We start from the raw sequence: 71,691 nt of genomic DNA, 5'->3' as shown, positions 1-71,691 counted from the left end.
TGTTAAAATGTTTGTTCTTCTGTGAAAACGAAGACAAACAGCAAGTTTCCAACTCATCTTTCTTTATGTCTCAGACTCCAACAAAGAAGGAGAATTTAGGTTTTTTTTGCTTTGTTTTTTAATCAGCATAGTTTAAAAAAAAATTATTATTCTTTACTATTTTAAGTCTATATGTCTACCATTTTAACTTATGTGTAGCCTTTAAACACATGAATTGAACATGAAAGAAGAGTTGTTTTTATTTGTATAGCAAATATTTGTTATATTCTGATCCACCAGAAAACCCCTTTAGCATCATTTTCTTACCTGAAAAGCCAACAAAGGAGACATGTTGGCCCATTGCGTGACCCCAAAGCCAAAGACAGTTCACATCCTGGAATCAGTTTTTCTTTTACACTTTTTAGAATTTTATTTCATTTTTTTGTGGTTGGGTTTAAGGATGGATGCGTCCTTCTAGATTTGGAAGACAAATTAGGCTTCTGTTATGTACATAAGAAAAACAAATCATAAGCCATTATAAAATTTGATTTGTTCAGCTCAACCAAAGGTGCTTTTTTTGTTGGATGTTTTAGCTATCATGCTATGCTTGGCACCACCTGGTTGCTGATACTCTGGAACCTGAAAAAGCAGATTATACAGAAGGAATATTGTTTAATAAAGTCTTAAATATTTTGTTAAAGATGATCATACTGTCATTATTGGAATATTTACTGAATTTCAGATAAGAGATAAATGAATCTAAACAACTTCCAAAATCTGGCTTGCATTCTTTTCAATAGTCCTAAAGTATAATAATTAGTATAAAGTATAATAATTAGTATAAAGTATAATAATTTAATCAATTTCAATATACTTCTCCCCTTGATGTTAGAAAAACCCCCAAAACAAAACAAATGGATTCCACCATCGACAATATGGTACACAGCTTTACTTAGTTTCAGTATATTTTGTTTGAGTATATTAACTGGATTTAGTCTGTTTTTGAGCATTTGCTTGTGAATTTGCATGTATGTCAGAGACAGTTTGGCTATAAATATATGTAGTTATAAATATAAGCGTAATGTTGAGGTTTTGGCACCAACAGCTGGAACAATTGTTCTCAATTTGTTTATTTATTGGCTACAAGGACAAAACAGAGGACGTGGACACCGTTACCATGCTGTGTGTGTGTGTGTGTGTATATTTGTGTGTTTGTGGATGGTGTGTCTTCATCGAAGAATGTTGTCTTGGGTAAATAAATGGCACATAGAAAGTACGATAGAGTTTTTATCTGGGAACGCTGTGTTACCGGATGTTAAATCTGTTTGTTTCCCACTAATCTCTGCAAAATGTTCCAAATGGAAATAAATTTTACACATTCTGCCAAGTCCTTCTTGGTCTTGTTAAACAGAGAGTTATTAATATAAGTACAATTTTGAGTTTTTGACAAAATCACCTGTTGTTCTAAGTTTATTTGTTTATTTGCCACAAGATCAAAAAGAGGGGTTGCAAAAATTCTTAGATGTCAACAGTGTTAGAGTTAATATTAAAAAATACTGTCTTGGGTTAATGTATAACTCACAGGCAAGAAATAAAGCTCTTGGATAATGTAATGTGTAACAGTTTATGGCCACTAGATAGCCCCAAAAAATGCTGCTGAGACCAACAAATGGAAAAAAAAAATGAGACAAACATATATATGTTCACTATTTATTGATTAGTCAGTCTCTCTGTTCAGGTAACATATATGTTTATGTATTTAAAGCTGTTATATTGAAACTTTCCTTTAGAAAAAAAACAAAATAAAAACAATGTGATATTTAGGGAGGTATGTAAACTAATGTCGTCTTTGCAAGTAATGTACTCTCAAAATTCATACTCACATTTACTTATGCTTACTACTTACAGTTTCATTTTTAGCTGACAGTGCATTAATACACGTTAAGCTTTAGCCTCACTAATTACTCTAACATGCATGTCTTTGGACTATGGGAGGAAACCCTAGTACCCAGAGAGTATGCAGGCCTCCAGTCGTGGTTCTAACCAATAACCTACTAGCTATAAGGCAACAGTGCTAATCACATCATTACTCCTCATGATCTTTGTGTGACCACTTAGATGTGTGGTTATTTTGGATTTTGCCTTCATAGCGCTTTGGGCCTGAACTAATAAATTGTTAGCAGCACCATGAATTAAAGCAAGACTTTTGTCAGTTTTATAAATTTTGCTAGTAATCAAGCAAAAAAAAAAAAGACTCAAATAAATATGATGCCAACAAGATCTGTGTGTGTGTGACCACCGTCGTTAAACGCCCTCGTTATGAGCGCACTCTGTTCTAATGAGCCATAATAACACCTCCTGATAATCAACCTGATAGGTGTCCCCTTTGGGCTCTCCAACCTTTGACTGGCTGGCTGGACGTTGGTGTGGAGACACTGATAGGCTATCAAAGGGAAAGAAGGAGAGGCAGGCTGGCAGTTGGCCAGTGGAAGTGATAGGACCCAAAGGAACAAGACTTGACTAACATCACATAGATGAAACACAGTGGCATAAACTGTATGCGTGCATGTGTGTACACTTTTACACGTTTAAGTTCATAACACTGATCATCATTATGATCTTTATGGTTATGATCAAAAGGGATGTAAAGTGTTCCCTATTCGTAGTTACTGTGTTTGATTTTGTCATAGTGGATTCCACGACACTCGGTGGACAAAAGTATTGGACGACACGATCTCTCAGTTTTTGAATCCAAGTATTTTCAGTCGCATTTCCACAGGTGTATGAAATCAAGCACCTAGTCGTGCAGTGGACCTGAACAAACATTTGTGAAATAGTGGATCGTTCTAAAGAGCTCACTGTAGTTCAGCACAGTACTGCAATAGGATCCACCACTGCAATAATCTCAGGCACAAAGTGGCAGATAATGTGAAGTTACAGAGTGAGTCTCTGAGCACTGAGATACATAGCGCATAAAAGTCAGCAGCGCTCCACTGCCTCAATAACTGCAGAGCTCCAAGCTCCTCTGACATGAACATCAGCGCAAACACTGTACACCAAGAGTTTCAAGGCATGGGTTTCCCTGACTGAGCAGCTCAAACAAACAGTGTGGCCCAAACAGTCTTTGCTATTTTGTCCCATATACATGGCAACCATGTAGTATATGGGATTATGTGGCAGACCAACACTTGAATTTAGCACATTTATGGTGATGTAAACAATCGTGTTGTTTTTTTGAAACCAAGAGTGACCAATTTGGACTAAGTTATGAACTAATGTTGTACCGACTTTGGTTAGCAATAGATAGTTAAATCCACCCACTATAGATGCTGGATCCCAAAGATCATATCTAATTCTTGCTGACATCAAAATAAATTAACACATTAAAAATGGGCACAGGCACAAAGATGGTTAGAACACTTAAAGCAAGCCTTATTGAAACGTAACTGCATTAAAAAATGGTCTAAAAATGCTTCAGTGGGGAGCCAGGACTCTTTGCACACCTTTAACAATGCACAATTTTAAACCCTGATAAGATTTAAAGATAATCCTCAACAACATTAATCAGTTCTCATGAAAGGCACTGCATTTATATTTTGATATATCAGAAGTTGTTAAGAACAGAATCACTGATTCAGCAGTAACTTAACAGACCATGATAGATTCACAGAGCACGTAGTACAAAAAAAGCACCTACATCATTTTGCTTTTCATTGATTACTGCTGATTGTTTATTCTTGCTTTAATCTGATGTGAGTAGCACACGCTTGCTCAGTGGCATGTCTCATTTTGAGAGTGACAAGAGAAAAAAACCATTCTCCCGTGAAAACACAACATTTATGTCACCTCGTCACTGTATACACTTCGCTCCTTTGATTTGACGTCGCTTTCACATCTCAAACAAAAGCCTTTTTTTTCAAGGTCTGTGATCAAATGTAGCCAACAATTAACACTACCAAAGGCGATCCCAGAATACGAGCTGTTTTGCAAAGTTAAGAAATTGTTTTCTTTGCAGCAGAATGGGCATCACTGTGGTTTGTTGATCTCAGCTTCCTGCAGGATGTAAAATGTCTGTGAATGCGAGCGTTGCCATGCTGTATGTGCAGTCTGGTGCGCTTTCTTGAGAAGAATGTGACCCTCTTTAAATGAGAGGAACAAACGATGGAATGATAAAAATATCTTTCTCCATCTCTTCTTTCCCTTGAGGGCTGCCTCCCCTCACTTTCATCCGGCAGCCTGAAGGGACAAGGAGGGAACAGGGTGGAGAAGGTGAGAGAGAGGGAGCGAGAGAGGGGGAACGTGAACTTTAGCAAATGTAACTTTTTAACTGCAGATTTTAAAGAACCTAATGCCTCCTTGGTAATGAGAATAATACAAATATTCCCATAAAATGAGATAACGATTGTGTCCTTACACAATGCAAACTGAAGGACAGAGCATGCACATACACACACTGATGTGATGTAGAGGTATATTTAGTGATATATGCAATGTAAATACCGTACCTAATTTGTGCACATTGTTTATTCTGAAGAAAAATGTTGTTGTTTTGCAGTGTTAAAAAAAAAGTGCAAATGAAAAGATAGAAAAGAAGATAAATATGAATTAAAACAGGCCAACCCAACAATACTGGCAAACATACACTGTTAAAAAGAAATCCTAGAAAAACAGTAATATTCTGGCAGCTGGGGCGCCAAAATAATACCATGAAATAACAGAAAATAACTTTCCCATAAAAATAAGGTTTTTTTCAGTAATGACAATACAGTTGGTTGCCCTAATTTTACATGGGATTTTGCCTTTTTCAAGTGCTTTTAAACATTAAATTAGGAACATTTTAATGTGATCAAGCAATGAAATTACCTATAAACAAAGTCAATGAATGTGGCAATATGAATAATAATACTTAAATGTACAGAAATATACAGTTAACTTAAATAATAGTTGATTGCATGCCTGGGGACAGACTGACAGCTTGAACCAGCAACCTTCCGATTACAAGGCGAACTGCCAACTCTTGAGCCACGATCGCCCTATATAGCAATAACAATTATTATTTGATGTAAACAAAGTTTATAGGAATCATGTTATATATTTTTCCATAGCATTACATTTGAATTTAACAGTTCAATCCTTCACATAACGGACAAATATTTGTGCAATCATGATACATCTGTGAATGTATTTTAACAATCTAAATATGCATATGTACAGACAAATACATTTAAAAAACAAGGACATTATGTTTTATTACATTACAGTGATTTTACATTAATTTACATTTGAAATGTGAAATCACAGACTATTGATGTAAATTTAATGATATTCTAGAAGAACAGAACAAAACTGCAAAATACACAGTAAAATACTTTTATATTAGGACTTGTTCTTACAGTGTAGGCAGTCACATGAAATGAACTTACAAACATATAAACAAGCAAATCTACTATAATTGCAATTTTTCCCATTCTTGATGCACATTCATGGATTACCTATTAGATTGAGCTTTTCTGTGTCACACATTTTCAACTGCTCACGTGACCTATGCGCTGATAGAGCGTGCCGAATTGAATTGAACTGGCCGAGAAACTGGAGGGGAGCAAAGCAGAATGCGGTGAAAAAAATGAACAAAAGAGATAAAGATAATAGAACGTGGGGGACCATTTTGAGCAAAACAAAAAGAGAGAGATTAAGGAAAAGATGAGAGGAGCAATGACGTCATTCACTCACCACATCCCAGTTTTCTTCCTGAATGACCCAAAGTGACTCTGCTGGAGTTTTAGGAGGGATGAGAGACCAGAAGTCTGTTCCCCGCCTCCTCCTCCTCATTTCCTCTCATCTCTTTTGCCCTTGTGCCCCTATATAACCACTGACATAGACCCTGTTTCTCTCAGAGTGGTGCTCGGTGGATAGGATACAGGTGTTTGCCTGTCAGTTTCATACTCAGACAGATTTATTTTTTGACTAGCTGATTTTTCTGAATTTGATTTGCTGACAGCACAGTTGTCGTTTGAAAGATCGGTAATCTGCAGACAGGTGAGCAAGATGAACCAACCAACTCGCATCCTGACATTGGCCTTGCTGCTCCTGCAGCTGATGGACAGCATAGGTAAGATCTGCTGATGTTTTTAATGATTTTGAAGTGGAAATGCAGAGTTGTCAGAGTGGGAAAACTGAGACTGTGGTCTATGAAAACTGTGAAGTGTAAGGATGAAATTATTCAAGAAAACTATGCTTTATTGAGAGACACATCCACAGAGCGTTGGAGTGTTTGAACTGGATTTACTGGGGAGAGATGTGTTGTGCATGTCATTCAACTGCTGTCTGTTAAATGTTTAACAATGAACTAAAAAGTCCTGATAGGTGATTTAGGAACAACAGTGTTACTGTGTTTGCTTTGGATGAGATGTTGCTCTGTGTTTTTCTTCTTCCAAAGAGAGGAAAAACATCCCAGACTAAAACCAATCTCCTCTCCTGTCTTCTCCTCCAGATGCTAAAATGAGCATCATTTCCACTAAACTAGATATTAAAGTTGGAGATGAGATCTTGCTGTTGTGTAAAGGTGAGTCGTTTATATTTCTTATCTAATTGAAACGATTCAGCATGAACATATTTTGCAATCCAGCTTTATACTCTTGTGAAGGTATTAAAATAAGGCTACAAATTATATTTTTTTCCCCTCTCTTTTTCTTTTTGACCTTCTTGTCTCTCCTCTCAGCTGGAGCAGAGGGAGACATAACCTGGCAAAAGGATGGGGAGGACATAGATGATGAAGAGATTGTGAATAAGTTGGACGAGGCCTCCTCCAAATTGGTAATTAAGAAGGCTACAATGCAGGATGCTGGCAGGTACACCTGCCACTGCGATTTTGACAGCGGACATAAAGATGATGCTCAGATACAGCTGTTTGTTTATGGTACGTAACAGCTGGCGGCACTTTTTCCATTTAAACTTTAAACTCAGTAAAATGTATGCTAGGACTTGTTGCTTTATCCTTAATCTTTTCCTCTTCTGTCAGATGGGCCATCCTTTGGAAGCACTAAGACCTACCATGAGTTTCTGGAGGGTACAGATGGGCTGGTACCCTGCCTGGTGACTGGACAGCCACAGGTGGATGTTCAGTGGTTTAAGAACCAGCAAGAAATCTCTAATGGTAAGAGCAAAAAATGGGAACATGGGACCTGATGCTACCCTGCAATATGAAGGCTTGCTTTGTGATTTAAAAAGAGCGTTTTGTGAACCTTTTGTGAACATTCAGTTTCCCAAGCAAACTCTCCTGTAAACTTTAGAGTCGTAATAAGCAAAAGTTAGTGTATGACTATCATAGCCAAAGCTGCTCTAATCAATATTTCTGCATCAAAATAGTTTTTAGTTAATTTTTTCTGCCTTTCTTCTCTTGCTTCAGTGGGAGGGCATATGCGTAAGCAGTCTGATAACACGCTCCGTATTGAAAAGGTGAAGAGAGAGGATGCTGGGACATACGTGTGCAGAGCTCAGATCAGAGGGAGGCCGTCAATCTTTATGGAACTCTCTGTTTCTGTTGTTGTCAATGGTAAGTGACTGTTTTGCACCAACACATTAATGAGGCTGAATTATTATCATCACTTCCTCATTGAGTTTTAGAATGAGATTAACAAACAAAAAAAAACCACCTGAAAATGTACTGAAACTCAACCCTCTCCTGCAGCTCCCCCGACTGTGAGACTGAGAGAAGAGGTGAAGAAAGTGTTGGCTGGACCTGAAACTAACGTCTCTTTGTTGTGTTTGGTGGACGGTCTGCCACAACCCAACATCACCTGGACCATGTAAGACCACATTTTATGATTTAATAATAAAAATCAAATGTATGGGCGGAACACGATCTGAGCACGTTACATCCCTCTCTCTAACGGCATCACAAAACCTCTAAGGTTAAACTTGTCTGATTTTTCACACAGTTCATCCTTTCCTTTTTATTTAATTCACATATATGCATGCTTGTCACAAAATGTAAATAATGTTGTTGTTGTTGTTGTTTTTATTGGTTTTAATTACCACCATAGCTGAGGGAAAATGTACAATCAGCAAAGAAACTGGGTCACGTTGTGTTGATGTTTGGACTAGTCCCCCTGACGCTCTCCGTCACTAATGTAGCGTGACATCTACACTGTGCATCAGCGGGTGGAGCAAAGTGCACGTGTCTAAGGGGGCTGTGTGTGTGTGTTCCTTGATTTCCAGCTTTATCTCTGCCTCCCTCTCCTGGCCTCGTTTTCTCCATTCCTGATATCTAAACAGTCTCACTATCTCATATTGCATAGCATATTAACATGAAAAAAATAAGCAATTTTCTATTTATTTCATTTTTTCCAGGCCTGTTCAGTTTAACCCCTCCCGTCATCACTTCAACTCAGACAGCAGCCAGCTGACTATACAGTCTGTTGTGAGGGAGGACTTTGGGGAGTACGTCTGCACGGCCACCAACAAGATTGCTGAGAGCAGCGCTACCATCATGCTTCATGTCTTTGGTTGGTTTGATTGTGTTTCACTTTAAAAACAGCTGTGCTAGAAAAACTCTTTTTAAATCTTGTTTCAGCAGTTTGTGTCACGATCATTGATGTGTTTCATTTCAGAGGCCCCCGAGGTGTTTGTCTCAGCAGAGCAGCAGCGTGTGTTGGTGGGTGAGGCTGTATCTGTGTCCTGTAATGTGACTGGCCATCCCCACCCTGAATTACACTGGCTCAACAAGCAAAATGGACAAACACTGGTAAGACTGTATAAACATAAATACTTAGATTCAAACAGCAAATTGTGTAGCTGAATTCAAGGACCTATATGTAAGCACTAATCCTGAATTGAAAAATTTGATAGAGCCCATAATGTTATATGGTTAAATATATGTAATGTTTTTTAAAATGTTTTTACCTTCTGTCTTTTTCTCTCTGTCAGAGTTCAACTTCAGGCCGCGTGCGAGTGGTGGATAATGTGTTGATGATTGATGAGGTGGTGCCCTCTGATGGCGGATTGTATTCCTGCATGGCCATCAGTTCTTCTGGAAATGCATCAAGAGATGTCGCCGTATACAGTAAGACGTTGTCTCTGTCATATATGGTTAAATGGAGAAAGTGCCTTTATACTTTATTTATAACACCAGTGCATGTTCTGTTTCTTTTATATTAATTTGTGTTTTGCTGTTCCCTTTTTCATTTTTTTCATTTTACACCCTAACTTCAGCTCAGCCCGGTCCACCTCTCTACCTGTCAGTCTCTGCGGGTCCAGCTTCAGTCCACTTCTCACTGAAAACCACACCTGTGAGTGGAGGAACACCCATCACAAGTTTTGTCCTGCAGTGGAAAGAAAAACCCACAGAGCAGTGGAAGGAGAACACCGTCCCGGCTACAGGTGAAACACCTCCTCTTTCCAGCCGTGTATATGCATCAGTCATCATTTACACTTTCACCTGCTCACAAGTAAAAGTTTTATGAATGTGTGAATGAGTAGTAGGACTTGAATATGTGCAGTATCTGATGCTGTTTGTGTGTTTTTTGTAGATCCTCTTGTTATCAACCTCAAGCCGTACACTTCGTACACAGTACGTCTCTCTGCACTGAATGCAGTGGGACGTGGAAAGTTCTCTGAGACACACAATGTCCACACACAGGGAAGACGTAAGTTCTTCACACATTACCAACATATTATATAAAGCATACATTATATCTCTAATTCATTCCATAAATTTAAATAGGAGTGAATGAATTACTGGTTCACACTGTGCAGGATGCTTGCTGATGTTTTTGTGGTACTACATCCTTATCTGCCATCATTACTTTTTCTTTTCCATGTCATCTTCTTCCGTCTCCTGATATTCACTCGCGCTGTTCATCACATGATGTAATCCACCGTCATCCATCCTCAGAAGGTAAAGTTCTCACAGTTTTTTGCTAAACTAACCTGACATGCTAGTTTAAGTAAATCAGTCAAATGCAGTGATCAGGTTTTAAATATTGTTATGAATTCTTCGTGTTTTTCTTGCGTCGTTCCCACAGGTGAACCTGACAGTCCAGTTCTATCCTCTGATGAGATGAAAATAGAGAGCAACACCTTCTCTGTCCCTCTTAAACACACGGTAGATGGTGGCAGCCCTGTGTTGCAGTTTAATGTTCGATACAGACAGGTAAGAGACAGCATGAGCCTGTCTTTGTGTTTGTCTCCATCAACCCATTTCCCTTGATTAAGTCCTTTGGTTGCTCTGCTGTCTTTAACCAGGATAAAGAAGAGGCTGAGTGGAAGGAACTGCAGATGCCACCTGATGCTGACTCTGTTTCCCTCAAAGACTTGGCTTTTGGCTCAAACTATCAGCTGGAAGTCTCAGCAGTCAATGCCAACGGTTCCTCCATACCTGCCACATTCAACTTCACCATCGCAGAACAGTCTGGTATGTGGCCTCTTGAGATCTGCAGCATATACGGAGCTAGAAGTTATTCTTAGAGTGTAATTTATACATTGAAAAACTGACACTCATACAAAATCACAGCAGATCTACCTGAATAATAGAATTTTCTTGTCAGAATAAAGATGTTTAATGTTTTCTGTTTGCGCATTGAGACTTTTTCCTCTCTCCCACCAGCCAAGAGCGGCATGACCAAAGGCGCTGTGGTTGGCATCGTCATGATCATCTTTCTGGTGGTATTCATTGCTGTCGATGCCACCTGCTGCTACAGAAACCACTGCGGCCTGCTCATGTGCATTGCCGTGAAGCTCTTTGGGCAGAAAGTTCCAGGAATCAAAAAGCTGGAAGAAGGAGGTGAAAAGGGGTAAGTGTTTGGAATAACCTGGAGGAGATGAAGCTTATATCATATATTTCCATGATCATAACTCATATATTTATGTGTTTTGTCTGCAGAGAAGTAAAGCTGAAGGGCATGTCCACTCTGAAAAGCAGTATGCAACAGGTGGGGGTCCCACTCAAGGAAGGGAAATGTGACAAGGCCCCACTCACCAAGAATGAGTACGTTCATTTTCTCCCACACACTGTAAATCTACACAGATATGTCATAAACATGCGTTGAGAATCTCACCGACTACTTCTTTTCGTCTCGCAGGAAAACCCAACCTGATAGAGACCTGCCCAGCATTAATGCATGAGACAAGAAAACAAAGACGGGAAGATTTCATGTACTTTACAAAGAACAGAAGAAGAAGTGAAGTAATGATAGGTGCCATGGGAAAGGGCAAACACTTTAACACTCCGTAGGGGACTGGCTGACTTTGGCCTGACCCAAACCTCTGAACGGTTTCAGTCAGTGGACAGCGATTCTTTGTGCAGCCTCTCGTGACAGCACCGTCCTCTCCTCAAGCTTCTAGCTGACCTGGTTGATACGTGACTGCAGACAGGAGATTAGCAGAAGTTATTTTGTTACTTTGTCTGCTTTTACAGGGTAATCCTCATGTCTGTGGTTTACAGGCTAAAGCCATTGTTGTTACTTTCTAACTTTACACTTGATTTATGAAAAAAAATCATAAAGACACAACAAAGGTTTGCCTTTCACATTTGAATGTTACACAGGCGTGAGGACCTAGTTCATTTTGGTTTTTGTTACTAACTTTTTATTATTACTGCACTGTGGCAGCTCTACTAACTTATGTCTATGACAAAATATCCTATTAATGTAACACCAAATATGACAACTTTACCATGTGGACTATTTAAAGGGCAATATATACTAAACCTACACATAACCAACCTTAATTTAAAGTATGCTAATTTGTGTTGGTATTTATTGGGTTTAAAAGCCGTACCGTGACTAAATGAGAAATGTTGTAAAAATGAAAAACATAATTGGACTTTTTAGCCAGTTTTGTTCTCAAGCACTTTTTTAGGAAAAGTTTTGAAGCTCTGCTAGTGTCACTGAACACTTAAAATGAGATCCCTCTTTAAAGTACCTGTAATAATAGCCGACATGTATGATATGGTTGCTAGACACAAAACTGATTGATGTAACTCATTTTTGTATTTATGACCAAATTAATGATTACAGGACGCAAGCTGTTCAAACGACAATTTATTTGAAGTATCTTCGAATTTTTGAAGGCGATGCATGTTTGTTTTTATATTATGTTTTTCACTGTACATTCTTGTAAATACATGTTACTTCTTTCTCTTTGTGTTTTATAAAAAACTTTGACTTGGAAAGCAGCTGTATGTCTCTTTTACTCACCAAATGAATGTTTTTCCCTTTTTCCTGGTGTAATTATCTCATACAGTAAAACTATGAACACTGAGAAAACCTGTTTTTTCTTTATTGACTAAGCCTATCACAGTTACATATAACACCTGGCTACTATATTTAGAGAGTTTAAGAATATAATATGTTCCATTAAAAAAAAGCCCTGCATGGAAATGACTGTGCTTCCACAGCTCACTGAGCGCCATGTTCAAATTTAATGTAAATGTATAAAAAGAATGATGACATGTCTCTGCTTCCTCCCACTTTACAAAAGTGAAGCCAAAAGCTTCTACAGTCACTGAACACAACATTTATTTAGCAGTTTTTAATTCCAGATCAACCAAGTATTGACTCCAGTTGTGCTGAATGGATTTCTGACTTAAATCCTTCAAGTAAGCAAGATGTACTATGTACTATAACTCACATGACTACAGCATTAAAAACCTTATTGTTCAGTCGTGGTATGCTGAGCTAATGTTGGTATTTTGATATCCAAGCAACTTTTTTGATACCAACTTTTTATCTTTCTCGAAATCCAGCTGTGTATAAACAGAGTTAAACTGTAGTCTCAGTTGCTTTCTTCATGTTTGGATGTTTAGGATGTGATAAACTCCAGTCACGTAAACATCTGTTGACTTCTGAAGAAAACATCAGGACTAGAAAACAAAGAAAAAAGTCTGTCTGCAGATGCAGTGCTGTGTAATAGTGAGTGTGATCAGCATGAGTATGATGTGGCTGCTAATCTGAATTTCTTCTTTCATGTAATATAAAATGAGATTGACCACAGTTATGACTGATGGCAGTTTTTTCTGTACAATGTGAGAATGGCCCATCATGTCTAAGATTACACACCACCTGACAGGCAGGCCACAGTGCTTTGTTTTATATAGTGGTGAGCGGCTATGCTGTCTCTATTCCTGTTCACCTCATACACCTCAAACTGTCAGTACAGCTCTGCACTAACTCAGTGAAAGCTTCTGCTTCTGAAAGTGAAAAAGCACTGAAAACTCCTACTTTTACAGAGGGACTATTGAGAGCGTCCTGAGCAGCTGCATCACTGTCTGGTCTGATGATAACTGCACTGTATCGGATCGCAACACCCTACAACAGATAGTGAGAACAGATGAGAACATCACTGGAGCCTCTCTTTCCTCCATCACAGACACTTATCGCACCAGCTACATCCGCAAAGCCACAGGCATTTTGGAGAAACCCTCACGGACACTATTCGCCCGGCTGCCTTCTGACAAGAGGTACCGGAGCATTCGGGCCCTCACTGTCAGACTGACAAACAGTTTCTTCCCCCAGGCTGTTAGACTCCTGAACACTCAGTGACTGGACTGACACACACACACACACCCTCATACACGTCACTACCAAGCACTTATCTGCACAATTTCATACACACACAGACAGCACACCTTCATACACCAAGTTACTTTTTGCACAATGCTCAGTCATTTCTATTGCAGTTGTGTCTGCACTGTCTTGTGTCTGTAACGTTCTGTTCTGTCTTGGTTTTGTTTTTGCATTTTTTGCACATTGCACTTTATGTAGTCCTGCGTTGATTGTGTGTTATATGTCATATGTAGCACCAGGGTGTTGGAGGAAGGTTGTCTCATTTCACTGTGTACTGTACCACTGCACATGGTTGGAATGACAATAAAGCCACTTGACCTTGACCTGTCTATCTCGGGCCAGGATGTTGATATGGAGCAGTATAGATGCCTGAGCATCCACATTAACAACAGGCTGAAATGGAAGACTGTATACATTGACTTTATTCTTCAGCAATTTACACTGAACATTGAAGTTACCATTTTAATGTCTTATGATTCGATTTCTGTGGGCGGGGGGGGGGGGGGGTTTGGTTTTTTTAGCTCCTTTGTTTTACTTTATTTCATTTATATCTAAATAATTTAACTATTTTCTTTTGAGCATTTTTTTAAAGCTATCTTATTTATGTAACTTTTTTATAGATTGTGTTTTGGCTGATTGAGCACAATAATTTCTTACTTTCAGGAACAATTAACATATATTTTATCCTTTATATAGTAGAACTGTCCATTCATCCATCCATTTTCTTCCACTTATCCAGGGCCGGGTCGCGCGCGGGGGCAGCAGCCCAAGCAGAGAAGCCCAGACCTCCCTCTCCCCAGCCACCTCCTCCAGCTTGTCCGGGGGAACACCAAGACGTTTCCAGGCCAGCCGAGAGATATAATCTCTCCAGCATGTCCTGGGTCTGCCCCAGGGCCTCCTCCCGGTGGGACATGCCCGGAAAACCTCACCCAGGAGGTGCCCAGGAGGCATCCTTGTCAGATGCCCGAACCACCTCAACTGGCTCCTTTCGATGTGGAGGAGCAGCGGCTCTACTCCCAGCCCCTTCCAAATGGCCGAACTTCTCACCCTATCTCTAAGGGAGAGGCCAGCCACCCTTCGGAGGAAGCTCATTTCTGCCGCTTGTATTCGCGATCTCGTTCTTTCGGTCACTACCCACAGCTCGTGGCCATAGGTGAGGGTAGGGACGTAGATTCACCAGTAAATTGAGAGCTTCACTTTTACACTCAGCTCTCTCCTCACCACAACAGACCAGTACAGCGTCCGCATCGCTGCGTCCGCTGCACCAATCCATCTGTCAATCTCCGGCTCCTTTCTCCCGTCACTCGGGAACAAGACCCTGAGATACTTAAACTCCTCCACTTTGGGGCAGGAACTCATCCCCGACCCGCAGTGGGTACTCCCCCCTTTTCCAGCTGAGGACCATAGCCTCAGATTTGGAGGTGCTGATTCTCATTCCCACCACTTCAGGGGTACTGCCCCTGATCTCCACGCAACATTGTAGAGGTGTGTCAACCAAGACAGCCCTACAACATCCAGAGCCTTCAGGAACTCGGGGTGGACCCCGTCCACCCCAGGGGCTCTGCCACCAAGGAGTTGTTTAACTGCCTCAGTGACCTCGCCCCCAGAGATTGGCGGGTTATCCCCTTCGTCCCCAGATTCTGCTTCCACCACGGAAGACGTGCCAGTGGGATTGAGGAGGTCCTCGAAGTATTCCTTCCACTGCCTGGCAATTTTCTCAGTCGAAGTCAGCAGCACTCCACCTGCACTGTACACAGTGCAGGTAGAGCACCGCTTTCCCCTCCTGAGTCGCCTGACGGTTTGCCAGAATCTCTTTGGGGAAGTCCGAAAGTCTGCACTGTTAATAAGAAGTTTATCAGTCCCATAGATGCTGGCCTGTTGTTGTGTGTGTGTGTGTGCAGCGGACGTTGTTATCTATCTGGGTAGATCTGATATGTTTACAACGTGTGAGAGTGTGGTGAAGAAAATTGGTTTACCAAATGTGTTTATTTGTTAAGTCCCCTGTTTTCCTTTCATCATCTCCCCAAGGCGGCTGCCAAACAAAAGAAAGAACTTCTGTCAATAGTAGAGGCCGAGATAAGACCCAAAAATACTCCAACAAACAACTTACGGTAATGCTACATGATGTTACGTGCCAGTTTGCAAACTCTGCATTTCTTTGACTAATTTCCTCCATTTAAATTTAACTAATGAGATTGTTACAATCAAAATGGGTTGACTTTTGACTAAAACCTCCCGAGTCGCCATCAGTAAACTCCACTGTATAAAAATACATTCTTTAAAACAGACACTTTTTTCCCTTCTCTGAGATGTTTTTTTGACAAACAACCACTGATATCTGCTGCTGGCAAAACAGTGTTATATAATGACAACCAAAATAAAAATTAAGTCAAAATAAACAGGACTCAATTCTGGTAAATTTCATAATTGTTAGGTTAGGATGGAATAAAAAATGTCTGCAGATGTTTATGTTATTTCTCTATCTACAGGTAAACTTTTTGTTTTTCATAAAATGGAAAACAAGTATAACCATGTCAGAACAATTATGTGGTTCAATATCATTTACACCACATGTAATGGAAAAAGAAAAGCACCATCCATTCGCTTCCGGTCATCCTTTTCGGGGTCGCGGGGGGTGCTGGAGCCTATCCCAGCTGTCATAGGGCGAGAGGCAGGGTACACCCTGGACAGGTCGCCAGTCTGTCGCAGGGCCAACACACAGGGACAGACAACCATTCGCACTCACATTTACTCACACATTCACACCTAGAGGCAATTTGGATTATCCAATTAACCTATCCCCACAAGCTGCATGTCTTTGGGAGGAAGCCGGAGTACCCGGAGGGAACCCACGCAAACATGGGGAGAACATGCAAACTCCACACAGAAAGATCCCGGCCTGATGTTGGAATTGAACTCAGGACCTTCTTGCTGTGCGGCAACAGTGCTAACCACCGTGCAGATAAACTTATCTAATTAATCACACAGTTCATTCTTTTCTTTTTAGTTAGTTAACATATATGCATGCTTGCCATGAAAGTAAATTTACCTTCATTTTTTCCAGGCCTGTGGAGTTTAACCCCTCCCGTCATCACTTCAACTCAGACAGCAGCCAGATGACTATACAGTCTGTTGTCAGGAAGAACTTTGAGGAGTACGTCTGCACGGCTACCAACAAGATTGCTGAGAGCAGTGCTGCCATCATGCTTCAAGTCTTTGGTTGGTTTGATTGTGTTTCATTTCGAAAGCAGCTGTGCTTTAGTCAGATTTCAGACCAGAAAAACACCTTCTGTCTTTTTCTCTCTGTCAGAGTTCAACTTCAGGCCGCGTGCGAGTGGTGGATAATGTGTTGATGATTGATGAGGTGGTGCCCTCTGATGGTGGATTGTATTCCTGCATGGCCATCAGTTCTTCTGGAAATGCATCAAGAGATGTCGCCGTATACAGTAAGAGTTTTTCTCTGTCATATATGGTTAAATGGAGAAAGTGCCTTTATACTTTATTTATAACACCAGTGCATGTTACTGTTCCTTTTAAATTAATTTGTGTTTTGCTGTTGCTTCTCACTGAAAACCACACCTGTGAGTGGAGGAACAACCATAACAAGTTTTGTCCAGCATTGGAAACAAAAACCAATCACTGACAAAAAGTCATCATTTACACTTTCAACTGCTCACAGGGGCGTAATTTCCAGGGGGGTTAGGGGGGTTACAGTGTCACGCCAAATTGTCATACATCCAACTGCTCTAAGTAAAAAATTCAATCAATTCACATGCACATCAACAGGCTCCCATATCCCAACACTTCCAGTGAGACGGCAAACAACGCAAACAGAACAGACAAACAACAAAACAAAACAAAAAAAGAAATCCAAAAGAAAAGACAAAGCAGCAGAACTTCTGTCAGTGTAGCCCAGAGAAGCAGTGGCGCCCAAGCTATAAAAGTTATCAGCCACCCACTGAGGCCTACACTTCCGATCAAACAGCGTCGCTCAATTTGTTAACAAAGTAGCCCATATGAGGCTTCTGCAGAAGCCAATAAACAGTGTTGGGGAGTAACGGCATGTACCACCGTTACGTACACTCAACAAAAATATAAACGCAACACCTTTGTTACTGCTCCCATTCCCCATGGGATGGACGTAGAGACCTAAAATTCATTCCAGATACACAATATAACCATCCCTCCCAAACAGTGGTCACAAATCAGTCCAAATGTGTGGTAGTGGGCACATCTGCTATATTGAGATAATCCATCCCACCTCACAGGTGTGCCACATCAGGATGCTGATCTGACATCATGAGTAGTGCACAGGTGTACCTCAGACTGCCCACAACAAAAGGCCACCCTGGAATGTGTAGTTTTGTCTCACAGCAAAATGCCACAGATGCCACAAGCAATGAGGGAGCGTGCAATTGGCATGCTGACAGCAGGAATGTCAACCAGATCTGTCGCCCGTGCATTGAATGTTCATTTCTCAACCATAAGCCGTCTCCACAGGCGTTTCAGAGAATATGGCAGCACATCCAACCGGCCTCACAACCGCAGACCTCGTGTAACCACACCAGCCCAGGACCTCCACATCCAGCAGGTTCACCTCCAAGATCGTCTGAGACCAGCCACCCAGACAGCTGCTGGAACAATTGGTTTGCACAACCAAACAATTTCTGCACAAACTGTCAGAAACCGTCTCAGGGACGCTCAACTGCATGCCCGTCGTCCTCATCGGGGTCTTGACCTGACTCCAGCTCGTCGCCGTAACAGACTTGTGTGGGCAAATGCTCACATTCGATGGCGTCTGGCACGTTGGAGAGGTGTGCGCTTCACGGATGAATCATGGTTCACATTGTTCAGGGCAGATGGCAGCTGAGAATGTCCCAGTTCTTGCATGGCCAGCATACTCACCGGACATGTCACCCATTGAGCATGTTCGGGATGTGCTTGACCGGCGTATACGACAGCGTGTACCAGTTCCCACGAATATCCAACAACCTCGCACAGCCATTGAAGTGGAGTGGACCAACGTTCCACAGGCCACAATTGACAATCTGATAGACTCCATGCGACGATGTGTTGCACTGCATGAGGCAAATGGTGGTCACACCAGATACTGACCGGTTCTGGGTCCCCAGACCCCCAATAGCGCAAAAAACTGCACATTCCAGGGTGGCCTTTTGTTGTGGGCAGTCTGAGGTACACCTGTGCACTACTCATGATGTCAGATCAGCATCCTGATGTGGCACACCTGTGAGGTGGGATGGATTATCTCAATATAGCAGATGTGCCCACTACCACACATTTGGACTGATTTGTGACCACTGTTTGGGAGGGATGGTTATATTGTGTATCTGGAATGAATTTTAGGTCTCTACGTCCATCCCATGGGGAATGGGAGCAGTAACAAAGGTGTTGCGTTTATATTTTTGTTGAATGTATTTAAAATACAAAATATGAGTAACTGTCCCTGTACTAACGCTCGGAGCCGCGGACCTGTTTTATATACACGCGGAATAGTTTTCTATACGAGATCGCTGCAAAAAGTGCAGCCTTACCTAATGTCCACCTTACTGTTACTCATTTATTTTATATTAAAATTTAAGAATCTAGTTGGTATTGGTATGGCGATTATCCTTCAGTAATAGTAATAAATCACACAGCAATAGTACTTTCATGTAGTTGTAAAAAGCATGAAAAAATATTAAGTAATCCAAAGTAATCAGAATACGTTACTCTCATTGAGTAACGTAAAGGAATATGTTACAAAATACATTTTAGGGCATGTATTCTGTAATCTGTAGTGGAATACATTTTAAAAGTAACCTTCCCAACACTGCCTATAAACACACTTATTTACCACCAAGTAAAATAATAAATGACACAAAATAAACACATACCAGCAGCGATGGGAGGCTTCAGGAAGATAATCCGCAGGTGATAACATGAGTAACACCAATCAACAAAAGTACAGCCAATTCAGGCTGAGGAAGTCGCAACATGTACGCAACTCCTAACTGTAACACCCAGGGAAGTCAGGTGACCGAAAGGCCGCATGCGGATAACAACAGGTGAGCGATTCAGGGACACTCAGATGGCAGCTACTATTTATAGCAGAGCCATCTAATATGATTGGTTAGTAGTTGGATTAAAAACAAAAGTACTGCATACAGTATTCATTCTGCTACACAGAGAAGTAATGCTGAAGAGCATATCCACTCTGGAAAGTATGCAACAGGTGGAGGTTCCCACACTCGCTTATGAGGTCGGTCAGTTCACAGAGATGAATATGAAAACTGTTTAATATGCTGTAGGCTACAAACAACAAAAGAAGAGAGAGGTCAAATATACTAAAACGGTCTGATTTGGGGGTGAACCAGAGCTCTGCATTTTTGCAGTGAGAGGACGGTGGTTCTGAATGTAGCCTCTTTGTCTTTGACAGCAATGTCCACTCCTCAGGCTTCTACCCGACAACAGGGTGACTACAGGGAGGAAATTCTGCTGAATGTTTTGTTGTTTATTCAATTTGTTCACTGCAGGGGAGTAAACGAGATGAATCAATGCTGCACAGTGAGACCAGCAATTTATTTCATATCAGCAAGTTTTCTAATTATATGTCTTGGTATAAGATACACTGCTGTAATATGCAGACTCTACTTCATCATTCCTGGTACAGAAAGCTTATGTTAGTCTTTTGAAATGTAAGCAGTGAACTTCCTCAGGAAATAACTGATGTCCAAGTCTCTTTTGTCCCAAATTTGTGTGTATAAACAGAGTAAACAGCAGTTCTGGTTCCTTTCTTCATGCTTAAACAGTGATAAAAATGATAAAGTCCAGTTCTGTAAACAGTTGCAGACTGCTGAGCAGAACGTCACAACCAGAAAACGACAAGTGAAACATACATATCTTACTCTTCAGAGAAGCAAACCTGAGAAAATGTCTTTTTCACCACCTAGTGCTGATCTTTTTTTTTTTCTTCCAGTATATTGAATAAAATGCAAGGTTTTTCCCCACCCTAGTTCTATTTTTCTTAAATGAAGCTTATGGGAAGGTTCAATGTCTGCTCGCTCCCATATGCTGCCAAATAAATCTAAGATTTATCCACTTTCCCACGCTGTCAAGCTGCTTGTGTCATCGCTGGGCTAGTCCAGTCATCTTCTCTCTGCCTTTTCCCGGCCAATCAACATTCGTGTCACGTACTTAAAATCTCACTGCGCATCTGTCTTTCTCCTTCGCGGACTCCTTTGTGCAACCCACCTCCTCCCCGTCTCCACTCACTCATCACTCAAGCTCCATTCAAGCCACCTTCATCTCCACCACCAGCATTTAGGCCATCTGAGTCTAACTGCCAAACATTTATCTGTATTATTATTGTTGTTATTATTATTAAGTCTTTGTTATTATTTATTTAGTCTAAAATATGTTGGCATAAAAATTAAAAAGGGCTATTGTAAAATTGCTAAAATCAATGTCAAATATAGATTCGATTCTTTCATTGCCTGCTCAAAATTTGCCCAAAACTTTTATTTGAGGCAATTTAATATTTCATTTTTCATGTTTTATTAAAAAGAAACTGACAGGCACAAATTCACTATTTGGGACTCAAACACAGAGTTTGTATACTTGATGTTTTGTGCTGATTAATAAAGTGTCTTGCATGCAAATGCTCCAAATTAAAGAGATGGTCCTCACCTGCATCCATCAGATAGAGGAAGAGAGGGAATCAAGATTACCGCATCCATTACTGATGAACATTTTCACTGTAGCTCTCTTTTAAAATGGCCATATATGTATTTAAATGACTTCTGAATATATGTTTAGTTTTGACCAATACAATCTGTTGATTGTTTCTTCACTTTCTGTGTATAACTTCAGTTACCTAAAAGTATTAAGACAGTAATTTGGTTTAGATTTTCACAGGTCAGATTCGGGTTGCCTGCATTATACACTGGGCTGCCATGGCAAACTATATGCTGTAGTGACATTTTTCCTCCTTCAGTGATTGGTCGCCAACAGCTTTGAAAGTCAAAGCTGCAAAGCATTTGTTAAAGATTAATTAAGATTATTTAAATCAAGCATTTTTTAAAACCTGGACAACAGTGTGTGGCTTGCTCTTTGTCCTGCAAAAGAATGCTAAAAATCCCAATTTGGGGCGTTAAAAATGTAAAAAGAATCTTTAATGCAACATCTATAATCTCTCCTTAGCACCAAGACAGATACAGTCGACTGTTCTTTCTTTTTCTGATTTCCTCTCACAACAAGTTCAACACAGGACCTACAAAAAATGCTTAAAGGTGCGACAAATGTCAAATGTTGAACTATATTTGTTAATAATTAGGCATGTTCTATGCTTTCTATTGTTAGCTAGTTCATTTACATATCTTTGGACTCCAGTCACAACTCTATCTGTGAACACTTGGTCATTATTATAGTCCATGGTTAGACCAACGAAGAAAACTAAAAACAAAGAGAAAAAACTGAATCTGCACAGAACTCTTAAGCACTGTAGTTAATATGTAATGAAAACTATCATCACAGAGAGAAGTGAACAAATAACGACAGAGGTGAAACTACTTCCCATGCGACAATGTTAGGGTGGATCATTAGATGGCAGTATTTCCCCACGATTTTAACTATTGCTCCAAGAGACATGACAAATATTTTTTTGGGCTTTTAAGTAAACATTTCAATCTGTAAAGTCTTTATATTCTTTTGGAGATGACATTTCCTGCACACATTTAATTTGTGTAGAATTAGAGCACAGTAACCAAGTCAAGATTGGAATTTGTACTTTTATTGTTTGATGAAATAATGTGGTCTTTTCCCCAGTAACCCTTGTTAGAGTCCTAAAAGACATAAATATTAAATCTATAGTTAGAAAAAACATCTACTTTATCAATCAATCAATGATTCAATCAATCAATGAATCAATCTTTATTGACAGACGTTTCGTCTATAAAAGGATCATACCCTTTTTTTTTAATTCATAACCACAACTCCATTACAGTATGGAGATTTGTTCTATTAGTACTAGTATGTTAAAATTGCGTTTGTGCTCCATTTACACTCACACTTACGCTTGAATGTTTTTCTTTGAGTAAATCACATCAAACACCCACATCCACTTTATCTTTTTTAGCCGTTTTTACTTTTTTTTAAAATAATGAATTATGATGAGGTACCCAGTTTACCCAACAGAAATAAATACTAATTTGATGACGCACTTGAGCAAGTCAAAGTCTCGATACCTCTCGGTAGCAGTGAAAGTGGCAGCTCTATGTGTTTCAGGTCTGCACGCTAGCCACGCCCCCTGCCTGATGCGTTCCTGCTGACTGAAAGCACATGACCAAGCGTGTTTACACCTGCAGTCTTTAGTCAGGCGCTAACGTCAACTGTGACACGGATACGCAAGCCTGTTTTTTAAACCAAGATAAGACTTGACCGTGGGGTGAGAGATTATTGTTTGGCAGACCCTCGGCTGGTAAGTTAGCCATATTAGAAAGGCCGCTGTTTTGCTTCAATAAGAAGGCTAGTAGCTCTTCCGTAGCAGCAGCTGCTGCTAGGTTAGCACACTAATGACTCTTGAGTAGGTTGCGACAGCAGCATCACCACCAAAGCAGGTAAAAGCTAAAGGTTTAACAGTTCACTCATGTATAAGTGGCTTCACTTCAGGCACTCTACTTAGCTTAGCCCACACGGTGTGTTTGCTTGCAATGTCATCGTTCTTTATGGTATAATCAACGTACAATTACAATAAATGACTGAACGAGCTAGCAACGATTCAGTTGTTGGTTATGTTAACCCTTTAGCACAGCAGGTGTGGCGGACTGATAAAAAGTTAAGTCCTATTGACCAGATAGTGGCAGTTTTTGGTTGAATACAGCCTTAAACTCATTAATAGGTGTTAGCGTGTCTCAGTGTGAACTTGTCACAGAGGTCACAATCAACTGTCTGCTCTCAGGTAGCTTCCCGCAGGTTCCCTGTGTCTACGTGAGTTGTTGTAATCAGAGGTTAAACTGAGATTTGGCAGGTGAAGGCACAAAGATTGGCTGCAGCAGGGCCAAATAATTACTGTGAGTTAGAAGTAAGTTACATAAAAATGTGTTCTGTGATGTCCAGTAGATGTTTCTTTGTCTGCAGATTGTGATCAGCTGAACTGCCATGCTACTCCGATATTCCCTGCTCTTTATGGATTTAACCACCTGAATTCAACAAGATATAAGCAGATGTTAAGACAGTAAAAGGTAGACTTCGGTGAATGAGTCTAATCCGCATCAACTTAATCACCTTAAATATAAACTCATGTAACCCATTAGCAGTACCCAAGATATATTCAGTTCAACATACTAATTCTCTGTAAACTTGATAACAATACTGCAAACTAACCAGTGTAGCATGCAGTAAACTGCCTACTGCCATATTTTCATGTAAGCATTTGCAAAATGTTAGGCAAAAACATAATTCAACAACACATCATGCATAATCCAGTATCTGATTTAAAACTCAGAGACTGCTCAGCATGTGAAAATCCCATTCTTTAAAAATAAATAACTCATCTTTCTGGCATCTTTCTCCATATGTCAGTGATGCATGTTAACATTTTTTTCCTCTCCCTGGGAAAAAAAAAGCAACTGAGCATTTAGCTCACGGATGTATTTTGCAACACACTGCACGGATATAGTTTGTGCATTTGTTGATATTTGTTGAGCTGTTTTAAAGTTACTTTTTACAATACTTCCCCATTAAAAATCATTTCTTACCTCTTCTGTGGCACTAACTAGATGCAGACTACCGTGAAACCTTATTTAAATCAGCACCATTAATTGCATCACAGGGATGAAAAGGAAAAAGGGATGTGTTTAAGATGTAAATGAACCATGGGATGTCATTGTTTTCTTATTATTGAGCAAGTGTCTCCATGCCATCACTGGAAACAAGCACAACTCACTCAATAGTAAGATGCACTAACCTCTCTATCAGATGTAATTAATCATTAACTGAAGGCGGTGGGATGCTATTTCAGATTGTTCCAACCCACTTTAACCCCTGGTTGTCATGTTTTTGCATACATTACTGCACATATTTGATAAAGGAACATCCATACTGGGATGGTAGTATGAACATTTTAAATGAATCAAATGATTTTGGTTGCTCCCAAGTCAAAACAGCAGTTTATTTCCAATGAAAAAATGGCAATATTAAGAACAGTATTAACTGTAAATACTGTATACTGTCTTCGGTAGCTCTAGCCCATCTGTATCCCAGGAGAAACAACCCCTCTTTGGCCTCTGGCTCCAGGAAGCCAGAGCTCCTTGCTGTCCAACATGGATGAGACGGATGTTGAACGTGAGTCTCTTCCCTTCCCTACTGAAGGCTAAGCCACATGTATTTGACATTGGTCAATTCAGCTTTCTGAAATGTTGTCCATCCACTTATGTTTACTCCTTTTCTGCTCCGATATGCTTCTGAGGTTGTGTTTTCCTTTCAGAGGTGACCCTGGCTCTTCTTGATGCAGCCACCGATAAAGACTCAGAAGTCCAGGAACAAGTCAGGAAGTCTATTTTGACTCTGGGAAAACAGCAGCCAGACCGAGTGTTGGCCATGTGTCAGGACTACCTCCTGAAACACCCTAAGGTAACAACCCAGAATAGTGAGAGTCCTTAGGAAGACGAAAGTCAGCCATAATTACGTAACTAAGAAAACAACTGCAAAGTCGTTTAATGTTTAAAAGCAATATGGACTGTTAAATCTATTTTGAGCCTGTTTTTCTGCATTTTTTTCCTGCACACAGATGCAGAGACTTTTGATACCGTTGTAGCCACTGAATTCATTCAGTTCATTAGTTGGCTTTTTTAAATTTAGATGGTGTAAAATGTTCTTGGTGATATATTCTTTGCTTATCTAAAGGCAGTCCCTGACATTCAGCAGAAAACAGAGTCATGCTGTTATGTTTCAGATTAACTGCTCCTGTAGCATTTTAATTTCCTGTTTCACTCCATTGTGTTCCTGTTCTCCTTTATGTTAATGACCTTGTCAGTGAGGCTGATACTGTTTTCATCTTATTAATCCGTCCGTATCATCATGCTAAAATGTGCTTAGGGAGACATATACTATAACAGAAACTACCACAAAGGCTATTTTGGAAGCTCTGCCTTTCTATGGACAGATTTTGACAACAAGGTAACACAGCTTTGGGAGATGCAGTCATCAGATTTTACGCTTGTACTGACATCAAAATGAAGGCTGATTTCTGTGTGGTCGGAGAGCTTATTGGCATAGTGACTGATGTTATTCCATCGCAGACCAGCCTGTGGTCCTCTTTTTTTTTTTTTTTTTTTTTTTCCATGCTTTTATATCGCCTCTTCATATCTTCCTCTTCTTCATCTCATCTTTCTTCTGTAGCTGGTGGTGAGCCACAGAGTTGTGATTCTTCGGACTATTGAGCTGATTGTTAGCTGCAGGATAGAGGAGATCAGTCCTTCCAGGATAAAGAGTATTATCTCCCTGGCCTCAGATGAAATGACTCGATCAAAGGTAAATTATTTATGTTTGTGAAGGTTCTCAGTCGCCCAGGTCATCGTAGTCTAAGGAGCTTGGAAAGAAAAGCATCTGGACTTCTTTAAGTGGACCTTTCACCTCTCATCCGAGAAGCTTCTTCAGTTCTTCTTCTTTAGAGCTAAAGAAGCTGAGAGGTGTAACGTCTTCAAGAAACTTAAAGAAGTCCAGATGTTTTTCTTTCTAAGCTCCTTTGACAAAGGTAGAATATTTACTTTTAATCATTGATTTTTGTGTTTTTTAAGAGTGTGGACATTACATGATTGAGTTTTGATTAAGATATCTTAAAAGCCTTAGTCATACAGTTTCGTGTGGCCCCTTTCTTACATCCTCTTCATTGTTGTTCTGCCTTCATGGTTGATTCAGGAGGTCATCCCAGACTGGCAGCAGGCAGCCAGTAATATCTTGGTCGCGGTGGGTAATAAGCACATCAATGACATCATGGAGGAGATACTAAGCAAGTTCCAGCCAGGGGTCCTGCCTCACTTCTTTGTAGTTCAAACACTGGCCAACCTCTCTGATTCAAATGGTAAGGACATTTTTACTGGCGTACATGAAAGGAAAAATGTGCAGTCTGTCTTTAAGGAAGCCCACATGCAGGCCAGGGTAGGATTTTGGCTGAGAAGAAAGGAATTGAGCGGTTGCTGAGAAAAGCTGAACCTGTTAAACCTGTCCAGTAAGAGCACTTGCAGGTCAAAGATTTTGCACAACACCAGGATTTTTTTCTTTCTCTCTGTTTTTTAGGAGCACTCTGTGATTACAAATGATTAGGGCTCATTTTTTCCACTAAGTATGGAGTCATACTGGCAGCAGTAAGATATTTTTCAAAACTTCTGAGCTGATGTGTACTTTTCTAATGGATTAGTAAAACTTATTTAGAGCCCTGAACTTCAGTGTCTGTGCTCCAAGTATGGCAGCTACCAAAGTAGCATGTCAGGTAGTTAAACAGAGTTTGTCAGTCTTTAAAGGGCCTTTAAAGTGCGGCTGACGTTACTAATCCTACATTTGAATTTGAGCATGTGTTTTATGGCATGAATGAAGTTGTTGTTTTTTTTCTCCCCAAACTCCATAAAATGAAATCTGGAATAACTTAAAAGAAAAATAATCAGAGTTGTCTGAACTACTCATGTCTGAGTATCACTTATTGTGGTAACAGCCAAATAACTGATAGACAAATCCATTTGAATTATTGTATAAAAATTAGTCTCATAGTGCAAAAATAATGCCAATGTATGTCTCACTGCTGTTATAGAGGAAGAGGGAAATGTAAGCGTGCCATAAATGTGTAATCTGTTCTGTTCTCTAGTTTATGGCATGGTGCCGTTTCTGAATGCTATTCTGGGAACCATGTTACCCATGCTGAGCATGGCAAAACAGGACAACATAAAGTGGGTCTTCTCTTCTGGTAAGAACCACCTGACCTGTTTTCCAGTGGTTTCTTAGATTTTGACTGAACAAACCAAACAAAAAGTGCAGCTTCACAATGTTCGCGTGTTTGCTTTGCCTGCTCTTTACAGTCACACGGCTTTTCTGTTTCCTGTTTTGTTGTTTTTTCTCTCCCTGCAGCTCTGTCTCATTTCAGCGACAGTATCTTGGAGTACCTGGCCAACTTAGACAAGGCTCCAGATCCTTCAGTCAGAAAAGACACGTTCTCCAGTGACATCTATGCTGCTTTTGAAATCCTCTTCAATAACTGGTTACAAAGCAGAGAGCCCAAGGTAGGTTGATCGTGCAAGATGATATGAAATGCAGTGGACTATACAACTGAAAAACCACCTACATTTTGCAAGAAGTCATGGGTTGAGGCATTGTTGAAGGAAGCTGAATCATTAAGGAAGCAGAAGTAAGCCATCCAAAGCTGCAATGACAAATAAAAAAATAAATGATAAAAGCTAAATTAATTTTCTCACAGAGAGAACACTTGGTGTAATTTACTCTCCTATCCTGGAGAGACACTGTTTTATTGGGAAATTCCCAAAAAAATGTTTTTTGAGTTTTCTGGAAGGTGCAATCTGTTTTAGTCAACAAAAGAGAGTCACAAAACTCAACTAGAAGAGGGTGACATCTTTACTTTTTGTACTGACTCTATATTAATCTGTGTTACTGAACCAAACAATTAAACCGTTTGTTGCACAATTGGGAAGATACAACTGTTTATTAGAAGAGTATTTAGTTAAATTATCTCAGAAAGAGGCTTGTTCTGGGAACTAATATTTATTCAATCACAGGTTATTGATGTGAAGGTCATTCTTATTACACATATGTCCAAGTACTCACCTAATCTTTGTCATCTCTATCACCTCATATTCTGACTTTTCTTTTCTGTTTGGCTTCCAGTTGAGGCTGACAGTGGCTGAGGCGGTGGGATCAATGTGTCATCTGATGGCCAGCGATAAACTGGAGGAACAGATTCCCAGACTTGTTCCTGCCATCCTGTCCCTGTACAAGAAAAACAACGAGCACTACATCATTAGCAAGGTGGGCACAGTGTGATGCATCAGTGTAGGGATTGTTTATTATGGGTTTTTGTAGAAAGTATAATTTATGTAAGGAAATGGAGGACCATTACTCTCTGAGCATCTCTAAACTCTGTCCTGGCTTTAAGTAGAAGTGCATCTTAAACTGAGTCTGAGCCTTTGCGTGAGTGTACCTGTTTTGTTTTTCTAAACAGAGTCTGTGCCAAGTCCTAGATGCATCTGTCAACATGGGCAGCAGGGTGCTGGAGGCACAACTGGAAGCTCTGCTCTTTGCACTGCACCAACAGGTACACCTTAAGTGCATTTCTTTGCATGGTAATAAATTGGTATCATTGATTGTGTAGTGTATTGATGAGAAACAAATGGTTAGAAGAATTGTTTCTCAGTATTTCTGTTTGGTGCTGAACTACTTATGGTATTGAAAGCACAAATCTGTGAATGAATGGACTGGGTTAATTCTTGCGAATTGCTCACCTGTGCTGCTTTTCTTAGTTGATGAATCAAATGACCGTAACTGTTACTGAGGTCACACATTTTCACATCCTTGTGACTCAGCTGACACTTGGCCTGATGCCTGCGTCTTGCAAAATTTCACCTCAACTACGTAATGTGATGTGATGGCATAATGTTACAGCAGCAGTGTCTGTTACAGTTCCTTTTGTAATTTTTTTCCCTCCATTTTATATATGTAATATTTAACGGTGCTTAAAAGCGCATGTTGCTGTTAAGAATGTGTTCCTACAACATTTTCAGTTCTTATTTTCAGCTGAGAAGTGTACCCGAAGTGGGAAAGTGGTGGCACATGAAGCTTTTCAAAAACAATAAACACATGTGACTTTGTGCTGTAAAAACAGACCATGTGCTCAGACTGTTAATTTTTTTTATTATGGTTTTCAAAAATGCACTGGTCCATGCAAAAATGAACTCATGTTAATATTCTCCCATTCTTCAGCAGCAGGAGAACACCATCATCCCTATATATGATACAGCTGCAGGAGAGCGTTTATACAAATGTTTTATTGCCTTTAGCTGCTTGATTTGCACTCTGACTTGTAGATTATGAGCAGAGTCCTTGTTATGTAAAATTATATCAGTCCCATTTTTAATATACAAATGCAGTGATTCGTATTAGGTAGATATACATTTCCTGGCTGTCACTGATCCAAACACACATCTGCACCCATGACACCCGAAGCCACAGAAACCAAATTAGAAAACTGTATTTTATCCATGCTGAATAACACATACGCTGTTATTATCACAGCTGTTTTAATACAAGGGATAAAGGTAATGGTAAAAATATTATTTAGAATAATGCGACATGTAGCACAACTGTGTTATAGTGAGCCATTTTTAATGACATCTAAAATAATCTAATCTACCGCCACCATTATTTTCCTGATGTAACTAAAAGTCACCAGAATAGACACCATGATGCTCTTCCCTTGTTTCTACCAGGTGTCTGCCCCTGTTGACTACAGTAACCCTCCTACTGTCAAGAACCACAATGAGGTCCTGCGCTGCTTCAGTTTGATTGGTACTAATTTTACTTTTATTTTTCTTCTTATGTTGATGTGGAGTGCACAGTGACAGCTGAATGTTGTCCGGTCAAGCTTTTCTATCTGGTTTAGCTCTGGAGAGTCACAAGAGCAGTAATGAGATGTGCATTAGCGTGTTAGACCCAGTTTCCACCACAGGATAATTGCATTAACTGTGGCAGTTTGTGGACTGCTCTTATCCTCTGTCTTGCTTTGCTTGCCTTTTTTTGACCTGATTATTACATCTGTGTCAATTTATGCATTTCACATTTAAATGTATTTATTTTATTTTTTTTAAACTTCTAATTCTCTCCCTTTAGCGAACTCTTTCCCAGATCGCCTGGTTATGTTTGTTCTTCAGAAGTTGGAGAACAGTAATGAGAGAAGCAGGATGGGCTCCTTGGCTGTCCTCCGTCACCTCATCAACTCCTCCAGTAAGGAAATACAATAACAGCTCCAAGCATGACACACACTATTCCCTGATCACACACTTGCCTGTTTTACGGCACACAGACATTTCAAGACAAGTAAGAAGCAAATTGTTCAGTTTACCTAAATCACGTGATAGTATTTATGTATCTATGTGTGCATACATAGAAGTGTTGATTCATTTGATTATTTAAGACTTTGCCTTTATTAGTACCTGTGCATTACAGCTTCTACTATGGAGAGCAAGAAGCTGCTGATTCTGGCCAGCATCAGACAGCCGATGGCTGACCACAGCAACAAGGTAACGCGCACACACACACACACACACACACACACACACACACACCTTTTTATTTTATTTTTTTTGACTATCATGCTGTTAGATGGATGAACATATTCTTCTTGTGTTTTACTCTTTTCCTTAAGCTTTTAGTTGTTTAGACAATGATGTCATTGTTTCCCAGGTGAAGAAGCGTGTGGTCCAAGTGATCAGTGCCATGGCTCATCACGGCTACTTGGAGTTAGAGGGAGGAGAGTTACTGGTTCGATTCATAGTTCAACATTGTGCTTTACCTGACACGTATCAGGTACAACTCCTTTTGTGTTCATTTCCCCCCTTTTTTTTTTTTTTCCTGATTTGTATGGAAGTTCTCTGTTAGTTGCATTTTCAGTGCTGTATGTGTGTGTTAGTATGGTGGCTTTTTGTTGTATATATGTACACAATGTACAAAATGGTAACAGTAAAAACAAATATCATTTTCTGTTTTCCATGTGATTAAAATCTAAGGTGCAAACATGAATGATGACATGCAAACAAGCCCATTAATGCCCAGACATTCATAATCATTCACAATTCATAATTCACAAATGAGCTTTAATACTTTATCTTAAAGTCTATAAGATTAATGAACTATATGGAGCTGAAAATGACAGATTCTGCAGATGTGAAACATCAGTCCTCTCACAGATAACCTGAGGACTTTAGCACCCCAGATTAAGGAAGAACTGTACAGAAGGACCAGCAAAGATGTTTTTAAGTAAAATATGTATTACTACCTGTGCCCTTTTCTGTGTGTCTTCAGCGGAGTCAGAGGCCCACAGATCCAGAGGAGGTAACTAACGAGTCACTCAGGTCAATGTGTGACAACACCCTTCATCTCCTCACTACCACTGTTGGACGACTAGCCGATGTATGTACCCTTTCTACCAGTCTGATCTGATAAATATTGTGTATATATATTAACATGTGTTGTTCAGGAAACGGTGTTAGCAGCAGGTGTTTCTTATGTCTTTATTTTATGCTGTGCATGTGTGAAACTTCCCTGACTAGTAGTGTAGGTCAGTTAAATTTGATTTGTACTACTAGTCAGTTAAAAGTGTTACATTTAAGAACTTTGCTGTGATATTTAACATGTGTGTTTTCTTGTTTGAAGGTACTGTGGCCAAAGTTGCTGTTTTATCTGACCCCTTCACAGTACAGCAATGCCACTACTCCTCTTTGTAAAAGTCTCATAGTGCTGGGCAGCAAGAAGAAAAATAACCAAGAGCCCAGCTTCAAAATCGACTTTACACGGGAAGGTACATGGCTATAGACACTTCTTTATGTAACGTGTGGAAAGCAGTGTGCTGTAAGGGGTCTATGTTGAAATGTTGTGTGTGGAAGTGGAAAAAATAATATTATAAATAACTTTATAAGCATTGAAATTTGTTCTTACGTCTCTTGTTCTTGTTCTGAATGATCAGTTTAACCTAAACATGTCTCATCTCTGTCCTTTAGTCAATCTACCATCTCCACAAACACTGATGATCAGACTGCTGGTAAGCAAATATAGAAGCATCGGCTAAACCTAATTCCCTTTTTGCATCTTCAGTATTCAAATAAAGGCTTGCCAAGCATCCCATCTAATAATTGGCTGGAGCAAAATTTTTGTAATAAAATTTAAAAAAAGAAAATTAAACAAAAAGAAAAAAGGACTGCATGGATTTATTATGCTAATTTAATCCCCGGGGGGTGGGTGTGTGTGTGTGTGTGAGTGTGATCTGCATATAATGATGGGGTGTTATATGCATACTGTGAGTGAAAGTTAAGTCTGTATGTGTGTTTTTTGTGTGCGTGCATGCGTTTGTTTCACTCTCTATGGCTTTTAATCCCAAATTCTTTGTAGTTGCATTTTTTTCTCTAGCTCCTCCTACCACGGAGCAATAACCAAGTTAGACAGATTTACTGCAATTGTTTGTCTTTTATGTGATCTGTGATATAAATGATACGTATCTGTTTTTGTAGGTGAATGCAGCTTTTCCATTCAATAACAGAGATCATGGCGCTCCGTCCCTCCATCTCCTCCAAATCCTCAGTATTAACATTCACCCCAATGCTGAGGCAGTCTGGGACAAAGAAATAGCTCCACTGCTTACAGTACTAGAGGGTATGAAAATATGTGCACATACAGTAATCATTTTATGCATTTATTTGTATTATACTATATATGTGCTTTGCTGTAGTTACACAAACTGGCACTTTTGCCCTTCAGGGGTTCTCATGCTTGGTTTTTGTTTTTGTTTTTTTGTTTTTTCTTGTAAAGATGATCGTCACCTTGAGTGTCATCCTCATGCACAGTATTTTTCACTATGCTGCTGCCAGAGCTTTCTGACTGTGGTTTTTGGTTTTAACAGAGTCCGCTGCAGAGAGTCTGGATAAGAAGGAATGGGACAAGAGGTTACTGGAGGTGTGTGGGTTTATTTTTAATATTCCCTCTTCAAATGCATTAGTGATTTTCAGCTGAATAAAACAAAAATATCGTCCCACTTATTTGGGAAGAGAGTGAATGATGGTTGTCATCATTATTAGATTATTTATATAGTTAGACTGTTATGATCCCTGCTTCATCAAAAAACATTTAAGTCAATTAATTTGATCAAAGTCATCCTAACGGTGCTAAAACTGTCCACAGCTCTTGTCTAAAACCCTGACAGCACTTGATGATGATAAGTGGGTATGTCAGTTGGCAGCTGAATCAACCAGATACCTCCCTACATATAACAACGCCTTAGAGGAGAAGGTAGGTACCTTTTTAACAGTAAAGGTTTATTAAATCAGTTCAGAGCTGCTAAGACTTCAAAGCAAACTTAATTTAGAAGTGAAAAATATGGAGCAGGTAGAGGGTGGTAATAAATCTAAGAAAAACGTCAGAATTTCTGACAGTAAAATTGTCAATTTCCAAGAGAAGAAAACTGCAATATTCTAAGATTTCCATCACAAAAATGAGACCACAGTTCACACAGCACACATTAGCACTAAAATGATGCCCATGGTACTCCTTGTGCATATTTTGGCAAGACTGTGCAATGAGAGCTGATGCCAAACGTTCATCATCTCACCCAAATCACCAAGTTGTTTTCTTCTAAATGGGTCCATTTTTTTCATGCTAATATTATGAATCATATTTAAATCACAAGTATTTCTTCATTCTTAAATCCAATTGCAAGGTATAATTTGATTTGGTCATCTGCTGCAGACATAATGAATGCTTAGCAGAACACATAAAATTTATATTTATTTATTTATATATATATTTTTTTGATTGCATACAGAAAGTTGAAAAGTTACACCTGACCAAGGGTGTAGCTTGAAAATAAACAAAACTTAACTAGTAAATTTTGTATAGTATAATTGATATCACAGATGTTCCTCTTATAGGAGAGAAAGATATGAAAATGCTGCTTAGATATTTATATAATGAGCCTTTTTTTTCCCTTTTTTTAGAGCTTCCTATATCGATGTATAGGAGTGACTCTCCAACACTGTTTCAATAAAGACCTGGTCAAAAAACAGCTGCATGAAGTTCTCCTCGCAGCTCGGCACAATGATGCAGTCGAAAGAGAGGTACCTGAAACTGTCACCTGACAATATTCTTTCGTACAAAACTCATGTCACTTTCGATGTTGTTGCACAGGTTTATAGTCTGACTCTAAATTCCCGTCATCTGCATCTCTCAGGGAGTGGCGATGGGCGTCGGTCTGTGTGCAAATAGCCACTTGGAGGGAACTCTGGCCAAGCTGGATGAGTTTGGAAAATCGGATGCCTTCAAGAAGTCACCGAGCATCTTTAACCTGCTGAAAGTACGATGGAAAATGTGCAAATAACAAGTTTCCTTATGTTTATTTTATGTAGAGCAGTGTTCATTTAGACGTCAAATTTTGATTTGTTCACAATCTTTTGACCAAAATCTCATTCTAAAAAAATCTAAATTCTTGTAGTTTTAGCTAAATATCATAAGATATGAGACCAAATCTGACGTTGGCTACATTATAAAGTGTGAAAGAGTGTCAAGTTTTGTTGGTGACAGTTTCTCAACACTGTTTATTTTCCTTGACATGAAATATCAAATGTGTCCATATGTCTACTCTTCTCTTCCTCTCATATGTTAATTTAAGATCAGAGATTACTTCTGACTGGATCACTTCCATATTCCCACCCGTCTATACACCTGTCTCTTAGATAGTTCTTATTGGATCTTGTCTCTGCAGAATATTTTCAATATTTTTTTTTCGTTGACAAAAAGTGGCAACACATCCCGTCATCGTTTTTGTCCTCGAGCATTATTTTTTATTTCCTTGTCAGCTTGTTTTTATTAGGAAAAAGTGTGACAAAAATTATTGGTTAACAAAATGAATACTGATTGTACAGTTTTTTTACAAAAAACAAAACGGCTGGTTATTCCTTTCTTGTCTAACCTCAGGAGCGTAATGATGTCGAGGTGGAGAAGGTGAAAAGCACATTAATCCTGTGCTACGGTCAGGTGGCTGCGAACGCCCCTCCAGAAAAGATTCTGAACCGCATTGATCAGGACATCCTACGCTGCATCAGTAAACATTTCAACACCAAGGTATGGAAACACAGAGAAACAGTCCTGTGATTTAGTAGTTTGCCATTGTTTGAGATGGTGTTGCTGGGTGTCACAGACTCCTGCATCACTTAGGTCAGCGGTCCCCAACCCCCTGGCTGGGGACCAGTCTGTGAGTCGTCTGGTCTGTGCCGCGAGAGTTGAGGCTTAGGTGTATATATTTGAAAGAAATATTTACGCATTACCATAGCGACCAGAGAGCATTAAGGGGCAGAGAGGAGGATGTTACTCTCAATGCTGTCGGCGCATTTCAGGAGGACGCTGCTAATAAAGTTACACAATTACACAGTGAATTTGCCTTTATTATTATATTTACAAAATACCACAGTTTTTGTCTTGGTCGTATCATTTTATTTTGTTGTATTTATCCGCAACACCTTAAAGGCCAGTCTGTGAAAATATTGTCTGACATTAAACGGGTCTGTGGTGCTAAAAAGGTTGGGGACCGCTGACTTAGGTGATCAGACAGTTCATGAGAAGAAAGAGAAAAAACAGCAAACTGAGCTAAGATCCAGGTCTGATGCTACAGGCAGTGAACAAGGAAACTCTTAATTTTAACAGCTTATTGATGAACATTTTATTTGACTGAATCCTGCAGGAATCAGGGCTGTGTTTGTATGTGAGCTCATTCCTTATCACCTTTTCTTTATGCAGGTTCTGGGGATTAAAGTAGAGACAAAGGTATCGTCACAGGAATCCAGGAGCTTTGTCTTTAATCCTTGCTAGTTAACATTTCCTCTTTCTTCAGTTTGATCTCACCCTCCTTTCTTAATATATTTCTGCATAAAATCTGCATACTTTTGGTGATATTGTCACTAAAATCATACATGAAAGTCTTCAATTTGAGAGCGCTGTGCAGTAAAACAGCCTTTTCATTATGCTTCAACCCAGCTTCACTGCATACATGTGAAGTTTCACGGTGCAAGAGCACCAGACTTTACTGTCCTCTGAAGGCATTCATGTATGATCGATCACTAACATGTTTCCAGTGTGGTGGTGGAGTTTATGTTGATTTTTAAAATGCAATTTAAAACTTTTTTACAATCACCTAATAGCAATGAGACTAAAATATATCCCAGCTAAATTTGGTTGTTGAACCGTCGGAAACCATATTGAGCATCACTTCTTATTGCAATAAGGGACCGTGGTGTACTTCTGGGAAATGTAGCTTCAAAGTGATGCATCACTGAAAATATCTCACACACTCACTTCAGGAAAGCTTGAAAGATTTTTTTATCTTTTGTTGTCGGCTCTCAGCTACAAAGAGCAGATGATAAGAAACTAGCAGACCACCTTTCTTACATTAGTCCTTACTAAATAATATTCAGGTTTACGACAATATTGTATTATGTGTGTGCTGTTAAGCTGTTAACATTTTGTCTTGTGATTATAATCATTTGGGGCAAAGAAACAGCTGTGTTTACGGCATTGTTCTAGTCAGGGTGACATTGATAAATAACACCTTCAGGTCCGTCTCTCTCTGTTCTTCACTATAAGCTCTACTCTTTCTTTCTTTTTGCCTTATTTGCTTAAAGGTTGATTGCTGTTACATTACTCACTGGTGACTCGCACGCTGTGTGAACGCCTTTTATGTCTTACTGATCAGAGCTTGCAGATGTTGTGGTGTTCTACTGATCACCTCACATTTCTTTCCATCCATAGGCATGGAGGATCAATCTGCAATATACATGTTGGATTGATTTAATTAATTAGCTGACTGATTTATTATTATATGTATTTTATTGTTTATTTTTACTATGCTTTGTTTAGAGTTGTGTCTGCTAAAACAGGTTTGCAGTGCATCTTGTTCATTCTTGATAACGGAGACTGCCTCTTGACCCGAATCATTTTCTCTCTTTGTTTTTTTTTGTTGTTTTTTTTATGTCTTTGTGTGTCATTTGTCTTTATTTTGTGCACCGTCATCTCTGCATTTTCCCAATACAGGACCTGACTATGAAGCTCAGTTTGATCCAGAGTGTTGGCCTCATAGCCAGAGCCATCAGTGAGTGTGTGAAGAAACAGGGCTACATCTTCTCTCGCAAGCAGGAGCTCATTACTGTTATGCTGGTCAGTGGAAATTAAGGGCCAGCTTCTTGTTACACAGTAATTGCAGACAGTAAGAACAGCAGACATGTTCTTGTCTTTTATTTTTTTCACTGGTCAGGACTTCATTAAGGCAGAGCAAGCTGATGCACTGAGGACTCCAGTACGCCAGCTTGTGATGAGCACGTGTGCCAACCTTATGTATCCTTCACTTCAGTGAAGAAACTGAACTTTGCAAAGTAATATGACACAAATTAAGTCCCTTAATAATAGAGACTAACAGCTACTGAATATATGTACAGAGCGCTTACTAATAAATGAGTGTTTGTAGTAGTTAATCTTACTGTTTGCACTGAATGAACTGTAAAACTTTGATTTGGGGTGACTTCCTTTTGCAGACTTAAATGATAACCACAGAACTCAAAGTCAACAGAAGACAAATACGAGGCAGCACTTTGCTGACGTGAAATGAATCATCAGTGACTGAAGCTCTGTCATCTCCCAGTGTTTTATCTTTGACCTTAATGCCTCAGTCCACTGGACCCTCCGATGAGCGAGAATGAGAACTTTGACTTGCTAAAGGTGTGTATCAACAGTGTGTTCTGTCTGCCAGCTGAGACGAACACTCCAGAGAAAACTAAAGAAGAGGAGCCGCTCGACCCCAAGCAGAGAAAGGTGAAGTGAGATAGACTGAGATCTGCTGTAGTTTGTTTGTACCACCTCTGATCTTTATAGCAAACTTTGTCTGTCATTGTAGCCAAGTATTTTAAATGCTGTCATGCTGTCAGTCAATATATTCTGGTGGATCTCTACAGGCGCTGTACAAAGACACGCTGGCTGCTCTGCAGGAGCTGCTGAAGAGCGTATTGGCTAAAGATCCAACACCCGACGGTTTACAGAATGTCTTTAAGGTGAAGCCTGCCGCTTCAGCAAATGCTCTTGTTTTCACTTGGCTATTCAATATGTTATTTATTTAATTTTTAAAAAATAAATGAGGTCATTTTGTCATAAGATTAAGGGGCTGATGAAAATCTTTACTAGTAGTTTTGGTCGAGCAGTAGAAGAATGGGGAATAAAATCAATACAGAATAGTATCACAGTGTTTTACATGGTGATAATAGATCGATTAAGGGAAACAAAATATCAATATTCTATTAAATAAATAATACTTCTATTAGAAAAATAATTTAAATACTCTCTAACCATCATCCTGACATAATGTTGACTCAGTTTAATGCAAGTGAGAAACTGTCCAACACTGGACACACTTAGCTCGACTAAAGCTAGCTCCTACTTCAAAGCACGCTGATGGCTCAGTCACAGCAGCCTCCTCACGCTCCAGCATTGACAGCAGGTTTTAGTGAAGGGTCTAAAGCAGGATCTGCTTAACAATCTCATTTAAAGCACAAAAAATAAAGGCAATAACTTTATCTTATAGAGTAAAACAAATACTGAAATAGTTTAACTTTGAAGACAAATCACCTTTTTAAACTGAAAAATAAATTCCAAAATATGCTTTTGAATATATTCAGCATATGTTAAAAGTACAATAATATTATATTGTGAGTGAAGTATAGTGACAATATTGTATCATTAGGTATCTGGTGATTCTAGCACTATTTATTTCTGGTTTTAAGTGCATGATACAAATTGCTCTTTCTCTGCTTTTAATTTTAGTTTCTGTCAGTCCTGCTCACGACTCCAGTTCCACAAATAACTTTATAAAAATCTTTAAGTATTGTAGACTGCCATACAGTAATGATTGACTTTAACATGCCAGTATCATATCGTAGTGTACGTGTAAAGCTCTTGTAAAGGACAAAGTAAAGCACTATACAAATACAGGCCATTTACCATAGTGTATGTAACCTGCGTTTTCTGATGTGACTTCCTTGTGCAGCACATTGAATCATGGTTGAGTTCTGGACAGGACCACGAGAGGGAGCGAGCTATCACAGCCACAGCTCACATACTGGCTTACTACCTGGATAACCTGACTGTCAAGGTACACACAAAAACATAGGGCAGATATATTGGTGACAAAATGTTTTTATAATTCAATGGATAATCGTGTAATTACCATTTAACAACTCAAAACTTTGTGTAGAACATGGTGTCTTTCCACAACCTTGGAGCTCTGCTGGGCCGCCTGTCTCCACGCTGTTCGGACCCTGTCCCTGCCGTGCGCGCTGCTGCCGTCGAGTGCATACACACACTCCTTTATATACAACTTCGATATGAAGGTACAGTCATGTAACGCTTTGACATTTTATACATTGTTTTAAGGAAGTACCATGTCATAAAGTGGGGAAAGGTAAGGAGGCAATGATGAGACCCTGTCTGTTATTTTGTAATTAGTTTATAAAAGGAGCAGGGGTTGGATAATCTGGAGTTGAACTGTGAATAATTATTGTCAGTGTAAAACTTATTTAAATATTTCTATCCCTGTTCCTAGGATTCTCTTTGGATTATAAGGATGAATCTGTGGACTCTCTGCTGTTGTTAAAGGATCGGCTGGAGAACCCTGACCACTCAGTTCTGTACAAGACCTGCTCAGACCTTACCAAGGTACGCGCAGGAGAGCTGCAAACTGCTTTATTGCTCGTGCTCAATACTTGTTTTCTTGCCAGTGTGGATTTTATCTTTTAGTATGACACTCAACAATATGTTTGTGCAGTTATCTGTTGTAATGCGTATAGTCTGTCACACTCTGTCCACCATAATGTAGGTGTGTGTGTGTGTGTAACTGTATCTTTCCCTGCATGAAATCAGGTGATGAGTAAGCGTCTGCCTCAGCAGCAGCTGACGACATTGGTGTTCATGCTGTTTGAAGGGCTTGTCGACAGCCAGACAAACTGCTGCCGAGCTTCAACTGTCATTCTGAATACTCTGCTCAAGAACAGAGGAGGCGGACTACAAGATATGGTAACGCACGGACTGCCTTTAGTTGCATTTTCTTATGCCTGTACAGTCATTGCATATGATATAAAGTTGCAAAAGAGAAATCTCTGGAATCACTGACATTTCCTTATAAATAAATGTATACAACATTTGCCTACTCACAAATTTGGGGGATAGCTTTCACAGAACCTTAAGAAGAGGCATTTGAGCGATCCGCCAAGCAGGGAAAAGCAGCAACAAAGCAACAAGCACTTCTAAAGATCTGGATGTTATTCAGCCCGCGAAAACAACTAATTGTCTACAAGTGAATAAAATTTAAGACTACTGCTACTCTCCTGGGAGTAGGCGTCCTTCAAACATCAAAGGGAATAACACTCAGTCTTGGGAGTTGAAGAAGACCAAAGGGCTGCAAAAAACGGCACTGTAAATCTTTAAACCTTGTTAAAGTCTTTGTTCATGTATTCATAAAAAACACTGATCGGGAAAACGCCTAATGAAGGGGAAAGTTTTTTTTTTTTTTTTTTTTTAAAGACCACTTTGAAGGTACAAACTACATTTAAAAACTCAAGATTGGCTGCTTTGCGACCCAAAGGCCAAGAAATCTTTGAATCAATGAGTGAGCAATAAATTCAGAACAGAATTAAACAGCAAAGTGGTTTACAAAAAAAAGACAAAGAAAGGAGGAAATTCCACTTTTTTTGAGCCTCTTAGCTCTGACCTGATTCACATGATCTGGTGTGACCTGTAGAGGCCTGTTAGGTCAAGACATCCCAGAAATGTTGATGAAATATTTCTGAGAATTAAGCAGGACATGGAAAGTATAGCTGTTACTGGTTTAGTTAGATTGTGTTTGTCTAAAATGATCTTGATGGCCGTACAGATGACATCAAATCAAAAGTCCTGCTAAATGTAACCAGCTTCACAGACATGGTTTTGCAACTGTAACAGTGAAGTGCTTTACCTGCTGCTGTCCTGCTGGATCACCAAACACAGCGATTGTTTGTTTCTGTGTTGTTTGGTGTGTATGTAGGTCCCAGAGATGCTGGAGGTGCTGCATGTGCGTCTGCAGAGCGTCACAGAGGACCAGGTAAAGACAAACATGAATGCACAATTCATATATCACACACTTAAATTATTCAGATATTGAGCGTTATCAGCATTTACAATTTAAAGGATTTCTTATTATCCCCATGTTAAAATAACAAAGAGCAAATTAGAAGAATACCTTTGAGCCCTATTTTGCAATGATGAGCCGTTTACTTCACAACTCTCTTACTTTGTTTTCTTGCAGGTACTTAATGAACTCACTCGCTTTGCTAAGAATAACTGTTTTATTGTATTATGTTCAGGTGAGAGTGGCAGTGGGACAAACAGTACTTATCCTGGCTTCTCAGCATCTACAGACTGTTATCAATACACTAGTCAACCAACCACTTCCTTATGACAAGTAAGTATAAAGAACCTTTAAATCCTCTTCCTCAGCATGACCACATGCCAGCTGTTTTTTGTCTTAATATAAGAAAGAATTGCTCATATTTTAGCTGTAACAGATATTTTCTGGGACATGTGTGAACATGAAGCGTATTTGTTCGTGCAGCTGGATCAGTGAGATGTGGATGGCTTTGGGAGCAGACCCCATTGTAGCTAATCAGATCATGGAGATGGTGATGGAGAAACTTAGCATCATGGCACCCTACGTAGACAAGAAGGAGTCATTGATGAGAGGAGGAACAACAAAGGTGGCTACTAATCAGCCACTGGCTGTAAGTTACAAAGTGACTCACTACATGTAAATTGAGATGCAATTGTTGTGCACAGGACACACACATATCATGAAAGTCTGTTGTACAGACTACAAAGAAATTAGCTTGTGTTTAGTTTCTGGTGCTGTTTTTAAACTTGGTAAATTTACTATAGATAATTGATGGGTGTGAATGTTGTGTGACTTTTGTCATTCAGATGACATGCGGTCTCAAGGAGCTGTTATTAAACGGTCAGAGTCAGGAGCCAGCGGTCAGTCTGTTCCCTCGGCTATTCTCCTGCCTCACTGTGCGACTGGGAGCGAGCGTCGGAGTCTCAGCACCAAAGGACAGCAACTCAAAACACACTGCCTCCATCCACGTCGCAGGGTACTCATCTTTTTTTTTTTTTTTATGTATAAAATAAATAAATAAAATCTCTGTCAAGTTAGAATGTCAGGTTTTTCTGTGGGTGAACTTTTGGATCCAATCCTTTCTTCTCTTCCAGGGTAGCAGCTGAAGCGCTGAGAATTTTGTTAGCACGAGCCCAGTTAGATGAGGTGATGAAAAAACTGGATGAGGATAACGCCTGGGATGCAGTGAAGGAAGCCAGTACACATGTTAAAGGAGTGACACTGCTAGCAAGGTACAGATATCTTCATGTTGCACATTGGTAAAGCTGTAAATCTCTTTTAAAACAGTACACTGGAAACACTATGCCCTTGTTTTGCATTTTATCCAAACCCTGTCTTATTAGGAGTTAAAATGTTAATTTAAATGTGCTCTAAATGTGCTATGGTGTCTTTGTAAACAAGCGTTTGTTTGCCTTGTCCTTAGGGCGATGGCTAAGCATGCTGGTCCCAGATTGCCTGCAATCGTGGAGTGTCTGTGTCCATTACTGAACAATATCTATGAATGCCAGCGAATCACTGTCACTGCTTTCTTTTCTGAGGTGATAAACCCAGTGATTACATGTCTCCAATTCTTATCGTTATATCTAAATTGCAAATGACTAAATGAGTATCTTTAGCAGCTTCATTGGCCAGCAGCAGGAGAACAACAATAAAATGTTTTTTATTTATTTTATGTCTTTTGTCACGGTCTTATCTTGTGACTCCAGCTGTTGAACCATCATGTGGTGACAGAGCTGATGTTAGTAGATGTGTTAATGAACAACATGATGGAGAGGATATCAGATCCATGCTGCACGGTCCGCATGTTGTCTGTGCGAGGGCTGGGGAACATAGCCGTGGGCTCACCTGAAAAGGTACGCACACTCACAGCACTCGCACTCAGCCACCCTAACTGTTACGACACTCACTCACATGTAACTTTCATATTAGGTGAATAAATATGCCAAGGAGCTGCTGGCAGCCATGAGTTCAGGAATGGAGGAGAAAGATGATCCAGGTAAGTCAACAGCAGATTAAAAGTGAAAAAAGGTAACGCTAATAAACATTTGTATCTAATTCACTGCAGTGTTTCTTAAAGCGTACATGGTACAGTCATTAATCAGATCTCTCTCTTTTTTCTATATAAAACTGAAACAGGTAAACTGATCACACTTGAGGCCATGTCAGGCTTGTCTAAAGTTCTTGTCCACCTTGACAAGAAAAACGTTCACCTACTCGCGGTCTACATCTTCATGAAGATTAAACCTTTCTTGGAAAGTGTAAGCTTGGTCTTTATATATGTCCTGTATCATGTTATTAATCAAATATTAATCTAAATAAAGTAACATTTTGTTGTATTTTATATCAATATTTCTTAAAAGTTCATTCACATCTGAGGTCAGTTAGATTTCTCAAGCTTTGTTCAGTCCTGTGAGAAGATGACTTTTTAAATATTCAGACGCAAGGAGGCTTTATGAGACACCTGTACGTTTGTGGCTTTTCAGCAGGTGTGCCTACTAACAGGGCCCTTTTTGTAGGCACACCTGTTTACCTGCCTACACCTCTGTGCCTAATAAAGTGAAATTTCCCATTCCAACCTACATGAGACGATGAAACAGGCAATGCACTTTCTCTAGTTGTCTAGATAAAATGCTAAGTGCCGCTTCTGACTCTCAACCAGGAGAACGATGACATCCGCTGTACTTCCATCCATCTCATGGGTAACCTGTCCACGTTTGGCTCAGGAGAGCAAGTGTTCAAAGACCAGATCCACAATGTTCTGGTCAGCCTGCTGTTACACCTGGTTGATCCAAACCCGGAGGTGGTTAAGGTAAAGTTGGAAAGCACACACAAACTGTGACAGCAGCTTTCTCTCTTATTGCAGATACACTTTAGTACTAGAGGGTGAGCTGTTACATGCTGTCATGTAAAAGTGGATTGATTTGTTTGTTTAGGCGTGTAAGTATGCGATGCGAGTGTGTGCTCCTGTAGTGGGATCAGAACAGATCACAGCCATGTTTCAGAACCACCTACATGAAGATAAGAGCTTGCACTACGGAGAATTCATCAACGACCTCACAAAATACCTGGTGAGCTGAGAGACCGTCTGAGTTAAGCTTATTTAAATGTGGGGAGATAAATTCAAACCGTTAGTTTTAGATTTTGTCAGCTTTCTGTCCTGATCTTTGCTTTTCTCACTGCAAAGTTACAATAAATCATAATATAGATGCTCGTTTGTGATGCTTATTGTGTGTTTTGTGGGCTGTAGATTCAGGACTTTCCTGGCATGCTGAACTTCTACCACATTTCAGTCATCCAATTCTTCAAGAGTAACTGGCCTGAGGTCAGAGCAGGAGCTGCCATGTTTATAGGTATCACTGCACTTTAAAAGATCACTCCATATTATAAACTGAAGTTCTATCAATAAGCACGAAGTGTCAAATGAAAACCAGCCTCTGTGTCAGTTAGGTTACAGTATGATAGTTTACAGATGACATGTGATGATGATGTATCCATCATCAGGGTTCATGCTGGGAAATCTTCAAGAGGAGCATCACTCCCACCTCAACATGGGCACCATCACTAAAGGTAAAGTGAAAAAATCCCTTCATTTCCTCTCTGATCTCATTCTGTTTGTTTGCTGGTTTTAATATTTGTGTGCGTTCGTTTACAGGTTTGGTGATGCTGCTTCAAGATCCAGATCCTGTTGTGAGAGTGAAGGCTGCTGAAGCCATGGGACACTTCCACTGACACACACACATACAAATACTAGTAATTCCTTTACACATCAGTGGTCGGTATAGATAGTAATTTAATTGTTTTTTTTTAATATTCAGCACTCTGTGTTCCAGTGTGCAGTCATTCTCAAATTATCCAAATAAACTAACTGCAGACTTTCATTAAGACCAGAACAGGGACCAAAGAGGAAGAAGTGAGGAGTACGAAACCAAACGGTCACATGATCATGCCAATGAAAACTAAAAACACTCAGTCACACACACATGCAGATGCATTTAGCTCTTATAGTCTTAATTTAGCCCCTCTCACCTTTTACTCTGGTACTTGAAGGAAGAGTCGATTCTTAACGGTATTTTAGTGACCCAGGACTGTGCTCTTTACAGATAGACCTCATCTGTAGCATCCTGTCAGTGTGACAGCGACAACGAGATACACTGTGTTCTCTCGATCAATATATTATACGTGAAGTTTCTAATGCGAACATGAAAATACATTTAAACTTGAGTAAAACTTTTTTAGAATAAATATAGTTTCTTTGAATACAGATATATATATGAGCAAGTGAAAGTTGCACATTTGAAGTACATGACTAGTTCACGTGAGCGTGGTTGGTAGCTAGTGTGTGTGTGTGTGTGTGTGTGTGTGTGTGTGTGTGTGTGTGTGTGTGTGTGTGTAGTCATGGCAGCATTTTGTGACCATGTCAGTGAATGTGGAGTTTAGTTCCAGAAAATCTCCGTTACAGGTAGTTGCAGTTTAGTGAGCTTGGTTTTGGTGTACTAAAGACCCCACCCTCCCCCTCACCTTTTGAATCTTTAGCCACTGCTGAGCTGTTTCCCTGCCCTCAGTGAAGACCCTGTGAAACGTGCTTAGATCGATTAGATTTGTGGTTCCACGTGGATGTCTTAAAGTGAAGCATAAAATAAAAATAAATGCACGAGAGCTAGAGCAGATCAGATTTGAAGGGTTGACAGTGTGTCTGGAGGATGTGAGTAATTAATCCATATCATTTAGCCACTAAATCAGCCACCAGTAACCAGCCAGTAGCTGTTAGTGTTTCTATAACCAGCAGGACTCAAGCTTAGTAATGGGAACTGGGTAAGAGTTTGCCTATTGACTAATGCCAGGCTCACTATCACTGTTTAATGATGCTGTTTATAAATCACTACCATCTCTACAGCTGTAACAGTCATGTCTTCAGCCGAGGCTTTTAAAACTGCTTTGATTGTCTTGTTTTATCAGCATATGGTTAATTTTGTTTTTTAATTTCACGTGAACTTCACATTAATCTCACGCGTACACGTTAATCGCCTGGAAAAAAAAAAATCTTTGCCAAACCTCCTGTGTCAACCCTCATAAACACACCAGCCAAAATCATATCAATCCATAACGCTGAGAGGTGTCACATTATTTAGAAAACGAACTCAATTCCAATTAATAATTGTCAAAAAGACAATTGTAGCCAATAAAAGGTTACTAACCTAGTGTTGCTTTGTCAAACAGTCCAGCTAAACGTGATGAAACCAATGCCAAATATCTACAGCCTCATTATATTGTAGCAATGCCGTTAATGATTTTCCTTTATTCTAACTTCGAAAGCACTTGATCCTTGTTTAGTTTTACAGTTGTTGCCTCTATTTGTGTGCTTTTAGGTACTGATGTGGGTGTGCGTGTAAATATGTGTGTGAGCAGTGTCTTATATGAGAATGACTTGAACACAGGACCTTAGTATTTATGTCTCCAATCAATGTGCTCAAAGACAATAAGTCGAAAATAATATGTTGTGCATCCACATTCAAATCGATTTTGGGGCAGAAATTTCCAGAAACTCTGATTAAGGTGATAGCGATGCATCGTTTGTTGTAAAGTTTACCTCTGATATTTCCGTTGCACTTTTAAGCCCTGCTGTGCGGTTCCTGTTTGGGGAACTGGCCGGCAAACCTCTGCTAATTTTCTTCCAAAGTTCAGCATCACAAGTCTTCTTTATTTTTCCCTGTTTACTTTTGCACTTGAACAATTGAGACACATTTGTCTCTTAATACTCACATTCACACTATAAATGTATTAATCGCATACATAAGCTGCTCCTGGATCTGTTTTTGCTAGCCCTACAAACAGGGACTCGTGGCCTCCTGCACTTTCTAACACTATGGCTCGGTTTAGGGTAGTTGGTATTATTCTGTTGTTGTAAACTTTGTACAACTGATATTGATTGTTTCATGTCTTCCTGGTTTTTAACATGTTCTGAATGTCAGATGGTGATTATTTCAAATGTGTCTGCGTGTTGGAGCGTGAATGTGTGCATGTCTGTTTTCAATAGAGTGTGTGAGGACGATGGTAATCAGTGCATCTAAAACGAATAAATAAACAGACCCATTATAACATAACTGGTCATTTTGTATTTTTTTTTTTTTTTTTAAATACCTTTTTCAAAATGAGTTATACTCTTACTACAGCAGATCAACTGAGTTCAGGACTTTGAACGAGACTGGATGGATAAATCTGAGCTAAGAGACCAGCAGATACCCACCTGTCTATATAAAGAGACATTTTCATCCTGTGTGCAGATAACACATGCCACCATTTTTTAATAAAGAGAAATTTTAGCTGAAATTCTTATTTCATATGTGTGACATAGGTGTACTCACCGTAATCATGCAGAAAACTTAGAATAGAAAGTGAAAAACTTCAGATGACTCCAACAGAGAGCTACAATATTCTTGTGTATTCGATGAGCCTCCAACCAGGAAGCATGTTAACAGTTACATTCATACTGTCCTCAAGTGCAGCTCAATGACGATTTCTCTTTATCCAACAACAGATGAAACTGCGCTGAAAAATCAGTCAAGCAATGCCACCAATGAGTATTTCACTCATTACATTAAATTCATTGAGTTGTCTGATCATTCAACATGTTTTCAATGTAAACAGAGGGTTACCAAATTATTACTTAAGGTAATATAACCATGTTGTGTTCTATTACATTGGTCCGTCTTGTGTTCTGCACACGAAAACATAGAGTGGTGACAGTTCTGTGACGGCACATCAAAGTCAGTCACTTGAATATGAATGAATGTTGTGAATGTTAGCACGTAATAGAGCAGGCAACATTATGAGCTGTATTTGTGTATAAAGGCAAAAATGAAAAGTATCTTTCATTACAAGTTTGTGAAAATTCAACTCCAAGCATGTGTGAGTCTTCTTTTTCCTGCTGTTCCCACAGAAGCCCCACAATTCATCTCTCACACATCTTTGCACTTTTTAACAAATCAATGAGGTAATTACTGCACACAACAGTCTGTGGAGGTCATTAAGGTATCCAGTAATCGACTGTTCAAATGCTGCAATACCACTTTTTTTTTTTTTTTTTTTTTTAAATGTGTGTCCGTAAGTCTGCAAATTAGTAATGTAATTACACTGCCTGGCCAAAAAAAGGTAACCACCTGGATTTAACTAAGCAAATGGGTACAAGCCCTCCTATTGGATAATTACTGCATAGGTCTTTCAGCTGGCAACAAGTTGTTTAACCCCAACTGGTGCAATGAGTTGCTTCTCATTTCATAAACAACCATGTCGAAAGACTCATCTCGTGGTCGTGGAAAAGATGATAGTGTTTGGAAAGGGTCAAATCATTGGCATGCATTGATAAAAGATAACATCTAAGGAGATGCAGAAACTACTAAAATTGGATTAAGAACTGTCCAACGCATTATTAAAAAGTGGAAGGGTTGTGGGTACCCAATCGTCTTCGAGGAAGAAACGTGACCGGAAAAAATTGATTGTGATCGGATATCACTTAAACATTTGGTGAAATCTAATTTTAAAAAACAACAACAACAACAGTAGAACTCAGGGCTATGTTTAATAGTGAAAATAAGAGCATTTCCACACACGCAATGCAAAAGGAACTCAACAGATTGGGACTGAATAGATGTGGAGCCCAAAAAAAAAACACTGATCAGTGAGGCAAACCGAAAAAAAAAGAGGCTTCAATTTGCTAGGGAGCATAAAGATTGGACTGTGGAGCAATGAAAGAAGGTCATGTGGTCTGATGAGTCCAGATTTACCTTGTTCCAGAGTGATGGGCGCAACAGGGTACAAAGAGAGGCAGATGAAGTGATGCACCCATCATGCCTACTGTACAAGTCTGTGGGGGCAGTGCTGTGATCTGGGGTTGGGGTCTGTGTGTGTTTCAGGTACTGCCCTCTCAAAGACTGAATGAACCAGCATTACAGCCATGGGTCATTGTGAGCATCACAGGGAAGGTTGAAGCCGCCCACTGCACCTGTAAGGCCGGAGTCCCGGAGACCTGCACCCACGTCGCTGCTCTTCGGTTTAATGTAGAAGCAACAGTGTTGATCTGTGGCACAAGGACTGTTACAGATGAACCTGCATACTGGGTTTTGCTGGGTAATGTGACCAAGATACAGCCAGAGGTTGGACATAAGATAGACTTCTCCTCTTCAGCTGCCCAAAAAAGGCTCTTGATCAAAACATAAACAGACCATCCGTATTGAAAGGTAAAAGAAAAAACACTATCATCATCAATACAAGATGTTGGTAAAAAAAAAATTATCCAACACTGAATGGAAATAAATCTTGTGACATTGCAGAAGCTTATTGAAACAATGCCACAGCGAATGCCTGCTGTAATCAAAGCTAAGCCAGGTAGTGTATCTTAGTAATTGTGAGACTTCTTCTTCAAAATGGTTCACTTATCTCATGGCCTCACTGGTCCAACTTCCAGTAGATTTGAATGAATCACAAGTAAGCCTGCAATCTGGGACAGAAGTACTCTATTGTGATAATATTTTAGTGTAAGGTCTTTAAGCTATGATGGGATTTTTCATTGTCATAACATCATAACTAATATTGGTAAGTTAATATCACAGTAAGTTGATAAATCTATGAATGATTATCTGTCTCTCTGCATTGGTCCTGTAACAGGCGACCTGTTCGGGGTGTCTCCTCTCGCTCTATGGCAGCTGGGGTCAGTTCCAGCCTCCCCGTGACTTTAAATTGGATAAACGGAAGAGAATTCCTTTCCACGTGTTCATCAAAGAGCACCTATCAGTATATTTATATCACTTTTGCCAGTTTCGCACACAAAGACTTCAAGTACAAATTTAATTAGAAACAGAGCCAGAGTTTAATTTGTCTTTCTGTTTTCATATTTGTGAGGAAGATAATTTTTTATTTTGCCCCTCATCAGCATTTAGTTCATTTCACCAGGAGATTTGTTTTTATTATTTTAGGGCTTTTTATTTTATTCACAGTACTCATCCTAACTTCATTGCATTAGGACTAACAGATCATTAACATAATCCACTTTAATTAATCCCCAGGCACGAACACAAACACTTTTAAAGGCAAAATGAGCTCTTTGAGACTTAAGTCTGATTTAAATTATAACCTTTTCTAGCTACCAGCTCCTTTGTCCCAATGCTAATCCCGGGAAAGCTATTTTACTTATAGTGGGCACAAATGAAAATGTTTTGGCTTTCTTTTGCTGAAATCCCACACTGGGTTGCACCAAAGGTTTGTAAAAAAAAGAGACATCCATTCTTTCTCTTCTGCAGTGATCAAATCTAACACTATATAGAGAACTGCCCCACCACCTGTGCCCTGAAACCATAAGATCATGAGACTGAAAAGAAAGCGTTTGAATTTCTTGCTGACATTGGAGGAAAACAAAGCTTTATTTGGAGTTTCACTGAATCTGTAGAAACAAATGATTTAATACAGAGAGTTAACCTTTATATATAATAAAGGCCGTTAAAAAAAGAAAAGAAAAGATTTCTAATCTGTAGATTTAATATCTGCAGCATCCTGATGTTATTGTGTCTGCCACTGAAGTCCATTATGCAAAGTCAGGGAGACTCCCAGGTATCAAACAGACAACACTTTGTGCTTGTCAAAACCTGTTTTGCCCTTTTCACACTGCACACTGCAGCAGCCTGCCATGTTAGCCACTTTTCACCCAGTTCTCCCAGTTTCTAGCACGATCAAAGATTTTTGAATGATGTGTCACATTCAGTGTTGAGCATGGTGTGATATGAAACAACATGCTTTTTATTGTTGTGTCGTTTTTGTTTTTTTATTGTGTAATTTTATGAAGATTAGTTTGCAGAGGACACCTTAAGGGCACATTAAAAGTCTACAGATACATTCATACAGTAACGCTCAGTAAAATTAAGCATTTTAACAGTACTTTAAAATACGAATGTCTAAATCCTAAGACACTGATTTTTCTCACTGGAAATATATTTAAAGGGTGTTATGTTTAACAGCTTTTTGTAATTTTTGCCTTTTAACAGTTGAAGTTGTTGGACTTACAGTGCTAAACAAATTAATTAGATCTCCACCCAGTGTAAGTTTAATGTCACAGAAGCCCTAAATTAACAATACTGGTAATTGCCAAAATCATTTTTAATGTTTCTGTAATGGGTTAATCCAGCAGCATATTAATCGAAATGATGTTTTTAGTGCAGTTCTCAGAGCACTGGCTTAAATTTAGTCATATAAACATGATTTATTGCAGACTAAATGATAATCTTTTTTAGTTTTAAACAAGTTTTGACTCATTGCTAAAATATTTGTGATTTCTTAGTTAAGCTCTGTATATCCACTGAAATGGAAATGTGGCATTTCCCATTGTTATACCAGACCTACTGTTTCTTCACTGATCTGTTAACACCAAAAAGCTAACATTGCATTTGTCAAAAACAACTTAACTAACAATGAATTTATGGTAACAAGCATCTGCTGTGTAACCAATGTCTAATAGCATTAGCAGATCGTGAGCTACTCATGTAACTTTAAGTAAGAAAGTACTGCCAAACAAATTAAAAACTCTATGCTGGTTAGAAAATTACAGTGACCCCATATTTTAAGAAATCAAAACACCTTTTTTCCATGAAAAAACTTTTTTTGTGACTCATTTTTAGTGATTACCATCCAAACCACAGAGAGAGTGAGGGACTAAGAAAGCACTGCGGGATGGACAAGCATTGCTACCTTTGGTCTTAACAGCAACACAGATATACAATAATGTGCCGTAAGTTTTGGATTGAAGTTTGTGGTTCGTAGATTGAAGGATATGTGCTGAGATATACTTCTCACTAAGTCAGCTCTGGTGGGCTGAGAGTGCAGTGTGAAAAGGGCTCCAGGTTTTTTAAAATAAAAACTTTAACTGGTGATGTTGGAGGTTTTGGGCTCAGCGTTCGAAGAAACAAAGCCGTGCCTTCAGGACTAGTATTCGTACTCCTCTGCACTACGCCGTCCGAAGTCCATCCAGCCGAGATAATCTCTGTCCTTTATCCTGTGGTTGGGGGGGAGACCACTGGCTCTGCTGCTGAGGGAGGATCTGGTGTGGTAGGCAGAGCCTAGAGGAGACATGGATGAAACAAACTAAACAAAAGAAAACATTCACTGCATTTCATAAAACTTATGTTGTTCTTCTTTTTTTTTTAAACTACCCATACTGTATGATAATAATATACGGTCTATCTTCCAAATGGCACTGTTGATCTAACTCATGCTGACTCGCTGTGTTTCTATTTCTGTCCATGAGCTCAGCAGGTCTCGTAGTCACACAGCGTTTACTTGAAAGAAAAAAACCGATGCGCGGTGACAGAGGAAGCAGAGAGTGAGGTCAGGAGGTAGGCAGACGACTATGATAGAGGGCGCAGGCAGAAATGTTAGGGGAGTAGCAAGCATGGAAAGATGAAGAGAGGAGGCCAGAGGGAGGTGGGAAATGCCAGATGGTGGGACTGAAACACAGCATGAATGAACGCAAGCTGCAGAAGGATGGATGTGAGGAATAGGGAAATATGAGCATGTAATGAGATGACAAGTAAAGGGAAAAGGGAAAGGCGGTCATTTTATTTTCTCTTCCCATCCTTTGTTCTCTTATTCTGTATCGGCAGTCTGATCACACCTTTCCTAGAGATGAGTCTGGCCAGAAGCTGGTTCAGGCTGTCTGGAGTGTCTGCGTCCTCTTGGTGCTGGCTGTAGTTGATAAGATGCCCTGAGAGGGGCGCTGGAGCGGAGCGAGCCTGCCGTTTCAGGCTGGGAGAAGGGAGAGATCCGCTGCCTGAGAGAAGAGCCGTACTTTCAGCTGTCTGTGGAGAAAATGACACATTTATGAAATAACACATTTAAAAAGTAATAAAAAAAAAAAAAAATTCAAATGAAAAAAAATATTTATCCTCCAGTGGAAAATTGAATCCAATTGTACCACGTGGAGGCAATTTAGACATTAAAGTTTGTAATCAGGGTCCTACTCCACTTCCCTTAATTGGCAATGTACGCGCTGTTTAGCTCTGCATAATGTGTGTGTGTGTGTGTGTGTGTGTGTGTGTGTGTGTGTGTGTCTTACAATTGATTGTGAAGGCAGACTCAGGGAACCACTGGACAAAGCAGCCAGGATAACACAAACACAGATGCCTACATTCATGGCTGGATGGAGAGACAGGGAGAGAATAACAGTTAAACAAACTCAATAGCACATTTCCAGTTAGTCTTTATTTGCTCTTTACTGCCTCTCATCTGCCCTCTTCTCTCTTTCTGTCTCACCTCAGCTTGCTAAGGGAAAACAAACCAATGCAGGCAATATTGGCTTTGCAAAAAGCAGCAATAAATCAATTTAAGGTCATTTAAACACATCGGGTGAGAAAGAGATGACTCTTTAATGGTTCTGCCTCGAACTACAGCAAACATTATTTCATGATTCATAAATACTCTCCTGCTCTGCCTGTGACAGAACGGCTTCATGTTTACACACAGACACATACATGTATATGTATGTGCTGTTTGGAGTTGCGGTCTCTATAGTCGAATGTTGATCTATGTGCTGTTTTTTGAACGGGGCTCACAGGACAGTCGGTGTCACACAGAATCAATACATGAAGTTTACTCACACTGAAAGCAGAGGCATGAAACCTTTTTAACCCCTCATGTAAATACATATAATATTATTAAACATAATAATAAATACATTTATAGATGTTTCTTATTAATTTGGTTAGAAGATCATTTTGATGATTTATTTATTTTATTTTGATCTTGAAGCCTGCCAAAGCAGCATATTATCTTTGATGAATAATGTTTTACTCCCGAAATTTATTTCCAAAGGAAAATGAGTTAAAGTGGATAATTAGATAAAACCAACAGCAAAAGCTGCTTGGAGGCTTTCCATCTCAGATAAATCAAAAACCCCACTGCCTCAGTCTGTCACAGTGTTACAGCGCTCTGCTGCGTCTCTCTGTGTTAATATATTTACTAAGTCAAGGATGATCTTTTTACAGCCCATAAACACCAGAACATAGATATGCAGGAGAGCATAACTTTGCCATGGTTTCTACCTTTGCAGAACAAATAAAAAAATAAGTGTTTTAGATTTTTCATTTATTTTATGTACTGAGTCTTTGTTCTTAGTCTAGATCCTTTTGTACCGTTAACAGTCCAGAACGTCTTCTAGTCGTTGTTCACTGGTCAAATCATTACAGACGTGCAGGTGAAATCGCCCTCCTCTGCAGTTTTAAACCAACTGAAATGGAGAATTTCTTCTTGTGTGATTTTATCACCATAAGTCCAGTGAAACGTTTGGTTTGAATAATTTGTTTAAACGGACACAGCGGTGGTGTAAATAGCCATTCTGCTCATGCTAATATAATTCCTTTTAGCAGCTGGTCATTGTCTCTCAATCATTATGTAATAGGCTGGTAATGATGTGATAATGTAATGTATGTGACAGCTCTCCTCTCCTCTCCTCAGAAAACAAAATGAGAAAATAACACTTTTACCCATCACTACTTAGTTTATACACAGAGATTAAAAATAAAAATAAAAATAGCTCCTATGAAATGTGATGAGGAATTTCTTTCCTACTTTCTTTTAACTCCAACTCTTGGAATGATAATTTTATCCACAACAAAGGTCAAATGATGCTCACAGAACCAGCAGCTTCTGTGAGCATTTAAACACAAACACAGAGTTTTCCTCCAGATAAAAGTTAGGGGCAAAATTAAATTTCTTATGTGGTCATTTGGACACTCAGACATAATTCTCTTTCAGCTCAGCTTTCAGCATGGATCTATTTTTACTCATCTGTTACTTTTTAAAGACTTTTAATCATAAATATTGTATAATCTTTTAATAATTCTGTTTGGCTCGTGTATGAATATAATTTTCTTTCATTAAAACCCACCACTCACTTAAATAAAGAGAAGAAAAGATCCACTGTAATAAACATTTCATTTGTGCTCTAAAAAGGCAAAAGAAGAAAACGACATATAGATGGATAACTATCTATATAAATACCAGTCCAGTCTTTACTTGTCTACAGTATTCTCATTTTCAGTGTATAAATAACTGAAAATGAGGGGACAGGACACCTCAAAGCATTAGTGAGTGTGTGTAACCATCCTCCTGTGACAGGAAAACAGAGAAATAAAATGAAGTTTTAAAATGAAACAAACTGCAGAGAATATTTTAAACCTTACCTGCAGCTGTTGAAGTAAACCAGGAGAGGCTGATTTGAAGATAGTGAGCTTTGCTCCACTGATGAGGCTGTGACTGAGTATGAGATTGAGAGAAGACCATACTTTATACTGACAGAGAGGGAGGGGGAGGAGCCTCGGCCTGTGGGAGGAGCCTGGTGCTGGTGCAGAAAGTGACAGCGCTGACGCCAGTGAAGACGCAAACATGCATGTAAACTTAGAAAGCATAATGAACGCTCACACACACTTCCACATGTACCCACGCCAATCTAGGAGAGAGAGGATTGGGACAAAGGTGGCAGCTTTAAATACACCTGTGACTGAAAATGAGGGGTTAGTATTTTGAATCCAGTAAAGAGACGCTTTGGGGATCTTTAACTGGTTTGCTGTAGATGATAACAAACTTGCAGGTCAGTGCCTTCGCCAGCTGCAGCGAGGCTCTAACAGCTTTAGCTGATCAAAAGCAGGGACACTGTTCATGTCTGACGGCCTGAAAATCATCCTGGGACTATCTTTTCTTTTTTCCACTGATGATCTCTGATGAAATTATGACAGAATGAAGTGGAGAAGAATGAAACTCTGAGACTTCTAACGAAGCCTTTTGGTGTCATGCACATGGATCCACTGTAATCTCGTGGATGTGTCATGCAATCAAACAGACGTGAGTGTTAAAGATCAGAAACACATACGGTACTTGCTTATATTATCTCCTGTCTGAGTGTGTACCTTCATCAGCGATGAATGTGTATGAGCTCTGTGTACAACAGCTTTTCTTTAAACAGTAAAAACATCCCCAGTGTCTTCTTGGCATCTTTAAATTGTTTAATTAAATAGAAGTGGGATCATTTTGTCAATCTATGAAGTACTTAATTAAAGAAAAAATCCGAATCACAGCTTGTGGGTACAGCACTTATACACGAAACAGTGATGCACTGGCTATGAGTGTGAATATGTAGGGTTTATATAACACATGTGGAAGTTTTGAAATAAAATTCTGCTTTTTAATGTTTGATTAAAAATAAATAAAGTAAAATAACATAAAAATTCAGTGTCTCTGAAGGCCAGAATGAAAGTAACAGCATGAGGATCCCTTTCATATATATTTTACAGATTCGAACGCTAGAATAATAACAAACTGTGCTTTTAAAAGTTCATTAAAACCTAATGATCTATTTTAGCTATCATCAAATTGTCTGAGTCAAAGGATTCATTTTACAACGTTGTTGTTTGCTGGAGCTGAAACATACAGGACTCAGGTACATTACACCTGTTGGGTAGATATAAATGGCTGCTTGCTTGCAGCATTTTTGTGAATCCTGTTAAATTCTTCAGTAGTTCAGGTACCGCTGAGTTTACAGAAAGGTATTAAAGTACTTTTGAAACATATTTTCACTCTCTGGCTCTTCCTTGAAAATCTAACTCCCCTGCGGATGCATCCTGGACCTTTAAACATATAAAGTTCTTTATTGCAGCTCCCTTTTGTTATGAAATGTTGCTTAATGTCAGTAAAGCCAGTGGACCTGCACAAATTAAAATAAACTAATATTTGCACAATACTGTACACCAATCATTCACTTGCTGTATATGAACAATGGATTTTAGCCATTCTCTGTCATTCTGTTGCGCTGGTCTTCATTTCTCATTCAGTAACTGTGTCAGACTGTTCTTTTTCCATTTATTTTCCTATTCAGACTTTTTATTTTATTTTATGTGAGCTGTGACCTGGCACCGGGAGGATATTTAAAGTAATTTTTTTTTTACCCAGCAGCGCAGTCCCACCTCTGAAATGAGGAAAACGTATCTTTCAATTCAAACCTGCAAAAAAGAAATCAAAGATGTGTCAGAAAGTTGAGAGAGGATTGTGAGCTAGCTCCCTTTCACTCAAATTACACCAAGGTCTGACACTGTCAGATGTGGGAGGCTGCCAGTGGACAGTCTGAGTCTGTCCCGGGTGTGATTTAGCTCTTTAGCACTATGTTAATAAGGCTGCCATATGTCTGTCTCATAACACTGCCATGAACTTTTTGATCAGGCACGCACCTGTAGGCTGATACTCGTGCCCCTCTGCCCTCTGTCAAAGACAAACACCGCACTCACTTTGTGTTTTAAATAAGAATTCATAGATTTTGAGGTATCAAGTGGGCAGATGTCAAGAGACAACTGGAAGCTCACTAATCCACTACCCTCTCACAGGATTTCATTACAAAAGTCAGCCTGTAAGCCTCATCAGACAGGTTCTCTCTGTTATTGGGGAGGAAAAAAATGAATGTGAATTAAAAGCCAGAAAACAGAAAGAAAGTTTTTATGGCTTTTCTTCTCAAATATAGGAAAACAAACAGGGACTGCAAATTTTTAAGCTAACACTGACTTTTCAGACCATGTCAACATTTAGCAGCTGTGCAACACAAACCAGAATAACTGATTTCCACAAAGTAGAAGAAGATTATATATGTGTTTGTGATGTAATTAAAAATGACAGTCAACGGAAATAGTGAGGGTGAGGCCGAGGTCAGGAAGTGTTAAGAAAAAACATTAGGGCAACTCAAAATGCACCGTTTGACTGCAAAACATATTTCAGGAGCCCTAGCAGCCTTCTTGACAGCCACACTTCACCTGAGACCATTTCTGATGAGGCTTCAGTAGATGGATCAACAGAATGGCCAGATGTATCTCTGAGGTCCTGTGTCAATATTTGTTTTCTGCACAGCATGCCAGAATATAAAAGTCATAGGCCAACAGCACTTTGAGAATCACCGTGTTAGTGCAAAAATGCTATTTTATGTATTTTTCTGCTACCTTTGGCTTTTATCGTAGATTCAGTCAAAGAAATAGGAAAAATCTAACAGTGGGAAATTAAGTGGTTCTTTGCTGAGTTTTCTGTTATGTGCAGACACAACGATGAATGATCGTTGAGTTAGGTGATCCCTTGAGTTAGGTGTGTCATGTGTCATGCTAGAGTGATTCATAGGTCAGCGTCAACTGATTCAAGCAACAATAAAAAAAAAAAATCTATGAAAATGATGAGGTAAAATGAGAAACGACTGCTCACCCGCCCACCTCTTAATGTGAAAACTGCAAATGCTACAACTAACTTTAGACCAAACTGTGGAAGTGGGTTTGTGTAATGAAGTGTTGTATTTACAAGCTCAGATTACCTCTTGTGCATCAGTCACACACAAAGTTAGAAATCGGGGTATTTTTCTGCCCATGCTGCAACACCAGGCCCAACCTAAAGGACCGCTCCGCCGACGACGGCTGAATCACTTCACCAACTAAAGTTTGCCTGTTGGTTTGAAGTTTGAACTCTTTCAGTTGCTTGCATGTTGGTGCCTGTGCTGCTCTGTGTCAGTCTGAGTGAAGGCATTTGCTCTCTGCTAACTAGCTGCTACTTTGTATCTGCCATCTGCCTAAGCCATGTGCAAATTTTCCATTTCTTCTGGTTCCCACTCTGCATGCTCATTATGGTGATTTATGCTGAGGTAAAATATAACCAGGCTGAAATGAACCCCGAGGGGTTCTTGCCTGCTTTGGCTGAATGGATGAGTGCAAACTTTGGTTAAGGGTTTATATTATGTGTTGGGCTTTAGTGATGTAAACGTAACATTAGTTTTTCATTACTCCCATCGTCATGTTTATGTATTTTTGGATTAGTCAATCAAACATTTCTCATAGAAAAACCTACAGCTTAGAAGTCGACAACATCAGTCAGGCATAGTTAGAGTCAGATTGACATATTATTCTTCATCTAATTTCCAACAAACAGCTCAGCTCCAGTTCTGTGGTTGATGCTGTCGTCACTCTCTCTGCCATTCTGAGCTTAAACACATGCATTCATGAGTCTGGCTCTATGAACCATTTGATAATAAGAGATTCTTTGCAGACTGTTTGAAATTCATACCTAGCATACCTGCTTCTGCATATTGGATGAGCTGCAATCTCATTGCAGTAGACAGACAGTGGATATTCTTCCCCGTGGTATTAAGTTCACAGGAAGGGGATGGCTACATAATGTCTTCATGGTTTTGGATTCTGCTTTGGTTATGATTGTATTTTTGTGGATCTCTGATGCCGTAAACTTGAGTTGATCCTGGACTTTAAATGCCAGCTCTTTATGGAACTTGGAGCATAATAATTACCACAGGAAAGACAAGAAAAAGCGATTATAACAGCATAAATATTGCAAAAAGCAGCATCCAATACCAGTTTTGGTACTGAACACAGATTTGTCCTGATGCCAAGTTCACTAAGAATCACTTACAACATGTTGCGTTAATCTTCAGTGATTATTCTGCCTTTTTAAAAAATAAAATACCCAAACAAGGTGTTCCACACAGGCCTGTGGCTCATAATGACATCACTTCTCAAAGGAAACATACATGCACACAGATTTTTAAGGAATGTATTCATATTTATTCTCTCTGTCTCTCCTCCTGCCAGCGGGTACTTGATTTAATTGCACTCTTGTGGTGTATGGGTCACAAACCTCTTCAGTAGATGGACCCTCCATTCTTTAATTAACTGGTGCGTTTTCTATTGTTGGACATGAAGGGAAGGTTGGGTGCAGAGATGAGCACAGAGGTGGGGAGTGAGAGGGGGCAAAAATGATGATGATTATTAAGCATTAACTACATACACTTAAAAACATGCTGATTGCTGATGGAAACAGTTAGATGCTTTTTTTTTTTTTACTGGTAAAGGTTTTTTTTGCAGCCATGTGAAGACAAAGGCAAAATAATGAAATAAAAAACTGGGAGCTCAAGGAATGAGCAAGAATTTCATCTTCTTCAGCATCTGGATAGTTTCAGTGGCTTTTTTTAACCTCCAAAGTCTTCTTCAAATGTACAGAAGTTTCTCCTTTTCTAAACTTTTAGCCAACTATGACCGAGGGTGTCATGATGAAGTATCTTTTATCTGGAGTTTAAACACATGTAATCCTGGAAGCCACTGGTATTGCAGCTGGGACAATATGAGCAAAAGCTTCCAGGCAGACCCAGCAAAATCATTTTTCACAGAAACAGGAAAGGAACAGGAAAAAACTTCAGAAAACTTTGGGACCATCAGGTGGGAACACTGCAGCACACAACTGGAGATCGTTTGTCTGCTATTTCCTCACTACAGGAAACAATAAGTTTGATTTCAGGTGATAGAGCTGTCTGACTGGGACATGCAGGAGGTATAATTCGAGATACCGACTCGCTTGCTGTGGATTGTGGTACCAGAGCTGTTCTCTCATTGGTACAATCAGACCGATGGGGGCCATTCAAGTTAAAGGCCATTAAATGTGGAGGTGCAGACGTGCGCTCTGCACATTCATCTTAATCAGTTCTCACAAAGCTGAAATTCAGGATTTTTCTCAGTAGACATCCTTGAGGTTCTTCTACCCTTTGACAAGGACAACAGCGTTTGTACATGTATTATGAGAACTTATTTCTGGTTAATGTAAAAAAACATGCAGTTACACCTTTCTCACTATAGGGTATTAAACAGAGTATTTTTCTTCTATTTCCTTGTTTTATAGTTTTCTTCTTTTAAAATCTTCTTTTATCTTATTCATCTTCTGATATCTTTTATAATCTGCTTCTTCTTCCGTCTTTTTCTTGTTGTCTCTTCTTCTTTTATTCCCAACCTCTATTTCTTCTTCTCCTTTCAATGTTCTCCCTCTCAGCCTGTTAACAAGCTCACATTTTCTCGTTAACCTGAAACATGAGGGAATTCTGAATGAATAGTAAAACCTGTATGGGCAGGCGTGATATAAAAACATGAACATGTTTTTTGTTGTTGTTTTTTATTTTTATTTTTTTAAGGCAGAATTAATCTGCAGGAAAAAAGAAAGACATTTGCAGCTCCAAGATATGAGAAAGTGCAGTCCTGCCCTTCAGGCAAAGCCATAGTATTTTCCACCTACTGTAAGTTCTGTTCCCCAATACCAATGTTTTGCGACAGAACTGTGGGGGCATTGCGACAATAATGAACAGTAGTTGAGTTATTGTGCGCCTGTGCTGCTGTGTGATGTTATTTGTTCAAGACTGCTTTCTCAGAGGAAATAATCTTACTGAACTTTGCTGCTCTCTCTGATTTTCCACATCGTGGCATCGAAGCTTTCTAGCAAACCTCTAAATCATATTTGTCATTTGCAGGATTGTCTTAATCTGGATAACATCTTGGAACATGGTGATTAAATTCTTTTTCCGATTTGGGGAATTATATGAAAAGCTGTAAGCTATTTGAATTCAAATGAACAATTTGTGAGTCTGGAGCTGCGAGGTCTTATTGAAGCATCTTAAAAATGAGTTTCTCAGGGGAAATAACGTGAGACTACATTCAGCTGCTTTTTTTTTCTCTAATAGGTCCTTTAATCAGTACTAATGCTCCTCTCTGGGCCATAAAAAACAGTGTGTGAGTGTGTAAGTGTGTGCATGTGTACTAACCTGCAGTATCAGTTACATGTGTCGCCCTGTCTGTGCCACTGTGTGTGTAACAGTAATGGTAGAAAGTTCTGCAGCAAGTTAAACAGGGGAAAACTGTGCCCTGTTGATGGCAGAAATATTCATTCGGAAATGTTATTAGATTTTTTTGGGATGTGGGAAATATGTTTAAGTGTTTGAAATTACAGTATTAGCAGACAGGAAGTGCAAAATGCTGTCCTGGGGTGGACTCATTTTGTCTTACATAACCAGCAATAAAACATTTTTAAAAGATGACTGTGTGCTAAACATCACAATCAGGGATTTAGGGAAATATTTCAACCAATGTCTTATCTTATGATGTCACTAAGTTTGAGCAAAATCCTCAAGGCATGAAGCCATTATGTAGCCACCTGCTGTTTGTGTTCTATTATGGGGTCCAGCCAAAACTGAGCTTTGTGGTTTGTTTGCTCTTCTCCAGAGCTCAAACTGGTTCAAGTCAGATTTGTTATCCAGTTAATTTCCTTGATCTGCCTTTATGGTAAAAGCAGGATAGTAACTTCCTTGTGGAAAAATAGGAATTAGGAAAAATGAGGAAAAATAAGTGGTTGTCTGGTGATTACATTACATTTTGTTCTATTCAGGAACCAACTGGTCAACCAGAGGCTGAGCATGCAGCACCCTCGACCTCTGGGCAAACACTTTTGTTCACAAGAAGATTGCACAGTCATCTGTTGGGAGACTACCTGTCTCCAAACAACTCACTGCAATCACTCTCTGACAGACTGCTGAAGGTTTTCAAAGAACTGCCTTCTAATTAATAAACAGACAGATAACATGACAACATGTTGCAGTCAGTCTGAGTCAGTCTGCACCAGTGAGTGCAACTTGTCTGCAATGTGTCTCCTTGCAATAGGAGTTGACTCAACTGGTTGCCAACTGATTCTTTTCTGGTTGTACTGCTATATAAAATCAAGATTACTGCATATTTGCCCAGTTTTGAAATGAATTTGCCATCCTCCAGCAACTACATTACTATGCGTGGAAGAATTTCTAACTTCCAGTTTCTGGTTGTACAACAATGTCACTGGGAAATTTCTGTGTTTGTAGATTTGTGATTTTTGACAGTTTATTACAGTTAATCCATATTATCACAAACAGATTACATGTAATCGGCAGCTTGACCCCAGCCAATTACAAAATGATGAGCTGATTGCAAACTAATAGCAGATTGAGATGATTGCTGTCACGGCTGGGGCAGCAGTCGTGTGGTGGAGTTAAATGAGGACCCAAGATGCAAGAAACGGCTAGATGCAGGTGAGCGTTTTATTTACAAAGGGTGAAATATATACAGAAATGAGGGTGGCGAGGACTGCACAAAGACACGAACCTAAACTGGGACTGTTTTACAACACAAAACTCGAGGACCCGAACAGAGCACAGAGGACAGACACAGGTAGGGCTGATACAACACTCAAGCACTAAACACAAGAACCAAATCCTAAAAACTAAAACCAGAATAAACACAAAACACAAGGTGAAACCAAAAGGAAACACAAAACGCTGGGTCAAAATGACCCAGGATCATGACAATTGCCTTTTTATTGATGCACTAAAGTTTCACTGAATATGAGAACGGACACCGAGTGGTCGTAGAAATAGTTCCTATCTTCAAAACAACCGTTTCAAAGGCAATGAGCTTGGAAATTTATTGCACATTTTGATTAAATGTGCTTGTATCACAGTCTCCAACCACTGTTTTCTCTAATGTGACTGTTCTTCTGGAGTTATTAAATGCCTCCACCCTCCAAGGACAGGAGAGGTGATAATGGTGCATTTAAACCATGTGCAGCCAGCCCAGCCACCTTTTCAATCTTAGGTCTACCACAAAGCTGCTCTGCATGTAATGGCAACTGTGAGAGAGAATATGACAGTGGTGTTGGGTGCTGGGATAGATTTAAAATCACTTAGAAGCCTCACTCTGTTTGTAATGTTTATTCTGAATCAGCAAGGTAGAGAGAAAGGATCTCACTCCTCTATTCCAAACACACCCTCTTCATCGCACCCTCTTCTCTTCTATTTTAGACAATTGTATTGCCAGCCTGAGGCGGTCTGTCACTGGCAGGAAATTGAGAGTTTAGCTGGCTGAATGGAGAAAATGTGTTGAGAGAATTGTGGCAAGCCGCACACACACAAACAGCTGCAAATACTGAGAGAAATGCGGCGTTAACAAGACTGATAAACTGTAGAATACGTCCACATTTACACTATGTGAGGCACCGATATGCTGTAATGTGGAATTAATTATATTGTATTCGTGCTCGCATGTTAAGCTATGCTTAATGTCTCTGTGTGTGAGGGTGAACGCGAGGCTTTCCTGTTGACATCCGTGTTTCCCTTCAGATAACTGCGACGGCCCACACCAATAAAAACATGACAGACAATTTGAGCAATGACTGAAATGGGGCATCACACCTGTAGACGCCAACCAGAGCCTCACTGTTGTCACATCAGCTGCTCGGTCACTAGATTTAGATTAAAACATAAATAAATCCATGACTCTGATGTTTCTCGCTGGGCAGACGCAGCTCTTGCTCTGAGTCTGAGAGGAGCGGCTGTGCAGTATGTGGGTGGACGAGGTGAGGTGGAGTCAAAACGCATCCTATTGCTTCTCTCTGAGTGATCCACTGTTGTTAACTTTCTAACTTATGTGCATGTGTTGATGTAAGAGACCTGGAGCTTCACCAGCAGCTTTAGTGAAATGCAAAAGTAGCTACAATTTATGAGTTATCTCTGATATATGAAAAGAACAATGCAGTGAATATGTAGCCGGCATTGGGCTGGTGGATTCCCACAGGCATATCTCCAAAACATGATGTTCACTGTCGTGGCTCATGTTTGTTAGTTGCGTTGCATCAGTTTTGAGCTGGCTAAATGGGCAAAGACAGTGTGATGAAGAGCTGAAAGACTTTAAAACAGCAAAACACAATCAGCCAAATTCATATTTTTGTAAACTTCTGTGTTTCACACTCATCCTTAAAACATAAAGCTACTGTACAAGGGTTATTCTATTCTGAACAGCTGAATATTTTTCTAGGATGTCCTATTTAAGAAGCTGAAAAACGTTCACGTTCCCATTTGTTTCCCATTTTATTTTATAGCAATGAAAAAATGATCCATGCTAACATTGGCCTAAATAAATCTGTTTTTCCCTTCATATCTTTTGCCTGGTTGTGCTCAGCCCACCTGCTGTGAGCCCGCAGCCCTGCCCCACAGTTAGAAACACTGCTGTAAGGAAAATGAAACATTGTAAAAAATTGTATCTTACTCTTGATGCCATCATTCCCATAGAGGTTTCATTCCAAAGATGCTTTCTCTTTAGTGAAGATCATCCCAAACATTACTGAAATCTTTCTGCTGGTTTTTCATTTGAAGTCAGTCTGCTATTTTCTTCTTTTTTCGACCTTTAGCTTGTTGTAGGATGAACCCTCAATCAGCCAAGCCATCGTTTAATATCACTTCTCATCATTCTTGCAAAAAGAATAGCCGAGGCTTTTCATTGGGATCTCAGTGACAATTTGGATCTTTGCCCCATGTTTCTTTGTCATAGGCAAATGTTAATGGGACTCAAATTAAAAACATGTCATTTGTTGGCATTGTTAGAACACAGTACAAATGCTACCTGTTAAGATGTTAGTAACACTGCAGGACTGACTGATCTCTGTGGGCTGGCTCAGTAGGTGAGCCATCATCAGCTGGATAACGAAATAACAGCATGGACACATCACTAACTCGCACACACGCAAACACAGTGTTGCTGCCTTCTATCTGTTCTTACAGCTCAACATGTGTGCAAAATCGATATGAGTCCCAGCACCACCATAAGGTTCAGGAGGGAGTGACTTTAGAAAGATCACACCATTCTGTGATTAACCAGCAGGGACGGCTATATTGTCCACCCCTACAGTGTGTGTGACGCGCTGCTGTGTGTGGGTGATTCTGTATTTTGCGCCACGGTCTTTGTCTGTGTGTCCGTGTGGTCCTCCAGGCAGCACGGCACCAATAAAAAGGTGACAGAGACAGACCGTTTAAAAGATGGATTGAAAAGGGGAAATGACGGCATCGCACCTGTGTGCGCCGGCCGGGGGAAGAAAGGGAACGACAGACATGCGATATTACAAAGTGCGTGAAGACAAGCGTATCACTGTTATTGCCGCACTTTCTTAGAAATGTTGGGTTATACACTCTTTTGTTTCTTATTTTCCAATAACTGTGGTGAGCTGGGGCAAATAGAGATGAAGCTGAAAGCGCATCTCTCTTATAAGCTGGTGTAATTAAAGTTCATGGCTGGTGGTTTTCCCCCCAGAGTTCTTCCTCAGCGTGTAGCACTTTCTTAATGCCCAGAAACTTTAAGGTGGAATTTGAAGCTCCAAACTTTGCTGATGGAGCCACAGACAATGATGACATCCAGATAAAATCTGAAATTTCATCATTGTTTCAAACTGCCACATGCAATAATGTAGTTAGACAGTTGGTGCTTTTTTAAAAGATTTGCTCGTTTTTTTTAGATCGCGCTGGAACACTCGACGTTCAGTGTTCAACAGATTTATTTGTTTTAAGAATGATGAGCATTTGAGGTTTGCATGTTTGTGACTTTTCCTGTGATGCTTTGGAGGAAGTCAGAGGAAGCTTAACACAGACTGTGCTGTTTTTATTCAGAGCCCTGAAACACAACAAGTCCTCCAACCTGAATTACCATAGAGGCTGCCCCTACATTCCCATGTCAAAGTCTAATGTCGCTTTAAGTCTCCTGATTACAATAGTAACAGATTACTGTATTTCACTGTAATACACAAAAGCTCACTCTATTTGTTTCTTTGTCCATCAGCTCATCCTACACCATCAGGAGCTGAACAACCAAAGTTGGCACACAAGTCCATGAAGGTTCATATTTGTATCAGATACCATGATGTTACCAGGCAACCTTTCATTCACCCAGCAACAGACTAAAATAAAGCACTTGTGCAGCTATAACATATTAGAAAAGCATTGTAACAACTTTATCCATTAATAATAACATCCCGTCCTTATAAACAAAAACTGAATTATGTATGATATGTTATGAAACCATCGCCTAGTAAAAATCACCTGCTGTTTTTTGTTTTCCTGCATTTTTAGGCTTTATTGGACAGCAACAGTAGAGTAGACAGGAAAAGCAGGGAGAGCGTGAGGGAGACTGACGTGCAAGCAATGTCCTTTTTTCAAGCCGAGGCCCCTGCAGTCTTTTGGCATATGGGTTTGCTGCTCAACCAAGTGGGCGCTGCTAAACAAAAAAAAAAAGGCACCTATTTTTAGTATAAATCATGCTTATCTAACAACCACCTAGAAATGCACTAAAATGACCATTTTAAGCATATAAACAACATCTACCAACCTTATTTAACCTCCTGGCATCCATGTATGTAGACATCATATTTTGGGATGTCTAGAGCAAAATAATACATTTTGCTCTACAAGGGACTGATATCCAGATATGAGGACATTATACTGCCACTGTTCTATCAACATTTAAAACAAATGTCCTTATATGTGGATGTCATTTCTCTCAGAAACAAAAATCAGGTAAAAAAAAAAATTTTAAAAATCTAGAAATTCTTTGTTTTTACATTCATCAGGTCCCAACATGCCCAAATATCAAAGAGAAATTAAAAATGCATGCTGTGGAAGAGTTCAGGTCTTAGGAGGTTAAATATGTCAGTTTGCCAGCTGCACAACCAGGCAAAGCAATACAAAGAAACACGTATTAGTATCTAAAAAGGTATCCCCAACTGACATTTTTGAAGTGGTCAAACTGGCATTCTTATAATAAAACAACATATACACTTAATATATACATGTGTAACAACAGTTAAACCCACTTCTTTAGGCTGTGGAGAGGTTCTGCAAAAAGGATTTAAAGCAGAACTTTTTTGCAGACGAAAGTTTCCTGTTTTTTACACACACATCTTTACAAACTTCTGGTTTGTTTTGAAGTAATGCTGAGAGCTACCACTAGGAAAAATTGGCACTTTGAGTGGCAACACTCTCCGTGTAAGATGTCATAATACAGAACAAGAACCGTGCTAATATAGAACAACGACCTGTTCTCTTTGTTGTTTTCCTGTCTTGCTCTATGTACTTTAATGTGAGCAAACATAGTAAATTAAACAATGTTACTATATTCAAATTATAGAACATAGTGTTGCATTTATAGTCCTGTCGGTCTTATGTAACACTGTACACTGGTACTGTGTTGTTATTGAGTAGCTTTGGCTGTATTCTTAGGACAGTGTACACAATCAGGGTTTCTCTCCCTTTAGCTTAACCACAGGGGTGAGATATGTTTGTAAAAGGACTGCAGGCAGGAGGCACTTCATACTTTTATTTTATGTTCACACACAAAAAATCTAACAGTGCTGTCACCAGTGTTGGTTTAGTGATCAGTCTTCATAATGCAGACGACCCTTGCGTGTGAATCAGTGGATCAACAGGCTATTGTTACTCTGGTCTCTATGTAATTTGATACAGAGCAGCTGGATCAGTAGCGCAAATATTCCTCAATGATCCCGCTCTCTTATGATGTATTGGTTTTAGTAATAGGGTCAGTGGTTTCTCATTTACCATTTAACCTCTATATTTTATCTCTGGGTATCCCTTCTTTTTCACTGCAGTGCTATATTTAGTCAACAGTTTGGGCAGCGGATTTTAAATGTAGTAATCTATTTTTAACAACTCTTGGTTATCAGCTTTAATAGAAGTAAATATCTGTTTGGCATTTTTGGAACTTTTGCATTCTAACTTTAGAGAAGCCGATCAAAAATTATGAATGCAATACAAATTGCAACAAGCTAATTCATTATGGGACAACTACACAAGTACAAATTGGCACCAAATTGCCACTGTAGTCATACACTGGACACTGGATGGCATTATAGTGGCAGGCAATTGCAATTTAGCAAATATACTTTGTTAAGCAACTTCATTTATGAGTTTTTTCACAAGTTGTAACCATTTGAAGTTGAATAGTGAATATAAATTAGTCTTATATATGTCTTTGGCATTTCGTGTTTTTTTCTGATCAAACATCAAATAAAATCTTTTACATTTCATATAATATTTGTACATCTATTGAATGTTGCTACAAGTATCATAGGTTAGGTATAAATGACAGCATTTCTACACATTTTACCATTATTAAAATTGCCAGAGGAGTAAGGTAGAAGTGACAAAAAAGATGGTACGTCCAGTCTTTAAGTAAATGCACAGTAAAGACATATAAAGATAAAGTAAGGTGGGTGACTTTCTCCATAAGTTACTACTATAAGTAACATACTGCAAACTTTTAAGCAAACTAAACTGTAATGTGTACATTACTTTTTTGTATAATAATGCTAACTCTGGTGTTCGGTGAATGTTAAAGTGCAGGAACCTGTGAAGAGCTAATAAAAGACAAGGACAGTTCACTTTTTAACAGAATCTAAATCAGTCCAGCTTTTATATGAGACTAAAGACATATCTTTTATGTTTGGGACCCCAGGAATCAAAGCCTTCCAAAGATGACTGCCGTATAATTGAAATAAAGAATAAATAAAGAATAAATGCTGTTTTTAAGCAGCAGGTATTTCATAGGCAAAACAGTTGAAGCTGATCAAAAATAATAAGTTGAACAAACTCAAATGAAAGAAAATGTTAGATGAACTCAAGATATTTCACTTATTTGGACTGTTAAAAAAAGATTACTGAATTTATTTAATTACTTGGATTTACTTGTATAACTCCATAGGCAGGCGGAGGTAACGCAGACATCAGTGGATCATTTGTCATCATGCAAACTGTTGTTTCAGACAGTTTCGTAATTGATCCACACTCGGGAGCTGACTCCTGACGTCAGCTTATATTAAGAAGACTTTTTTAAAAAGTAAAAATTAAAGAGCTGGGACTTTGAATCTTGATCGCTGTGGGCTAAATTGACAGCATCTGGCTTTTTCTCTGATCAAAACAGATTTACATATTTGTGTCACGACTGGGAATGCTTAATCTCCAGACACGGATGGGCATCAGGTACTCAGCTGGTATGTGCCTCAAACTCTATATGCTGCTCATTCTCACAGTTAACCAAAGGCTAATCAAACCACTAATGCAGTTTTTAATAAGCCAAAATACTCTGTTTTTCTCACACATTTGTGAAAGAGGGTCAAAGAGGGGAGATTGCAGTTAAAGCGCACGTCTGAGGTCGTGATTGGAGAGACAATTGGTTGGGGAAGGCTTGAAGAATAAAGGCACTGTTAGATGGTGAGAGGCTTAATTGGGTCTGAGTCACTCTGCAGAGTCATTTGTGTTTCACCGAGATCAAAGAAATGCTCATCTGACATACACCCTGACAGTGATACTCATTTATAAGACAAACACTCTCCGGTGTAATGGCTGTGCTGCCACATTCAGTTGGAGTGTTGTGTGTTGACCTTGTCTGTCTTCCAGTCTTGCTAACAATCTCTGGGATTGTTTAGGCGGTTTGTAAGAGAATTACCCTTGAGCTCCCAGAAGGGGTAAAAGTTGTCAGATTTGGTTTTCAGCATTTTGGGTCAGATTCCGTTTTCATTCAAAGCATCCGTGACTGATGAGCTGATTCAGTGGATACAAACAGAGCAGCAGGAAGGGTGTGAGTAATGAGGAAAATAGGAGGCTCACTGTCAAGAACACAACAGAAGTGACCAAAAATAATCAAAAAAGTACAAAAAAAACAATGGAGTAATAAAAAAAAAACATGTTCATCTTGAAAAAAGTCAAAATTTCAAGATTAAAATCTAAATACTATTTTGAGAATAAAGTTGAAATGTGTAGATTACAGTTGTTCTTTCGAATCCAACAACTTCTACAGCTGCTGTACCCTCTGCAAAAGCCTTGTGTGGATGAGTTAGTGAAACAACCTGATCAGCTGTCCTATGATGCACGGGGGTGTTACCATCAAAATCCTTGCATCGGTGTATTAATTTTGGCCAACTCTTTTAACTTTGTGTTTTTTCCATCTGACCAAATACATCTTTCTGCACCATCTCTTCAACATCCTTATACAAATCACCTGACTGTGTTTATCTGCTAAAAGAGAAACCATTTCCTTGCTACTAAAACCGCTTTTGAAGTGCGATTTCACGAACTCATCTACACAATGCATTCTGTAGATTGGGTTGTAGCCGTGGCAGATTTTGTTCATATATATATATATATATATATATATATAATTTAAAACATTTATATTTTGGGATTTTTTTGTAATATTTTATAATATTATTTTCTTCTACTCAGCTGTTATAAATCTGAAGCTAAATACTCATTACCCGTGAGTAAAGAGTCCTGCCAGTGTTTCTTTAAATAGATTTACTCTATTAATCCATCTGTGTGGAACTAATCTTTAGGGCAGTTGTTATCATCATCAGTATACCCATTTGTGCATGTTTTTACTATATTAATCATCTGTGCATCCATTTATAGCTTCCGTC

At 39.3% G+C, this 71,691-nt stretch overlaps 3 protein-coding genes across 5 annotated transcripts; 2 read left to right on the top strand and 1 right to left on the bottom strand.

Moving 5' to 3' along the window:
• The first annotated feature begins 5,857 nt into the window (after positions 1–5,857).
• On the top strand, positions 5,858–12,148 carry ncam3 (neural cell adhesion molecule 3). Its single transcript, XM_082552654.1, has 16 exons — positions 5,858–6,088; positions 6,470–6,541; positions 6,698–6,895; positions 6,998–7,132; positions 7,385–7,531; positions 7,667–7,784; positions 8,329–8,483; positions 8,589–8,722; positions 8,905–9,040; positions 9,190–9,357; positions 9,507–9,623; positions 10,002–10,129; positions 10,222–10,390; positions 10,583–10,769; positions 10,859–10,963; positions 11,058–12,148. Exons 1-16 carry the CDS (start codon positions 6,025–6,027, stop codon positions 11,098–11,100), a joined length of 2,076 nt encoding a protein of 691 aa, XP_082408780.1. The 5' UTR covers positions 5,858–6,024; the 3' UTR covers positions 11,101–12,148.
• A 10,674-nt stretch (positions 12,149–22,822) lies between these two features.
• On the top strand, positions 22,823–48,429 carry mroh1 (maestro heat-like repeat family member 1). Of its 3 annotated transcripts, XM_082552630.1 has the most exons (46): positions 22,823–23,016; positions 23,676–23,779; positions 24,779–24,881; positions 25,024–25,169; positions 25,938–26,069; positions 26,457–26,619; positions 27,397–27,495; positions 27,657–27,808; positions 28,428–28,568; positions 28,762–28,854; positions 30,026–30,104; positions 30,426–30,539; positions 30,762–30,835; positions 30,999–31,121; positions 31,617–31,724; positions 31,968–32,112; positions 32,312–32,352; positions 32,819–32,960; positions 33,208–33,260; positions 33,486–33,593; positions 34,298–34,417; positions 34,531–34,653; positions 35,274–35,420; positions 36,093–36,119; positions 37,383–37,505; positions 37,603–37,682; positions 38,015–38,156; positions 38,297–38,392; positions 39,382–39,486; positions 39,589–39,724; positions 39,937–40,049; positions 40,254–40,406; positions 41,413–41,469; positions 41,732–41,829; positions 41,980–42,145; positions 42,342–42,511; positions 42,630–42,767; positions 42,959–43,073; positions 43,242–43,388; positions 43,465–43,531; positions 43,672–43,793; positions 44,195–44,344; positions 44,469–44,603; positions 44,783–44,885; positions 45,037–45,102; positions 45,188–48,429. In XM_082552630.1, the coding sequence occupies exons 3-46, from the start codon at positions 24,860–24,862 to the stop codon at positions 45,262–45,264; spliced, it is 4,911 nt and encodes a 1,636-aa protein (XP_082408756.1). In that variant the 5' UTR covers positions 22,823–23,016; positions 23,676–23,779; positions 24,779–24,859; the 3' UTR covers positions 45,265–48,429. The 3 variants fall into 3 exon arrangements, with proteins under 3 accessions (XP_082408756.1, XP_082408755.1, XP_082408757.1); XM_082552629.1 differs by lacking the exon at positions 23,676–23,779 and having other exon boundaries at positions 22,824–23,016; XM_082552631.1 differs by lacking the exons at positions 23,676–23,779; positions 36,093–36,119 and having other exon boundaries at positions 22,824–23,016.
• A 2,173-nt stretch (positions 48,430–50,602) lies between these two features.
• On the bottom strand, positions 50,603–55,819 carry ccka (cholecystokinin a). The gene is made up of 4 exons (XM_082552837.1): positions 55,755–55,819; positions 53,630–53,709; positions 53,189–53,372; positions 50,603–52,634 (listed from the first exon to the last, which is right to left on the bottom strand). The coding sequence occupies exons 2-4, from the start codon at positions 53,705–53,707 to the stop codon at positions 52,501–52,503; spliced, it is 396 nt and encodes a 131-aa protein (XP_082408963.1). The 5' UTR covers positions 53,708–53,709; positions 55,755–55,819; the 3' UTR covers positions 50,603–52,500.
• Between the last annotated feature and the right edge of the window lie 15,872 nt (positions 55,820–71,691).

This window comes from Aulonocara stuartgranti, assembly GCF_965226115.1.
Source record: "Aulonocara stuartgranti genome assembly, chromosome: 11".
NCBI classification, from domain to species: domain Eukaryota; kingdom Metazoa; phylum Chordata; class Actinopteri; order Cichliformes; family Cichlidae; genus Aulonocara; species Aulonocara stuartgranti.
Note: the sequence above shows the minus strand (reverse complement) of the source record. Positions and strands in the feature narration are given on the sequence as shown.

What these genes read in the sequence shown, in the direction of transcription:
- ncam3 (XM_082552654.1), top strand. Translation starts at nt 6,025, where the DNA reads ATGAACCAACCAACTCGCATCCTGACATTGGCCTTGCTGCTCCTGCAG. An exon ending in CATCATGCTTCATGTCTTTG is followed by an intron (nt 8,484 to 8,588) that starts GTTGGTTTGATT and finishes GTTTCATTTCAG; the next exon opens with AGGCCCCCGAGGTGTTTGTC. An exon ending in TGTCCACACACAGGGAAGAC is followed by an intron (nt 9,624 to 10,001) that starts GTAAGTTCTTCA and finishes TCGTTCCCACAG; the next exon opens with GTGAACCTGACAGTCCAGTT.
- mroh1 (XM_082552630.1), top strand. Translation starts at nt 24,860, where the DNA reads ATGGATGAGACGGATGTTGAAC. An exon ending in TCACCTCATCAACTCCTCCA is followed by an intron (nt 30,540 to 30,761) that starts GTAAGGAAATAC and finishes TGTGCATTACAG; the next exon opens with CTTCTACTATGGAGAGCAAG. An exon ending in CATGGGCACCATCACTAAAG is followed by an intron (nt 45,103 to 45,187) that starts GTAAAGTGAAAA and finishes GTTCGTTTACAG; the next exon opens with GTTTGGTGATGCTGCTTCAA.
- ccka (XM_082552837.1), bottom strand. Translation starts at nt 53,707, where the DNA reads ATGAATGTAGGCATCTGTGTTTGTGTTATCCTGGCTGCTTTGTCCAGT. An exon ending in GTCTGCCTTCACAATCAATT is followed by an intron (nt 53,373 to 53,629) that starts GTAAGACACACA and finishes TTTTCTCCACAG; the next exon opens with ACAGCTGAAAGTACGGCTCT. An exon ending in CAGACTCATCTCTAGGAAAG is followed by an intron (nt 52,635 to 53,188) that starts GTGTGATCAGAC and finishes TGTCTCCTCTAG; the next exon opens with GCTCTGCCTACCACACCAGA.